Source organism: Mixophyes fleayi, chromosome 1, assembly GCF_038048845.1.
Source record: "Mixophyes fleayi isolate aMixFle1 chromosome 1, aMixFle1.hap1, whole genome shotgun sequence".
Lineage (NCBI taxonomy): Eukaryota > Metazoa > Chordata > Amphibia > Anura > Limnodynastidae > Mixophyes > Mixophyes fleayi.
Window position 1 is genome coordinate 405,194,669 of NC_134402.1, and position 72,089 is coordinate 405,266,757.

Genomic DNA, 72,089 nt, shown 5'->3' on the forward strand with positions numbered 1-72,089 from the left:
ATGTTTTTGGTGTAAATTATGTCCAACTCTACATCTGCGGCAACCTAGTGCACTTCATTAGCTATCATTCATTAGTGATAAGCTGTATTATAGTTCTACTGCTATCTTTGGAGCACTGACTTCTGTCAGGATCATTTTAGGAGCCATGAATCATGACTATTAACCTCTCATGCAGGATCACTACAATAAGATTGTTATTGCAGGCTTGAACATTGTTTGATTCTTTCTTCATTAGGGATACCAGTAATTGCAAATTACTATCCCTAGAGGCAGGGCCATCTTTCCGACTGGGCACGATGGGCAGGTGCCCGGGGGGCCCAAGGCAGGACTCCTGTAAAAAAATGGCAATGCGACTCTCTCCTGGTCCCCTCTTCTGTGCTGCGCTTGCAGTGAATGTCGGGCGTGATGACGTCATCACGCCGGCATATATATATATATATAAATATTTATAATCACTTTTTTTACACACAAACACACATATATATAATCACTTTTTTTTTTTACATATATATATATATATATATATATATATACACACACAAATGTATGTATATATATATATATATATATATATATATATATATATATATAAGCATATAAATATATATAGAAAAAGCAAGATACCAAAAAGAGGCGCTACAACAAATGATCAGTTATGTAATACAAAAATTGGAATATAAAGTCCAAAAATTTCTTTATGAACACTTCCCATGTACAGGTAGCTGCCAGTCCTCCATAGACCAAACAGTGTAATATGGAAAAATCTGAAAATAGAGGATAGGAGAGGACAAGGTGCACAATAGTGTAGTATTATAATATAAATGTTACTACAGGACCAAGGAAGATCCAGAATAAAAATCAATCCTTATCACCAAAGAGAGAGACCAATGCTCTTAGTGCAATGAATGAATCAGATATCACACCAGCCACTCGTGTGTGTGAATATGCGTACCAAAGTTATGATCTTTTGAGGCTTATCTAGTTAAATATCCAGGAAAAACAGGTCACACATTTTCCATGTTCCAGCAAATAGTTGAATGCCTCATGAATGGAGCAAAATGGAAACCACAGATGTAATATCTCAGTAATACAATTTTATTAAATGCACATAAGCCACTTACATGTCAAGTAGCAGATAATCAGCTTATCTGTAACAGCATTCACGGACCACAAAAGATCATAACTCTGGTACGCATATTCACACACACGAGTGGCTGGTGTGATATCTGATTCATTCATTGCACTAAGACCATTGGTCTCTCTCTTTGGTGATAAGGATTGATTTTTATTCTGGATCTTCCTTGGTCCTGTACTAACATTTATATTATAATACTACACTATTGTGCGCCTTGTCCTCTCCTATCCTGTATTTTCATATAAATATATACTTTTTTTTACACACACACACACATATATATAATCACTTTTTTTTACATATATATATATATATATATATATATATATATATGGGCCCCGGTGCACTGCTTTGCACGGGGGCCCATAATGTTGTTAAGATGTTAAGATGGCCCTGCCTGGAGGGACTTACTGGTTCCAGATTATCAGTTTAGATGTCACACTTGTTTTTTAAAAGTTTTATTTTGTAAAGTCACGTAAACAAAAGAGTACAGCAGACAACGTGAAAACACGAGTAGATAATAACAAGGAAATTACACAAGAGAAAGAGGGGGACTAGAAAAAGGAAAAAGAAGACAGAGAAGGGAGGGTAGTGACTAGTTCCTGTGTGATGAGTGGAAGAAGCACTGAAAAGAAAGAGGCATTAAACCAAGATATTTTAATAGTACTGAGTTAAGTAAAGTACTGGTTATAAATTCCATCCGATGGATCTGCCAAACTCTATTGATTATAGATTGAAAAGAAGGAGGGGATTGTTGCCGCCAATCTGCTGCTATCTGACAAGAAGCTGCCGAGAGGATGTGTCAAATTAACTTATTCTGATGGCGGGATGCCGAGGGAACTCCCATGGGAAGGAGAAAGAATTTAGGCTCCAGAGGAATGTCCACCTGCAGGATTGAGTGAATCAAATTCTTAATTTCCAACCACAGACTTGCCAACCTTGGGCACGACCACCAAATGTGGAGGAACGTGTCCTCCTGGGAGCAACCTCACCAGCACCGATCAGAAGAGTTAGGGTGAATTCTATTGAGCCGCGAGGGCACATAGTACCAACAGTAGAGCACCTTATAAGCATTCTCTTTAATTCTGACACATATAGTACTGGAGGCTGTATTCTCATATATCTCAGACCACTCCTCATCTAATAACTCTTCACCAAGGTCCCTCTCCCAGGCTACTTCACGTGATGATCCATGGCAGATACCACTAACGAGTGGAACAGGTAAGCGGAGATCAGCGGCAGTACACTGGATGGGTAGCGGCCGAACACCATGCGGAGGAGAGGGAAGCAGCTTCCAGGCCAGAAGTAGACACTAAGAACCAGCACTGATAGGTGAGGGGAGGAGCGTATTGAGGATGTATGTTAAGATCAGCAGCTGGCACCACTGTCTACTAAACCAGTTGCGATTACCAGATAAGCGTTATTTTTTTTCTCTTTGGTACACGGATATTGATTAGAGCACACTACTGTCAGTGTTTATTTAAATTTGCTTGATAATAGTACACTATGATTGGTGTTTTTCTTTTGTATGATTTTCTATTACCTGAATTTCATTTTAAAATATAAGAGAATAGTTGTTCTCTAAAGTAAAAAGAAAACATGAAATGTAGTATGGATTTAATCTTTACGCATTCCCATGGTAATGGCTGAAGACAATGGGCTAGATTTACTAAGCTGCGGGTTTTAAAAAGTGGGGACGTTGCCTATGGCAACCAATCAGATTCTAGCTATCATTTTGTAGAAGGTACTAAATAAATGAAAGCTAGAATCTGATTGGTTGCTATAGGCAACATCCCCACTTTTTCAAACCCGCAGCTTAGTAAATCTAGCCCCATGAGTCATCCTTGGGCAGACCTTTACGATAAGCGGATATTATTATTATTATTATAATAGATTTGTAAAGCGTCACAGTGCTCTGCAACGTCGTACAGTATGGAAAACAGGACATACATAAAACAGGACATACATAAATCAAGGACATACAAGGCAGACAAAATAAATGCAGACATGAAAACAAAGGATATGGAGCACCCTGCTCATTAGAGAGCTTATATTTTATGTGGAAAAGGGCACAAGAGGAGCGAGTGTGGCTTAGAGTGGAGATTGAGACAGCTGTGAGGATGTATTAGTGTGAATAGTATCATCAGGGATAAGGTAAGCTTTAAAAAAGAAATGGGTTTTCAGAGAGTGATCGAAAACGGTTGGATGGAGAGTATTTTGATATGAGATTTAAGATGTATAAAGGGGTGTGTCATGTTAATGACTAAAGGATGCCACTGGCTGATATTGGTGCAACTAATCTGGGAGGTGCAGAGTCTAACGCACCCCCGGTATTCACCAGGGACCCCCGCAAGAAGGTATGAGCTTAGCTGCATGGGGCACACAGGTCGCGGTTCTCCCAGTTAGTTATCAGTGCAGCGGAAGAGAGCAGGAATAGTCGTACGGTCCGGGTCAGTAGCTAAACAATGGTACTGTACACAGGGGTGATACGAGAGAGTTGTCAGGAGTAAGCCGAAGGTCAAAATCCGGGAATCAAACAGAGCCAAAACGTAGGGCAGAGAATGGTCAGGGAACAAAGCCAGAAGTTAGGAACACACGACAGCAGGAAACAGGATACAGGGCACTGGAGCTGGTGAAACCAATACTCTGGCACAGACTGCAGAGAGGAGGTGCAATATATATCCTATAGTGGGCCCTGATTGGTGGCATTAGAATTTGATGGTCAGGAGCAGCTGACCGCCGACAAGCAGGGGAAAGAAGTGTCCCATTGCCTAGCAACGGGACAAGGCCTCACCACACATGCGCGACCAGCGAGACCCGGAAGTACGTCCCGTTGCTAGGCATGTACATGTATATAAAACAAAAAAACACAAATATCATAAGAGAAAACAGTTTCTTTATCAAATCAATTGCTGATAAAAACATGCATTCAAAAAATTCAATATAAATCAAAGGAGATATGAACAATAGTACAATGAATGTCATTAAAATATTTAAAATTCCAGCACAATTTCTGCTGTGCAAGCTCTTGTATTACTCATAGCTACACCTACTTCTCTGATGAAATGATATCATTGATAATGCTCTGTGAAATTGCAGACATGAATATTCATAGGCAATCAATAAAAACTTTGCTCATAGTACACATTACGCATTCCCTCATTATTGTACCATATCTGAGAAACTTTACCTGTCTACACTTCAAAGAATAAGTACGTATCTACAATACAGTTACAATTGCAGAGAAGAGAATGTGTCATAATGTGACTGACCTAACAACTATGTATTGTTTTACTCAGGTGCCAATAATACATATTTTAAGTGTGTATTTTGGACCCTAGTAACCGATAACTAGTGTTTTAACTATAAATTGATGTCTGTCTCCTCAACCACACAAAGGGTTAAGGCTTTTGGTTCTGCAAATTAAATTTGCATTATGTCCATAATGGTGACTCGTCGCTGGCCATGATACTTACTTTTAAACACATCCTTTAGTACAGTTGTTCTCTGTTTCTTATGAAAGACAAGTTGCATGTTACACTGTATTTTATTTATATAGAATGGTATAATTCACTAACAATATGCACAAAATAGCTAGACAGCAAACAAATACAAATATTTTTATTAAAACCTACATTTAGGAAATTAATGTTAGCATAGTAAAGCACTATTTTGGGGAGCATATTTTGGTGGTGTGTGTGCTTCTTTGAGTGTTTCCTAACCTACACTTGCAATACATTTTTGGATGCATGGGCTAACCCTGCTTGTGAATTATGCAAGTTATAATTTAAAATGATACCTACAAATAAAAAACAATAACCTATTACCATACATGGTGTTTACTATTCATCCTAAACAAATTAAGAGTTTGCATGCAAGGCTTTCCCTGTGTAGCTTTCAAGCCAAAAGATAAAAAATAATACAATGCAATCATTCATCACTAATGCATCAGAGTTTACAAAGCATGTTATATTGATTGCATCCAGCTCTGCACCGGTAACATTTGCGCCAGGTTTACGTCAGGCCTACTTGCACCCAGATACAATTTTGCTCAAGCAGATCATACATACAAGAAAATTTTATTTTGAAACATGCATTCACTATTAGGTTTGCTTTAAATAGAATAATAAAAACCCTCTCTAATAAAGCAGATATAATATCCTTCCAAGGCTGAATTTGCAATGACATAAACATGAACATATGAGACCAAACACATAAATAGCTTGAAATGATTTCATTGTGCAAATATCAGTTTACAGTCAGATCTATAACTGAAGCTTTTGTTGCCACAGGCCATCAATTGGAGCAATGGGAGGGTGGGCGATAAACAGAGCCGGATTAACCCGAGGGGCCTCAGGCATTCAGGGGGCCCTTGAAAGTGCTCAGCGGCATTATTGATCGGGGCGGGGGCGCCCCTGGCCCGATCAATGCCGCTGAGCCTGTCACTGTAGTCCTTCCCTGCGCTCAGTAATCTCCTTACTGAGGAGATCTTGTGAGAGTGAGACCCATAGTCTCACTCTGACAAGTTCTCCTCAGTAAGAAGCTTATAGCGCACCTTGGAATGACTACAGTGACAGGAGAACAGAGAGGTAAGTGCTTGGGGGGGGTGACGGGGGGCTCACAGGGGGGGGCCTCACAGGGGAATGGAGGCCCCCTTAGCCCAGGAGCCTCTATTCCCTTAATCCGGCCCTGGCGATAAGTAACAGGACGTACTAGTTTCTTCTGGGCAAAGACTCATCAAAGCAATTTCTACTGTAGATAATTAGGATGGGGTGGTTTTAAGGACATACCACACTGAGCACTCTTTTGGGGAGAGACAGTTGGTGGGAGAGCAAAAGATAACTATTATGTAGCATATGTTTTCTTTAGGAGCTCTCTACAGGAGACACACATAATACTACAATATTATAAAATACAATTCTAAAGCGCTCAAAGTTACTACTGCTCACTTTCGCCAAAAAAGATTTCAACACTTATATCCAAAACAATCAGTGCCTGATTATCCAATAGGCTGACTAGGCTGCAGCCTAGCGCGCAAGGCTTCCTTAAACTGTAAGTGTAAATGTAAAATCATTTTAATCATGATGTAATACCATGGTAGACAATGCGTCCTCCTTGGGCGCTTGACGATAAGAGAGTAGGAGAGACAAGGATGGAGACAGGCATAGACTTCATAGCCCCCTCCCCCTTCACATCTTCACCCTTAGCAGCGCTTGTTCATTTCTCCGTACTCACCTTACTAAAAATTGAAGTGAAGCTGAGTTTTGATAACAAGGGAACCAGTATTGGTGATGGATGGGGTGAAGGAACCTTGATTTTAAATCAAGGGGCGAGTTCATGCTTTTCTATAGTGTATTAGTATGGTGTGGAAGGCAAGGGTGCGCTATAAGCATATTAGCCTCGGGTGACCTAAACCCTTAATCAGGCCCTGAAAACAATTACATAAGTGGACCACAATGGAGCTATCTTTGACTGATGTTTTGACAATTCCAACAGAAGATTACCATCACAAAATCTGATAGATCATGTGTATTCACTGCAACACACAGCCCATAAAAACCGTCCCAGTTCAAAATAAATTTGTGAAACCCTAAACATATCTCCCTCTGGATGAAACCTTGAGATGATTCCTCCCACATAATACAAACATGGGATGGTTTTGTCAAAACATCAATCAGGGACAGCACCATTGTTGTTTGTTTATATCATTGTTTTACAAACAGTCCTACAGCTACAGACTTGCTCACTTTCCAGGAAGTTCCAGTCTCTTAAGAGTTTTCAGAGCTGCGTAACTAACACCGTGACACGAATCACCTGTGTTTCCTACTTCTAGTACAGTGACTGCAAAACGAAGAGCAGATGAGAGACTGTGGAGTGGCAGTAGGTGGAGAAGTAGCACATTTCCATTGAAATGAATGGTTATAAAGGTATAGTTTTGTACTAAAATCTGAACTGACTGTGCATTAGTTTCTACGTGCAGAATGTAGCCATCTAAATATCAACTTAAAAGGAAAATGTGATCCATTTTTGGAAAAATTTAACTTTCTGTTTTGTGTCTATTTCATACTTGCCAACTTTTCCTCGTTGGCTTCAGGGAGATCCCGGTGGAGGTGGGCTTGCGGGGGCGGGGCTTGACAAATAGCATCATTTTGGCACCGCCCCTAAATGATTGTCACAATTGTGGCCAATTACAGCATGGGGTTGGGCTAAGATAATGCGATGTTTGCATCATTAAGCCCCACCTCCCACCACATCTATTGCGGGGTTGAGAACTGGGAGGTTGCCCTGCTCTCCCGGGAGCCCGTGAGGTCTTCCAGAAATGCGGGAGTCTCCCAGAGAGTAGGCAAATGTGCGTTAAATAAAAGCAGCTAATGAATCTCTATAGACTGAAGTTTCTTTTACATTTCTGTCTCCATTACTGAAGTCATGTTGTCTTACCTGTCAGTCTTTGATTAAATCTTGGTCTCCATGAAAATGGCCACCTCCATAGTCATCAATACATGGACATAGGACACAATTTCTGAACAGTGTCATCATGCCACAGATGGTGAAGCCAACCACGCCTTGTACTGGATCAGCATCAGGGAGAATGCCAGACTCTTCAGGGAGTGAGGGAGATCACCCCTATATCAGGGAGTCTCCCTGACATTCAGGGAGAGTTGGCAAGTATGGTCTATTTTAGAATCTGATATGCCTCATGAGAAGTATAAATATAGGAAATTTGTATGTGCTTGGTGCACTCCTTTTCCAATTTATTATATTAAGTGATGCCCAAACTAAAAGAATATTATTTTGCTGCAGTAAATGTAATATTATTATTTTTATTTTTTTTTAGTTCCCTTTAAATGTATTGTTTGCCAGTACTCTGGCTGGGGTGGAAGTTCTCATTTTGACGATAAATTGACAACTTGTTATTGTAGCCCAAAATCAGTAAAGAGCGAGTAGAAAGTGAGAATAGTTCTTTTGTCGGTTTAATACACCTAAGTAGTGATAGTTTCTAAAGGACTTTATTCCTGATCCTGGCAATTTACTATCAGATAAAGAAATGAAACTTGGACTGAGTTGGAGACCCTATAGGAATCAGATTGACATTTTCTTCACCCAAATGTATGAAGTTTAAGTCAATTATTTGAAACTTTACATCTAAAATGTCTGGTGCTCTATTGATTCATACTATAATCATGCACAGGTAGAACTTTCACCACCACAAACAATGCAAAGTTAAACATTGTTAATTCTCACCTTGAGCCAAATCCATTACTGGGTTTTCATCCATTTACTAAGTATCGACTAAGTACCGACCTACACAAATAAGATGGTTAAATAAGACATAGAGCTATTTAACATAATATTTTTTATTGTTTTATTTAACATAGCGCCCCAATTTGCTTTACAATTTGATTGTATAATAAGGCAAACCAATATTACAAAATGTCACGAACACGCTCCGTGACTTTGGGATGTTCGCTGTATGAGGTAACACACGATTTCAGCCCGCAGTCACTCTCTACCTATCACACAGGTTATAGACCTACGGAATCGCCCCCAAACACAGCGCTCTCACACCCCCACACACTTCAGGTTCTGCCACCACCTATTGGGTACGGGCAATAGGACCCCAATATACTGTCCCACACTGGCACACAGGCTCCTAGTTCCACAGACAAGCAAGACTCACACCAGCACACACAGGGTTAACTCGTCACACCTCCAGACTGTTACACAAATGTACATGCAAGCACACACAGCTTGTTAATCAAATGTATCAACAAATCACACACTGGCATTCCAAGGGTTAACTTGGACAGCTTATCAATGTGAATTGATTTCCCAAAAAGTCTGACAGTTTGTTCCTTCAGAACACAGGTTTTTAAGCAATATGAAATGGGATGGTCTTCACAGGGGCAGCGTTTAATGCTAATCGGGGGTTGTGGCCTGGGACACTTTTTCAATCACCATTTACATGAAGCCTGATTTACTAACCAATTCTACTATGTGATATATTTTTCTGTAGAGTGTTACATCGATCCAATTTTATCATTAATAAATCCCCTATGACTTTGTCCATCTTTTGATATCAAACACGCCTAAATACAGTGCATTCACAGAGCTTACACTCCTTTCCTTCATGTCTCTGTGGGGCAGAATTCTTAATTCAACATATGAGCTGCCCTTCATCATGCTATTGAGGAATATGTGGTTGATCACTACTTTTATTGATTTTAAGGGGCATATTTTAAAACTGAATTATTTTGGTCTATATTACGTATAGCCTATGTCAGCACATGGCCTCTTTGAGCCAGACCACATACTGAGCGGTACCTAAAAGTATATTCAAGTGTCACAAATAGTCTAGATCTCACCCCTGGAGTTCTTTGAAGCTGCCCCCCAGGTGACACTTCTATCTTCTCACACTGGGATGTGCAAAGCCATCCAATAAATTTACATCAGCCTCTCTGACTTCAAATCCTACACATTAACTCAACTTATCAATGTATTCCTTTGATATAACATATTTACACTGTAGTTATGATTTTATCCCTTATAAATAACTGCAAGTTCTCTATGTTCACGACACAAAGTAAGTGGCCTCAGAGGAGATTTTATGCTTGAAATTTCACTTGCGTGTCATAGCCTGTAGGCTGGTCACAGCAAAGTGCAAGTCTCCTTATTGGGCTCCTATAATGAAAAACAAAGACATTTTGAACCCCAAAGCTGCCAATTAACACAAGGTGCAGTTTATCCACTTCCTATCCACTTATCAACTCTTTAATCTTCCTATCCTATGAACAGCCACAATTTGGTCACTGTCAATGGATTAAAAAAGTGACACATATGCCGCATGCTGTCCTCACTGGTATGTAGAAAATCTAGGTGTTCTGACAAGGAAGCTAGAGAATTTCCTCTGTAGTATCAGTGAAAGTGAATACACAGCACTCCTGCCTTACCTCTGTTACGGATTAACCTTTGTGAGTAACCATAGTAATTAACTTACCATGGCCATAAACGTGTCACTCTTGCACGGAAGAGAAAACAAATATATTTATGTATTTCATTGTTTGAAGATTTAAATTGCACGGTTAGAAACCAACAATTTGCAAACAAAATATTTGTAATAGGCTGAAATTTTTGGATGAAGGGTCTAATTTTTTATAATGCTGGCTTACTTCTTGTCAGTGGGCGTATACTGAAATAGCAGACATCTACTTGGAGCAAAAAATATATAAATGGTAAATCTTGGGTAACTATCAAGTGGGGTAAGAATAACAAATAAATAAAATAATATACAAATACAATGTATTACATACATGAAGCGCTTCCTTGTTTGGCACTTGATATTATTCCGCACAACATGAATGGCATTCAGTTGTAGAAATCTCTATATGGAAAAATACAACCTCACATAGTGTATTACAGTATAAAACATGTGGGGGTTAATATGGGATAGTTGTGCAATCATGTAGGGATCCACCATCCAGACACCGTGTTGACCCCGTAGTATCTCCCCCCAAGGGTTTAAACTTACAAGATGTAGCTCCAATATGCGCAAAACAGTGTACTCATAGGATGGCTTCCTTATCCCACCAAACTCGATATTTATTCGTCAATTTCACTTCCGCTCCTCTCATCACCCAGCATGGAGATGAGAATGATATGCACTGTACTAATCTTTTCTGAGCTGTATATTAATGTCTCCTAAAGGTTCCTTAATGATACTACACATGCACGATGCAGTACTAGGTCCATTCAATTATATGTTTTGATAATGGCTATTTTATGGTATGGATTCTATGTGGAACCTGATGTGAACCTGAGATGTGATAATATTATACAGATTTACATTGAGTCAAAAGGTGCTGAGTATGGATTGCCAGTAGTATGCTTGACTTGCCCTATATTTGCTTTGATGATAAATAAGTCTGAACTCCTGGTCAGGTGTTAGAATTTCTTTTGTAATTAATGAGTAACCACATCCCCTCTGAAGAATAAGGTATTCTTTAGAGAATACTTAAGAATTAAATACAAAATGGTTTAAATATTATGCTGTGGGTTTTGATGATGCCTGTGCGCAAATGTGGCCGCATCGCATGTCCGTGGATGCAATATTGGGGTAATATTGCATCCACGGGGGGGGAGGGGGCGGCCGGCCCGAACAGTGGCCACTCTGAGCTGCCCGGGGGGCGTTGCCCCCCTGCCCAGCCCATCCCTGGCAGCATTCCCATGTATGCGCCTTGCATGCTGGTCATGCCCAATCTGGCAGCATGGTATGGAACCCCCCTCTGGAAATCCTACATTTGCCCCTGGTAGGCTTTAAAAAATGTTAATACATGAGAAAAAAATCTTCAGTGAAAGAAATATTATGCCCATGTGTGCAAATCTTTGATTGAAATGCAATATAATAATAGAATTAAAAGTAAAATTGTCCTAGGATGAGGGGGCCTCCATTCCCCTGTGAGGCCCCCCTGTGAGCCCCCCGCCGCCTCCCCAAGCACTTACCTCTCTGTTCTCCTGTCACTGTAGTCATTCCAGGATGAGTTTTTCCTGTTTCAAATGTTCCAAACATGGAAGCTCAACTCTGAAATAAAGTGCTCACAGGCCTTGTTTTGGTTATTACGCAGGCGTTTATAGAGGCTTAGCAACTATCAACAAACTCAGACACAAAATAAGACACAAGAGGATCAATAGTATTAATAGGGCACATATACAGGTGAAATCATTAGTTCATGTGCGGAAGTGAACTTGGTCCAAGGTAGCTACTCCTGTTCAAAATTGTATGCTTACCTTTGGAGTTGATACCGGATGCATGGCTCTAGTCCAATTCACCCTCCAAATAAGGGTGAAAGGGAGAAAGGGTTTATGTTCCAGTTCACTACTAATGGGAATCAAGCCACTGTATGAATACGGGTGGCTAGTTTGTGAGCATGCAAAACTTCCATCCCCAAACAGGAATCTTCCATCCCCAAACAGGATTCTGTACTTATTTAGGTGCTAACCATCTAAGGTCCTGCCCTCGGGGATAAATGTATTAAACTGTGGTTTTGTTAAATTGACGCTTTTCGGTGATCGGATAGCCATATTTAAAATGAAATACAAAACTTGCCGGGTATTAATGAAATTGCCATTTTAAATATAGCTGTTAAAATCTTTGAAAAACAAAAAAAACATTATGGACAAACAATCCTGACTTATGTTCCAACCTACCTGCTACAAGACCTCACGTCTAGAGAAAGGAGCATAACGTTGTTCAGTGGTTCTAGTGACAAGGCAAGTAAAAGGAGAGAGAGTGGTGCAACTCTCATGGGTATCACCCAGTATGGGAAAAAGATGTTTTAGGAACTCCACGAGTGTCAGATGTGCTGAAAGGGCATAGTAAAGTTGGCATACGCTTATTAGGAAGGTATGAAATAGCTCCATGAAGTCAAGCAAGGCAAATATATTGGGCCAGGCCAGACAGTCATTAATTTTTTGTGCGTTCTAGGGAACATTCCTTTAGCTTTAGCTATTAGCACAACTGATCAGATTAATAATATGAGTCACAACTGCAACTGGGCCACACAGCCTTGGAGACCTAGCTACAATTCCTAATGTATACCACTGGGAAAAAACGGGCTATCCAAAGTTTTGCTGGAACCGCAACACTAATACAGCTTCTATTAAAATTATAGATACCTTTCAAAGTCCTGGAGTGGGAGTGGGAAGAAGTGATCAGTGAAATAGTGAGGCGGCAGTCTTTGTCAGAGTGGAGTGGGCAGCGAGGAATATAGGTAGAGATTAGTTTGGAGATGTGGGGGGTGTTCATTGAGAGTTTTGAAGATGAGAGTGAGGAGTTTAAATTTAATTCTGTAGGCCATGTAGCGACAATGTAGGAACTAATGGAGGGGGACATCAGAGATAGAGCGACGGGAGAGAAAAATGAGGTGGGTAGCAGCAGTGAGGATAGACCTAAGATGGCCCAGGTGAGTCAGTTAGTCCAGAGAGAAGGAGGTTACAGTAGTCAAGGCGAGAGAATACAATAGAGGAAGCAAGAGTTTGGTGGCTTCCATGGTGAGAAAGGGCCGTATCTTGGATATATTGGGTAGTATTATTATTGGGTATTATTATTAAAAGAAATAGAGAAGGAGGGGGGAGAGCCTTGTTATGTGCAAAGACGATTAGTTCAGTTTTAGAAATAATTAGTTTTAGAAAGTGCTGGAACTTCCAAGATGAGATGACTGAGAGACAGTAGGAGACACGAGATATAAGGGAAGGGAAGAGGTCAGGGGATGAAAGATAGATTTGGGTATCATCAGCATAAAGGTGGTACTGGAGGCCAAATTAGGAAGGGAAGAGGTGTAGAGGGAGAAGAACAGGGGGTCAAGAACGGAATCTTGTGGAACTCCGACAGGTAAGGGAAGAGGTGGGCAAGGTGGGAGCAGGCCTCAAAAGAGAAGGAGCATAGGAGATGGGGTCCTGTGGGCAGGTGGAGAGGGGTGAGGAGGAGAGAAGGGTGCAGACTTCATCTGCAGATATCAGAGTGAAAGCAGACAAATAGGGTGGGATAGCAAGTGGGGAGAAGGGGTTGGCAATAGCTTCCACAGAGAAGGGTGGGAGGGAGGACTAAGTGGGTAGGGAGGGGGAAGAGGTTGGGGCAAGAAGGGACTGCTGCGAGGTGATGTCATAATGTATTGACACAATTTTGAAGGTGAAGTGAGTGAAGTGGGTAGCAAAGTCGATAACAGGTAGCGATGAGGGGAGTGGGGGAGGGGAGAGGAGGGAGTTTAAGGCAAAAAGATGACAGGGTTGGAGGATTGGGAGGAAATAGGGTGTGATAGGAGTGATAGGGCAGAAGAGGCAAGTATGAAATTGAAGTGGAGGAAGTCGGCATGAGTGCGTGACTTTCTCCAGAGCCGTTCTGCACTGCGGGAGCAATTTTGAAGATAGTGGGTAAGTTTTGAGTGCCACAGTTTTGGCAGGGACCGACGAAGCTTGATGGTGACAGCCGGGGCAACAGTCAAGTGCGTGTTAAGGCTGTGATTATAGAAGGAGACAGCCTCATCGAGGCAAGAAAGAGTGGTGAGAGACCAGGGTGGAGGAGAACGTAGCAGGATCAATGGTGTAAAGATTACGCCTGGTGAGAGTAACCTTAGGCAATGGGAAAAGTGAGAGGGGTGGAGAGATGCTAAAAGAGAGGAGATGGTGGTTAGAGAGAGGAAAAGTTGAATTAATGAGTTCGTAGACAGTACCAAGATGCGAGAAGACCAGATCAAGAGAGTGGCCACTGCGGTGTGTGGGAGAGGAGGTCCATTGAGAGAGACCAAGGAAGGAGGAGGAGAGGGAGAGAAGTTTAGAAGCAGCAGGGTTTAAGGGATTGACTATAGGAATATTAAAGTCCCCCAAGATGAGGGAGGAAAGGTCAGAGAGAAAGTGAGGGAGCAAAGTGATCAGGGAATTGAAAGACAGGAACAGGAGGAATGTAGATAGCAGCAACAGGGAGGTGGGCTGGTTGGAAGAGGCGGATAGAGTGTACCTCAAAGGAGGAGAAAGAGAGGGAGGGTTCAGGAGAAGAACCTGGAAAGAGCAGCAGGGGGAGAAAAGTATGCCAATGCCACCATGTTGCCATCCCCAGGTCTGGGTGTGTGGGAGGCCAAGTCCTCAAAAGAAAGAGCAGCAGGTATGGTAGTGTACTCAGGGGATAACCAGGTTTCCGGGATGGCAACCAGACTGAAAGATCTAGAGATAAAGAAATCATGGATAGAGGTCAGTTTCTTACAGATTAACATGGCATTCCAGAGACCACAGGATAGAGGAAGGGAAGAGGAAAGATGTGTCTGAGGATGTTGGTGTTGCTGGACTGCAACAGAATGTGTGATATTGAGTGAGGGGCATGAAAGGGAGAGAGGGTTTGAATAGTACTAGAAACAGAACTAGGAGGGTCCCATCAGTGGGCAGGGGACAGGGGGAAGAGGAGCAAGAGGTGGGGGAGTGCAGATGGGGCTTATCAGGGGGGTATGAACAGGAGAGGGAAGGGCAGGAGATGGAAGGAGTGATGCAAGGGAATAGATTTCCAGGGGCGAGGAAGAGGGAGGGGATAGATAGAAACAGAAGGAAGCAGAGAGAAGAACAGCAAAGGGGACAAGAGGAAAAGAGTGTGAGAGGGCAACAGGAGAGTGGGAAAGATTGTGGAGGAGCAGTGAGTCAGATCAGGGGCAAAGAAGCAGAAGAGAGAAGAGAGCATAAGGATAGGGAGGGAGATGGAAAGGGAGAGGGGTGAGGAAGGAGGTGGGAGAAAATAGGAAGGTTGGACAAGGAAAACAGGGATAGAGGAAGGGGACAGAAGTGAGAGAGAGAGAGAGGAACAAAATATAATAATGCTGGAGATAAGCGTGGACTAGACAATTGAAAGTAAGACAGAAAGAAAGGACTGTGAGAGGTTACAAGTTAGGTTAGGAAATGGGGGGGACAGGATAGGTAAGTAAAGTGAGAGACTGCAGAGGTAGTAGGAGAGCAAAGAGGAAAAAAGATGTAAAACGATCAGCAAGGGAATTGGAAGTAGTTAGACGAGTAAAAACTGTTAGCTTAGACAGTGACATTAGGCAGGAGTGGAGAGGGATTACATAACATTAGACATAGTGGTGGTTGTATATGATCACTGGGTAGTGTTATGATCTGCCTTGTATCTTTGTGTGCATTTTACCCTGTCTTATAATTCGCCTTGTTTCCCTGTGTGCATATTACCCTGCAGTACCTGTGATCCTCCAGAAGTGCTGCTGATCAGCCTTCTGTTGCTGGCTATAGCAGTGTGCTGGGGGAAAAAATGTTGTGTGTATGTTCCTTGTAGGATAACCCCACCCTTTCAAGCACCTGTTATGGCCTATAAATTGATTTGAGCAGCTTCCACTTCTGTATTTGTCTGAGAGGCATGTTGGTGTCAGTAGCTGAGAGGGGGTACTGGCACTGAATTGCTGTTTGGAGGCTTCTGGGGTACCTCTTTGGTAAGTTGGCTCTCAATTTAAAAACACATATGTATGGCCCAAATATATGGGACTCTCATTGTTTAGAGTAGGACCATCCTATTAGCAAAAGCGCCTTGGCGTGGCAGATGGCTTAAACATACATTTGCAAATGTGTGCAACAAAGACTTTTGCATTTTTATCTACAGTAGAAATGGCAGATCTGTTGCTGGCTATAGCAGTGTGCTGGGGGTAAAAATGTTGTGTGTATGTTCCTTGTAGGATAACCCCACCCTTTCAAGCACCTGTTATGGCCTATAAATTGATTTGAGCAGCTTCCACTTCTGTATTTCCCTGCTATCAGGGGTTAAGTAGCACTGCTAGTTAATCATTCGCACCTGTCTGTGGCCTATATATGCCTGCCTTTTCCAGAATCCTTTGCTGGTCATTGAAGTTCCTAGCCTGCTCATGTGTCTTTATCCCTGGATTACATGCATGTTTCTGGCTACTACTGCTAACTGGTTTCAGCTAAGTTATTTACTACATTTCATTATTATTTACCTGTTGCTTGCCAAGATCTGGAAATCTGTTGTTTCATTTAGCCTGAACTATTTACTGTTTATTTTGCCTTCCATGGACTATACCTTTTCTGCAATAAACAGTTTAAACGTTTATATCATGTGTCTGGCTCCATGGCTGTAATCAAGGAATTGGTTTTGAACAGAACCATAACAGGCAGGGGGGAGCTGGGGTGGCAGCTAAAGGTTCAGCGTAAGTGGAGAAGCAGATGTAGTTTGAAGGTGGGAATACAAGCAATAGCAGAAACGAAATCAACAAGTCATAATAAAACTGCAGCAATAAGAATTATTGTGAAACAGTTGAGCAGATAGTGTACAATGCAGGTGCATGAGGTGGAGGATCAGGGCCACCTTAACAACAGTATGGGTCCCCGGGCATAGCAGTGCACCCTATATATAAATATATAAGTTAAAAAAAAAAAAAAACGTACCTTTCAATCACGATAAGTTGAATCCTCTTCGCTGTGCTCCTCCATGCTGTGCTCGCAGTGAATGTCTGGCGTGATGACGTCATCACGCCCGACATTCACTGCGAGCGCATCACGGAAGAGAGGACCAGGGAGTGAGCCGGATCGTCACCTGACCTGAACAGTCAGGTGACCGCAAAAGGTAAGTTTCTTTTTTCTTTTTTCTTTACAGGCTTTTTTACAGCAGCCGACCTGCCAGGGCCCCCTTTCCCCCTGGGCCCCCGGGCACCTGCCCATCGTGCCCAATGGGAAAGACAGCCCTGTGGAGGATATCACAGCTCACAGATGATTGTTGAATGTTGTCCTCATGTACCAGTGTTTCCAGGTAGAATGTTCCCCTGTTTTTCAACTCTTGTGTAACTCTTACTATGCTATCTAAATTTGTCAATACACTTTTAAAAAATCACACTTTGAAGAAATCCTCACTTGATAACACAGCCTAGTGTAATGTGTGATATTCAATTTAATAAGGTAAAGAGAAAGAAAGATGCAGGCATATCAACCAAGGGTGCTGAGTGGGAACTACATCTTGGTCCATGAGTCAAAACGGCCCTGCAACACCCAATTGATTTATGGACCCAATCTGTAAGAGGAGAGAGGAGCATGAGACCCTGTGCATACTGGTCAAGTACATTTACAGTGCCAGGCCAGAAGTGGCTAAGCTCCCTGACTGTCAGAATAGGGCAGAATGCTTGGGGCAGGGCAGGGAGCTGATTTGCTCTTCCTCCCAATGATCCGATTGGCTCCTCAGCTCTTCTCCGTTTGCTCCTTCATTTCCCCTCCCTTTTGCTTACTTTATTTTACCCCCTCCTCCTCCCCTCAACATAGACCAGTCTACTCTTCTCTTCTTGCTCAGCATATTGATCATGCACAGCAATGGTCATGTAAGTGGTTAGTTTTTAATATATGTGTAGGGGTAGTGCTATTAATGTAATGTGTGTGTGCAGGGGATGATACTAATGTAATATGTATGGTGAATAGTACTAATATAATGTGTATGGGGATGGTCTTAATGTAATGCGTGTGTATGTGGGATATTAATGTAGTGTGTGGGGGAGGTGGCGGTTTTAATATGAATGCATGGGGATGGTATAATGTAATAAGTGTTTATATATTTTAGGGACTAATAATAAAATGTGGACTCTGTATTAAATTGGGGTTAATTATTTAACAATGTAACTAGTTGGGGGAAAGGATATTATTATATATAAGATGGAGTTTTTATTTATCTAATTTTGGGGCTGGTTTGGGAAGGTAAGTAAAGTATTGCGTAAAGAGAGGGACAGATGTGTGATGAGGCAGAAAAGAGGTGTGATGAGGGGGGACAGAGAGGGGAAAATTCCTGTGTTTGCCCCTGATCAGAGTAACAGCTTTGATGGTTGTTTGATCCACAAAGCTATACTTTTGGAGCTGCGCCAGGCCGACCACTGAAGACATATCAAATCAAACTCCTGATCTGCCTAGGATACAGGAAAAAGCTCCATCCCCCCTCTGCATAAGACACCATCCTGGAACACCAGCTAGCTGCCATTTGTAATTTTGTAGTCATATGTCCTGCAAGCAAATGACCTGCTTGCAGGGCATGGAGGAGTTCAAAGTCAGTGGGGCAAAGAAGTGCTGGTATGTCATGCTGGCACATACCGCCCCACTTCGAGCACTGCTCTGAAGATGATGACAGTCACCGGCACTAGCTAGCCGTTTCTGATCGGCTGATTGAGAATTCACATCTGACACTGATAGGTGGGTGCTTTCTACATTGATCATGTATATAAACTAGAATTTCGTGGACATATTGTAAAAAAATATTTTTTGCTGCTTTCTTCCATATGCAAGAAGGAATATTATATTAGCTGTTTTATATCAAGCTTAATAGCAAATGTTCCTTTTGCTATCAAAGCAAATGTTAACAAAATGTTCTTTTGCTTATGACATGACTGTGTGTATGCATATGAGGGTGTATGCATGCCTGAAGTAAAATTGGCACATATGCTACTGGTGGAAGAGCTGGAAGCATCTTGAGATGCCTCCAACAGCTTTTTTTAGTGTGAAATAAGCCCGATATGCGTCCAACCCAACATCAGACCCATTGTGTGCAAGCTATGTATTAGTAATATATTTTTAATTAGTAAGAATTCTGTCCGATTTTCTCGTAAATTTATATTACATGAGCCTTTTAACAATTAGAGAGGGTAGGTTACATTGAGGAATTTGTCTTCCAATTGCATTATGAGTCTGATGAATATGTGTACCAAAAAATAAGATTAACTGTATAAAATGAACTAATTATATATATATATATATATATATATATATATATATATATATATATATATATATACACTCAGTATTTATATTCTAAATTACTATACCATAAACATATATAAACACCTCTGAACACACACTCAAGACTCCTCATACCGGGTTATAACCCTCAACTCCAAATACTCTTCCACCCTTATTTTGCTCTTTGTTCACAGCAATCACCTATCCCCTGCTCCAAACCTCTCGCTGACCCAATCCTTTCAGGATTCCCATTCCCAGCTTCCAAACTGGCTTCAAAATGCTGCATGTGTGGGTCCAGAAATGACCAGTATTCTTGATCAACATCTTCCCACCAACCACGTACCTCCTGACAACCCTTTCAACTGTATTCTTATCTTTCCACTTTCCCACCTCCCCATTTCCTGTGCAGTAGAAAACGCTATGGGCCTGATTCATTAAGGAAAGCAAAAAAAGGAGTAGCTTTGCACCTTGGTAAAACCATGTTGCATTGGAGGGGAATGTAAATATAAAATGTGATGGCATATTTATAGTTAGGGTAGGGCATGTCCTAGATCAACTTTAAATTTCAGTGTAAAAATAAAAGCTATCAAGTATTTGTGTGCTCCAAGAAAAAAACAGCCAATATTTAATTAATATGCAAACTAATTTGCACCCCTTGCATTGTAACTGCACTTTTTAGCCATGCTGTTACAGGAAGTATCAGTGATGTAACTATATCATCTCCTTGGAAAAGTACTTCAAGGGTTAAATTCCTCCTCCACAGGGAACACTCAGGAGTTAAGTGAATTTAGTTATCATTGTTATTTCTGTTTGCTCCCTATTGTCCACTAGTGAGCTCTACAGGCAGCCAGGAGCCGGACCTAGCAGGGGGTCATCTGAGGGAAGACACATGAGGAGGTAGGGGAGGGGGCTAGATAGTGTAAGCAGCCCACCAATCGAGACGTTTTGCAACTCCCCTGGACAGGCAGATCCCAAGGTGGGATTAGGGGTTGACAAAAGAGGCTACCATGGGACCAGGACGAGTGTAACTAACTTTTGGCCAAGAGGTAATGCTCTGTCAGTGATGCGCTGTGGAACATATCTCACTGTATTTATTTGAACTGATTTCCTCATTTGTTGGACCTGCTATCGTTATGGGACCGTGCTGTATTTAATCCTGTTCTGCAGAATAAATCATCCTTCAATTTTTCCGTAATACCGTGTCCGAGTAATTTGGGAACCACGTATCTTCACAGTGCACTACAGGATTCACTGGGTCCCAGGGCATGCTGGCCCTTGTGGTTCCACAAATGCCAGCATGGCTTGGCAGCCATGGCTATGCTGGTTCTTATAACACTACAAGCACCAGCATGTCCCTACACTTAATGGCAGTCTACCCATGCTGTGACATGTAGTGCACCTGTGAAAAATGCTTTTCTTCCATATACAACTAATATTATCCCCAAACCACTGCCCAGGGATGTGGGAAGTACTCTAGTGCGTACAGCACAGAGCTGGGTACCCCTAGGGGGTAAAGCCTTTTTGTTTTTGTTGAACCCATATCTCCCTTGGGAATCCGGACCCATGCTGATTAACCTGGAGTTGGTTCCAATTATGGCTAGAGGACCCCACTCTGTGGGTTCCCCTGCTATAGTGCCACCAGGTCCAGCTGGCAAAGCATAGTGCTGCTACCAGAAACAAATAACACTCACACAAACTGTACCTTCTTCATCACATTAACAGTCGATAAGTTAATATATTTATTATCCCTGCTACCCTCATCATACTCTTCATTTTGTTTGCAAAAGTGTTGTAGTTAATACCTATTCAAAAGTTCCAAATATGTTTCAAATAATAGGTTATGTTCAAAATATCCCTTCATTATGATACTAATGTACAAGACTACATATTTTATATTTAAAAAAGTAAAACACACAGCTAATTTAAACATTTTTTTTAACTTTTTTAAAATAATAAACATAACCAAAATTGAAACTTTAAAAAAAATTAATTTGAAAATAATGCTTTTCTACTAATGCTATCAATTTTTCTATTTTTTTTCTTTTTTAAATAAAATATGGGACTGGGGCAATGTCAACTTGGGCTGGGGTGCTAGGAGGTTGCTTGGAGTGTGAGGATCTCTTCGTCAGCTGGAAAAAAAAAGAAAAATATATTTTTTAAAATATTGACACTCTTAGTACATTGATAAAACATATCTTTGTTGTATGGTTGTACTATGTTCACACATCTCAAAGCTCAGCAGAGTTCGAAGTAGTACAGAAACTGCCCTCACTAAGGTAATGACCTTCTCTTCGCTAAATCCAAAAGACACTTTTCCCTTCTTATCCTTCTTAAACTCTCTGCTGCCTTCGATACTGTTAACAACTCCCTCCTTTTGCAAAATCAAAAAATCTACACCCACACCCCTTCCCCCTCTTCCCTTACCTGTCGGAGTTTCCCAAGTTCCCCTGCTTTTCTTCCTTTGTGACTCTTCTCTTGGTGCCCTCATCCGTCCTTTGGCCTCCAGTACCAGCTCTATGCTGATGATACCCAAATCTATCTGACCTCTCCCCTTCCTTTATATCTCGTGTCTCCTGCTGTCTCTCGCACATCTCATCTTGGATGTCCCAGCGCTTTCATAAACTCAATTCTGATTCATTACGGAAAGTAAAGCAAAAAAAATTAGTAACTTTGCACCTTGTCAAAACCATGTTGCATTGGAGGAGGAGGTAAATGTAAAATGTGGGGACAAATTTATAGTTGGATAGGGCATGTCCTAGATCAACTTTAAATTTCAGTGTAGAAATAAAGCTATCAATTAATGTAATGAAAAAACAGCCAGTATTTAACTTATGTGCAAAACAATGAACTAATTTGTACCCCCCTTGCATGGTTTTGTCCAGGAGAAAACTTAATCAATGTTTTGCCTTACTTTCCTCAATGAACCAGGCCCAATATTTCCAAGATTGAACTAATCGTCTTTCCCCTTCCAGTGCTCTCCCACCTCCCTCTAGTTCTGTTAATAACACTACCCTCCTTTCTGTCCCTCAAGTCCGATGCTTTGAGGTCATCCTCGACTCCTCCCTCTCCTTCAAACCTCACATTCTGTCCCTCTCAAATCCTGCTACTTCCACCTCCGGGAATATATCCAAGATATGGCCATTTCTCACCACGGAAGCCACCAAAACTCTTGTTCACTTTCTTGTAATCTCTTGCCTTGACTACTGTAATCTCCTTCTCTCTGGTCTTCCTGACTCTCACCTGACCCCTCTTAAGTCTATTCTCAATGCTGCTGCCCGCCTAATTTTTCTCTCCCCGCTACATATCCAACCTCATCTCTACCTTTACTCCTTGCAGCCCCCTCCGCTTTGCCAATGATCGCCGCCTCACTACTTCACTGATCACCTCTTCCCACAAGGACTTTGGGCTACTCCCTAGCTGTGGAACGATCTCTCATGCTCCATCAGGTTAGCCTCTTCTATCAATGGTTTCAAGCATGCACTTAAGACTCATTTCTTTATTCAAGTCTATTACTTTTCCTCATAACTCCCTTGTCCCGACTTTCTAACTCACTCCCCGAATCGGTAGCAACTTATTAGTGTCTCCCCCTTTCCTTAAGGATGTAAGCTCTAACCAGCAGAGCCCTCTTTCCTTGTGTTTTCCTTCTAATATTCTATCACCCTCTGTATCACTTGGCCTGCTTCCTTAGCCCTATTTTCTTAAACTTAGGCCTACTTCCCGCTGATTACTACCATCACTCTCACTTACTGTCCCACAAATAATTTGATCTGCATTACCATGTTACCTGTATTTTTTGTTCATTCTGTATGGCTGGTGTTTGTATCTTGTTTTTCATGTATCATGTTATGTGTTATGGATCATATTTGTGTATTTCATGTACAGAGCTGTGGACCCTTTGTAGCGTCTTATAAATAAAAGACAATAATAATAATAATAAAAATAATAATTAAATGAAATTCCCTGCAAAGGTTCATGTGATGCTGAACACAGTAGTAGCCAGTGGACCCCTACTATTTGGAGGCACATGTAGATATATATATAGGTTAGGGGGATATTTGCTTGGCAACAAGCACTCAGTAAACCCATGCTCTCAGACACCTGTGGTATGGCAAGTTTTGACTAGGTTTAGGGAAAATCATATTTGGTAAAGAAAAGCTTTCTGAAGACTACATTTTTATGCTGCCAAAGAAAATGTTGAAAATGAAACTACATTATAACATCAAGATACTTACTTTCTTCCACAAACACCTGTGGCTCCTCCTCTGACTCCTCAATTGATAAGGCAAAAAGAAGGGGAATGGGACGCCTCTCCCTGGGTCTCGTCCGTCGCCTCCAGATGCTGCTGCTGCCTTAGGCGGCTGTGATGGTGTAGGCACAGGTTTTCTGTTGGAATAAATATGACACAATAGTTTATTTTCAAAGCTTATCTCTGTCTCACACATCTATAAAGTGTCAGTTGCAATGTGAGAAATAACATGACACATATAAACCATCATTTGCCAAATACACACACCTCTGCACCACTTACATATTGACTTGACCTGGGAGGTTCAGATTAATCACATTCTTAATCAGAGACATGATTATTACGTAGAAGGCCTTGCACTTTGTCCAATGAAGGTTATAAACCATATAGCTTTATAATGGGCAATACATTTTATTTTATTTTAAAACAGTGCTATTAATAGAGAACTTACTACTAGCAATTTCACCCCTGGGCTCCTGCAGGAGCTCTGGCTGCCTCTTCCGTAGGCCACTTCAGTGCCTCTGGAGTTATACTACTGTGTCTCTGCGGTGGAACTGGAGCAACAGAGGCCTGAGCACTGCTCTGTAGGTATTATCCTTCTGTTGATTTGTAGCATACTGAGCTGCGGGTCCAAAGCAATGATCTATAGTTTGTCAGTACCCGCAGTTCAGCATGTGAGAATGTAGTTATCCAAATGTTTGCAAGTGAATGAGACTTTTCAACATGCTGTGCACTCATTGGGTCTCCGTGCACGTATGGGTGTAGGCATGTCACTCGCGGATCACTTAAATGCCATATGTAAGATGGCTGACTCACCTGTCAATTATCCACAAGTGACAACCGTTTTCAGGCAATTAGGGACGAGACAAAGCCTATCCAGTCATACACACGCAATTGCAGGAGAACACACCAGCACGCCCTATATAAGAGTCTGAAAGACAATCAGTGAGCCCTGCCATTTCGTGAGTTCTAATCGCATCTTATGAAATAAAAATTTGGATTTATAACATAACAGAACATAAACAGAAGATTGTATTCAAAATCATTGGTAAGTACAAGTCCCTATGTGAGACACTTTACAGGGCATTTAAGTTTTGTTAATAATGACTGACTTTTTGCTTCTATTCACACCAAAATACAAAAAAATAAAAATACAGCCACCCTCCACCTTGGTGCAAAGATTTCATTGTTCTTGGTGAGTACAAGGCCCTAGGTGAGCCAGTTTACATGGCATTTAAGCATTACAACTCCTGACTCTCTTTTTGCACCTCTTTATAGAACACTAGTTGAAGTACCCAGCGTTGCCTGGGTTTAAAACTTCAAGTTATTAAGTTATCAATGAGTTGGATGTAACTGTCAACCTTTTAAAAATAATAAGCAGCTGAGCACCCATGTGTCAGGCTCGGAGAGCCGCTTGACTAGGATGCTCAAAACATCAACTGTTAGCGCCACTGAATTAAGAGGTGCGGAGTCTAACGTACCCCTGGTTCACCAGGGACCCCAGCAAGGAGGTTTGGGCTTGGCTGCAAGAGGTACACAGGTCGCGTTCCACCAAGACAGCTACCAGAGTATTGATAATACAATACAGAAGTGTAATCCACAGAGGAGTCAGACAGGCCGAGGTCAAGGGTCACAAGAAATCCAGGTGAATAGTCAGCAAGCCGGAGTCAACAACGGAGGTAGAAGGCACGAACCAGTAGAGGAGTCCGAGAAAGCCGGGTCACAGCCAAATAAGTGCAGGAAAAATAGCAACAGCTGGAGAACAGGGGAACTGATACTCTGGCACCCTAATGGTGCCAGAGTAGGATTTAAATAGAGGCTGCTGTAGGTTCATTGGCTAAAAGCAGGGGCGGTCAGACACGCTGACCGCCAGAACAGGAGAGCGTCCCACAACGGGACAGGGCAGAGCGCATGCGCCCGACAGTGTGGAGACGACCGGGAACGCTCCGTGGCTGTTGCCAAACAACAGGACACCCCTGGCCGGATCTGTCAGGCGACTTGCCCCGCTTCGTGGAGGAACAGTGGGGACAGCACAACAAGGTGGCTGTCCAGTGTCGTTTTTGATTTTATATGAAATATCAACCTAATGCATCCATTGAAAGGCCCAGAACTGGCTCCCAAGGTCAAAGTTCAGCCAAGTATACATTAACCGGCGGTCCGACCAGGACCTCATCCCCCTAGTATGACTTATGGAATCCAATGTTACCAGTCTGTGAATTTTTCATCCAAATACATGCAGTGAAAGGCTCAGAACATGTTCCTCGGGTCAAAGTTCAGCCCAGCACACACCAACAGCAGGTCTGACAGGGACCCTAACACCCCTAAAACCTGCCAAGGATCCAACTGGACCACCTTGCGTTGGTTTCATCCCAATTGGTGCAGGAGTGTCCGAATGCATAACTGGACAGAAAAACAAAAAGATCAAAGATTTTTTTTATATAAGATAAACAAGCCGGCCCAAGTCAGGATTCTGGCTCCTCCGCTGCAAATTAGAAGCGGAGGCAGAGAAATTTTACACCATGAGAGGTGGAGGTGTTAGTCTAAGCTGGTGGTGGAGAGGTTGCACTCTACCACCAGGCAGCTCTCCGTTGCAGCCAAAGGTCGGATATAGGAAAATATTACCATGCAGGTCAATGCCGTGGCTCCGATTCATCGAACGGTGTTTGAGGTAAAGTACCAGTAATATATTAAGTGTGGTCTAGTAATTCATATCTTGTCTTTTGCATCCTCAGTACAGGTCAGGTTAGCTTTAAAGTGACTTAAAATTAGAGATGGTCACTGACCTCCGTGTTTTGGTTTTGTTTTGGATTACCGTCGTGTTTTGGTTTTGGAAAACAAACCTTGCGTGTTTTGGTTTTGTTTTGCAATTTTGTTTAAAAATCAATGTTTTTGTGCATAAAATAACCTAATTTAGTGCTCCACCTGTTTCTTGGATAAGTAAGGTAATTCTACAGCTAATAAATTAGGAAGAAAACAGTTTAATCCCTGGTAGGCCGTCCTTAATTCTCCACACAAACCTGGGGGTAAATGTATCAAAGTGCGAGTTTGCCAGCGTGTTTAAATCGCGGCAAATCGCGGGTGTTTACCCGCGAGTTTTTTTTAAAAAAACCTGAAAATGTATCAAGCTGCGATTTTGACACTCATGTTCAAAATCGCTGGTCATCTCTGGCGATTTTGAGCAATGTAAACACTCCCGAGTTTAGCTAACTCTCCTGTGTTTGGCAAACTCTCCTGTGTTGTAACAGTGAGTTGTCAACACATCACTGTTACACTGGCCCTGTCATACAGCTTCCAGAGCTCCGGCAGCTGTTAAAATGTTAAAGAACAGATAAAAGTTGAAAAAAAAAAGCGTGAGGTCCCCCCACTATTCATGCTTAACCCTAGTGCTGCCTGACTAGTGCTGGTCCCGTGAAAATCGGGGAAAAATTTTGCGTGGGGTTCCCCTGATTTTCACTTTACCAGCACTAGGCAAACACCTCCTACCTAGTAGGAGGTCCGTTTCGCAATGATCTTACGTTGTTTGCGTAAGAGCAAAGTACAGTATTATGGGATTTTCCCACGCTAGTGGAGGTGGAGGTGTTTGCGGCGGCTCAAGAACTTTTTTTTTTTCTGCAATCAAGCACAAAGATTCGGGAAATTACAAATATGGGCCCCTTGTGGGCGAAGTGTTCCAGTTTCTCAAGAATCGTTTATAGAGGTATAAAATGGATGGGACTGGGGCAAGCCGTCAAGATGGAAGTATAAATATTAAGGGACTGGGGCAAGCCAGGACCTTGGTAAGAAGAAGACAGCATTGGTAAGTATTTTTTTTTTTTTATTAAATAGATGTGGTAAAAAAGAGGGTGGGTAGTGTATTTATTGTGGATTTTTTATTTTTAATAAATATATGTGGTGTTTATGAGGGTGTTATTATTTATTTAACTTTTTTGTTTGTGGAACTACAGGTCCCAGCAAGCCAGGGATGTCAGGGCATGTTGGCACTTGTGGTTCTCCAAGTGCCAACATGCCCTGGCTGCCGTGGGTATGCTGGTGCTTGTAGTTATACAAGCAACAGCATGGCCACAGTTTTTAGGGCAACCTGGCTGGCTGGGACTTGTAGTTCCACCAAAAAAATTGGTGCGTTTGTTTTTTTCACTATTTACCGCCGTATTAACCTACTACCCACAGCCCAGGGTAGTAGAAAGAGCCCTAGTGCTATCAGCACTGGGCTGGTTCTTTCTAGGGGGGGGGGGGCGCTCATTTTTTTTGGCGGACCCCACTCCCTAGGGAATCCAGCCCAGCGCTGAACAGTCTAGGGTTGGTTAGTCATTATAGCAGGGGGACCCCTGCCGCGCGTCCCCCTGCTATAGTGCCGCCAACCCTTGTTGGTTTGCCTAGTGCTGGTAAAGTGAAAATCGGGGGGACCCCACGCAACATTTTTCCCCGATTTTCACGGGACCAGCACTAGTCAGGCAGCACTAGGGTTAAGCATGAATAGTGGGAGGACCTCACGCTTTTTTTTTTAAGAAACTTTTATCTATTCTTTAACTTTTTAACACTGCCAGGGCAGTGTAACAGTGATGTGTTGATACAACACGCTGCTATCAAGCATCGTGTTGTATCTGGCGTGTTTAGAAGCAAACTCTCCTGGCAAACAGTGGTGAGTTTGATCTCTGGCGATTTTGCAAGTAGCGATTTTGACAGAAGCAGAACTCTGGCGATTTTGTATGAAAACTCAGCTTCATACATCGGCGAGTTTCAACTCCTGAGAAAATCGCTGGAGTTGCAAAATCGCACTTTGATACATTTACCCCCTGGTTGTCTTCTTCATCTTTGCCTATTGGCAATGCAGCCATCATCTTTGGGTGTATATTACACCCTCCACTTGTAGTTGAATAGAAAAAAAGCAGCCTGCATAGACTGTGAAATTAGAAAGTAAAAATAAATGGACCACGGTAGTTTGGTGGCTATCTATGCCCCCCTTCCCCGTTATAGAGTCTAGAATATAAATAGAAATTGAGAAAGGCAATTTGGTATCTGTCTGCATCATAATCATCAACATCATTATTAGTGCCCTCGTCGCCTACACAAATCTCCCCCTCATCTTCTTCTAATTCAAAAGTGGCATCCTCAATTGGTGTATCACTGACTACACTCGGGCTGTTAAGGCACACATCAGCAGAACTGCTGAAAGGAAGCTTCTTTATGGGTACACTGTCACTAACAGAATGCTCACGATTAGACATACCACTGGTGGATGGACTCTTCCCAGGGATTGGTGTCATTTCTGATTCAGAGCATACATTATCCTCTAATGCCTTACTGTTTTCTTGCAGCTCGGCTTTCACGCGTAACAGTACTTGTGCACCACTTGTAGGCTCTGTAATATTTTTTGATCTGCCACTAATAGACAAAGGTGAAGGCCTCATTCTCTCTTTGCCACTGCGTGTGTAGAATGGCATGTTGGCAATTTTTTTTTTCATCGGCACTAACTTTTGCTCAGTTAGACTTCTTTTTCACTTCAACACGGTAAAAAAAAATTTGGTGTGTGTTTTTTTGACTGATTTCAAAAGACTGTGTAGTTTGACATCGCCTTTCCCAGATGACGTACTGGGAACACTACCATCAGGACTGGTGACAGAACCTGGTTGCTGATTTTGCTCATATGTGGACTGCTTAGAATCCATTATGAGCCCAATGCACTTGTAGTGCTACAATTTTTTTTAGATACTGCTGACAAATATGACTTGACAGCCAGAAATATTTATGCACAATTATGGGGGGACACCCCAAAAGCACTGGGGAGTGCTAAAAAATATTTGGTAGATACTGCTGACAGATAGTAATTTTGACAGCCAGAAATATTTATGCACAATTATGGGGGACACCCCAAAAGCACTGGGGAGTGCTAAAAATTATTTGGTAGATACTGCTGACAGATAGTAATTTTGGCAGCCAGATATATTTATGCACAATTATGGGGGGACACCCCAAAAGCACTGGGGAGTGCTAAAAATTATTTGGTAGATATTGCTGACAGATAGTAATTTTGACAGCCAGAAATATTTTGACAAAATAATGAGGGACACCCAAAAAGCACTTTGAGTGCCAAATATTGAAAAAAAACAAAAAACGCCTCTATCCTCCTCTCTTCTCTAGCGATTTTTGTTAGCACAATTGGAATCAGAATATTATATTCTCTGTCCCTGCTCTAATCAGCCTGTGACTACACCCTGCTCTCTCCCTCTGTCAAATGGCGATGGATTGCTGTGGAGGCGTGTATTTATAATCTTCAATTATCGCGAGAACAGAGGTCCGACGACGTCACGATGACGATCGGCCTCGATTTGGATTCCGAGCGGGCGGGAGCGTACCGAGCCTGCTCGGCTCGGTACTCGGATACCCAAAGTTCGGGTGGGTTCGGTTCTTGGGGAACCGAGCCCGCCCATCTCTACTTAAAATCATTGTTAAAAGCCATAAATGAGCTATGTCTTTATTAAATTTATAAATCTGCATATACATTTTCCACCTTGGGTGAAAGTAGTAAAAATAAGTGTTAGTGCTGGCTAGCTTTCTATTTGTCTTCACCTCTAGGCTCAAGACAGTTATATAGATATATATGTCTCTCCACAAGTATTCTCTACTAATCGTTTAGGATTGCATAGATTATAACAATGTTATCTTTAAACATTTCACACAGGTGAAAAAACTTTAAGTGTGGCCTAAAGGACAAGTTGAGGGGCCCCTGCAGGCATGCTCAGGCGACAGGCGGTGGTCCCCCAGGCGAATTAGACCTCAGTCCCCTGGAGACCATGGCATTGGCATGTATAGATGAACAGATGGTGCAAGAGGTGGGCAGAATTGACACTGGAGCAAGCACGCTCCTTTTGTAACCTCTATCCCCCACAGGAACATAGTAAAGAACAACACATTGATTACATTACTGACAATTTTTGACTTTATATAACTGAAAAAAACAACACCTGGCTTATTCTTATCTTTTTAATCTAGTTATACTTAGCAATTGCAATAGGTATAAAAAATTATTGGCACTTTTCCTGCAACCTAGTCATCCCAGTGTACAATCAGACCATGCATGGTGTTCTAGATTAATGATTATTTTCTGCCAAGATCACTTTGCGATTTCAAATGCTTAGTTAACAGTCAACCCAACACACATCACATATAAATTATATCACAAACTCAGGAAAAAACTGAGATGCTAGACCATAGAAAATGCACAGATGCAATATTGATATCCTAGGCGCTATAATGCTCTCATTAAGGACTGTGGGTATTCAGCTATAGATAAATGTGAACCTCGCATATTAGTGTGCAAACACAAAGAAAGAAGAGAAATAGTAACAATTAATACAAAAAATAGTTGTTCAAACATATACTAATTACTTCCTTGTACATCTAATTATAATCACAGCCAATAAACATGTAATATGATTGTTGTTAGTAACCACTTAAAAATATAGAAATAATCTGTTTGATATGTACGATATGGTAATCAATAAATTCTATCAACCTGGTGATCTCGTCAACAGTATATATGAAAAAATACTTCAAACTATCATTAAATATATGCCATACAGTTTTTAATATAGTTACCGCAGGTATGATCTCTGTACTGCAGATATGCTGTCCTTGTAAATAATTCACCAGTTGCAAACAGATAGTAATCCACAAATTGAGGGTTCTTATTTATATTTTAAATGATGAATGCGGATAGCCGGAATAGCAGTAAACCTTGACTGACCCATTTATTTATGTTGGTATCTCTAATACACTGATCCTAGCATCTCTAGCAAGATTTTGATAGTAATGAACACATTTCTTGTATCGATGTCTCCGACACACTGTAATCTTAAAAAGCTATTAGTTGTAAATTACTTCAGCATTCTCAATATGCTCCCAATTATCTGTGTAATTGAAGACGGAATCACTGGATAATAACTATGAAGAAATTGTTTTGATAAGAATGAACAGATTTCTCTGTGACAGTACTTCCGACACACTGTTGTTTGAGAAAAGTTGTAGGTTATATAGAAGTTGGAACATGCGCCTCGGTGTATACATAAAACCGCCATCAGACGAGTCGAGGCACCTAAATCTCGCCTTTAAAAGGGAAAAAGCCCCCTCCACAAACGTTATGGTGGCCTTATGCAGTGAGTTGTACCCCACTTCCTTCTCTCTGTGTAAGTTCAAAAGAGGATTGAGGAGCCAAGGGCGGAAAAGGTACACATAGTCTCCTATTACGGGTGACAAGACGGATGCTATTTTAATGGTACACTACTTTGCATTTGAGTATAGAGTCCAGATTCATTAAGGCAATCAAAGGAAAACATTTTAGTATATTTGCCCCAAAACCATGATGCATTGAAGGGGGCGGGTAATTTTAAAATGTAGGGACAGATTTCTAGTTGGAGTAAGGCATGTCGTAGATTAACTTTAAATTTCAGAGAAAAAATACAGTTATCAAGTATTTGCGTGCTACAAAATAATAAACTAAACTCCACCACTTGCCTTTTAACATGCACCATATTGCAAAGAGAGTTAATATTTTGCAAAGGTGTTAGACCTACTATTTCTGAATACAGTGTATAGCAAGGTCTTTAGAACAACAAAAGGTTATTGTTAAATAATGAAGAAATATTAAACAGTACCTAATAGCCACACATCACCAATTGGCCTTACACCCCCTTGCCTCAGTTGCAATCTGCGTCATGTCCACGATTCCCGGAAGACAAAGGAGTCATGAGTATTCCTCAGCCATCTAGCAACCAGGTCTCGAATTTGGAAAGAGGCATCACATATAGCCTGCACATTTATCTAGTAGAAATGCTTCAGATTCAAATAAAACAAAGCATTCCCACCCGATGGGTCCAGGGCAATATGAGTACAATATACAGCCCCTATAATGTGCGAAACGTCAGCTGTGATGGAAAACTGCCACTTTATAGTAGAGATGGGCGGGTCCGGTTCTCCGAGAACCGAACCCACCCGAACTTTGGGTATCCGAGTACCGAGCTGAGCAGCTCGGTACTCTCCCGCCCGTTCCGAATCCAAATCGAGGCTGAACGTCATCGTGACGTCGTCGGATCTCGGGGCTCGGTTCTCGCGATACTTCAACTTTATAAATACATGCCTCCACAGCAATCCATCGCCATTTGACAGAGGGAGAGAGCAGGGTGTAGTCATAGGCTAATTAGAGCAGGGACAGAGAATACAATATTGTTCTTGCAATTGCTCTAACCAAAATCGCTAGTGCAGAGAGGAGGATAGAGGATTATTATTATCTTTTCTTAATATTTGGCACTCCCGTGCGCTTTTGGGGTGTCCCCTATAATTGTGCATAAATATTTCTGGCTGTCAAAAGTCATAACTGTCAGCAGTATCTACTAAATAATTTTTAGCACTCCTCAGTGCTTTTGGGGTGTCCTCCCTAATTGTGCATTAATATTTCTGGCTGTCAAAAGTCATATCTGTCAGCAGTATCTACCAAATAATTTTTAGCACTCCCCAGTGGTTTGCGCTCAGAATGGATTCAAAGCAGTCCACATATGATCTGAATGAGCAACCAGGTTCTGTCACCTGTCCTGATGTTAGTGTTCCCAGTACGTCATCTGGCCAAGGTGATGTCAAACAACAGAGTGTTTTCAAATTAGTGCAAAAAACAAAAACCCAAAAAAAAATTACTGTATTGAAGCGAAAAAGAAGTGTAACTGAGCAAAAGTTAAGTGACGATAAAAAAAAATTGCAAGCATGCCATTCTACACACGCAGTGGCAAAGAGAGAATGAGGCCTTCACCTTTGGCTATTAGTGGCAGATCCCAAAAAGTTACCCAGCCTACAATTGGTGCACAACTACTGTTACGCGTCAAAGCCGAGCTGCAAGATAACAGTGAGGCATTACAGGAGAATATTTGCTCTGATTCACAAATGACAACAATCCCTGTGGAGAGTCCATCCAACAGTGGGATGTCTAATCGTGAGCATTCTGCTGATGTGTGCCTTAATAGCCCGAGTGTAGCCGGTGATACCCAAATTGAGGATGCCACTTTGGAATTAGAAGAGGATGAGGGGGAGATTTGTGTAGGCGGCGAGGGCGCTAATGAGGATGTTGATGAGGATGAGGTTGTTTGTGTAAGTCCTGCACCAGTGGCAGCAGTTCTGGCACGTGACAAGAAAAAGGCCATTGTCATGCCTGGGCATAAAACAAAAAAATCCACTTCTTATGTGTGGAATTATTTCTACCCAAATCCAGACAACAATTGTATAGCAATTTGTAGTGTATGTCAAGCCACAGTCAGTCGAGGGAGGGACCTTAACTATCTTGGAACCTCGTCTATGTTACGCCATTTAACGAGGGTTCATGGCAAAGTGTTGGGAAAAGCTGAAAGTTCTTCCCAAAAGAATACAAGCACTCCCTCATCAGCTAAGACCCTCCGCTCACCGACATACCGACGGCTACAAAATACACCCACCACACCATCCTCATCAATATCCTCAGTAGCGCTCGGAGTTAGCCCGGCATCCCACTTAAGGCTGGATGACTCCGGCACTATTATTGATTCCTCTGAAGAAAGCGTTAGTCCTGCTGCTGCTGTTGCTGCTGCTGGGGGTGAATCGTCATCCCAGAGGCAGGTTAATAAAATGAGCAGTCCTACATTTCAGCAATTAACTGTGAAACAATCATTTGCGAGGGGAAGCAAATATGACAGCAGTCACCCAGTCGCCAAGCGAATCACAGACGCCATGGCTGCAATGTTAGTGTTAGATCTGCGTCCAATCTCCACAATAAACGCAGCTGGTTTTTCACAGTTAATTGAGGTTTTGTGTCCGCGTTACAGAATTCCATCGCGACACCATTTCTCCCGTAAAGCTATTCCACAACTATACCAAAAAGTGTGTAAAAATGTAGAGATTGCGCTGAAAAATGCCATTCTGCCCACTGTTCACTTAACCACAGATATGTGGACAAGTGGAAGTGGCCAAACCAAAGACTATATGACTGTGACAGCCCACTGGGTTGGTCATTCACCTTCACCAGCAGGAACAGCAGCATGTACACCACTACGTAACATTTGTCACAGGCAGGCCACTCTTTGTATCACCGGCTTCACTAACAGGCATACGGCTGACAATTTGTTACGCAAACTGAGAGATGTGATTGATGCATGGCTTATACCACTCGGACTCTCCCCAGGGTATGTCATTTCAGATAACGCCAACAATATAGTGCGAGCATTACAGCTGGGTGATTTCCAACATATTCCCTGTTTTGCTCACACCATCAACTTGGTGGTGCAGAGCTTCCTACGAAAAAACCGTGAGGTGCAGGAGATGCTTTCGGTGGCCCGTAAAATTTCAGGCCATGTCATGCATTCAGCCACAGCATGTAGGAGATTACAGCAGCTCCAAGAGCAGTTTAACTTGCCCTGCCACCAACTTAAGCAAGAGGTGGTAACTCGGTGGAATTCCACCCTGTACATGCTTCAGAGGATGGAGGAACAGCGCAAAGCCATCCAAGCATATTGCACAAGCCATGACATTGGGAAAGGAGGGGGGATGTATTTCACTCTTGCACAGTGGGGAATCCTTTCAGTGCTGTGCAAGGTGCTGAAACCATTTGAAGTTGTGACATGTGAGGTGAGTGCAGACTCTGCTAGTTTGAGCCAAGTCATTCCTTTAATTAGACTATTGGAAAAGCAGCTTGAGAAAATGAAGGAGGAGCTGAAAGCAAGCAATTCAGCAAAGTATGTTGGCCTTGTCGATCAAGTACTTAATTCGCTTCACAATGATCCTCGAGTTATTAAGATCTTGAACTCGGATCAGTACGTTTTGGCCACTGTGCTTGATCCAAGGTTTAAAACCTACATTGAGTCTTTACTTGTAAATGAGCGAGATGTGAACTTTTGCAAGGAGCTATTGCTCAGCAAGTTGGCCGCTGAACTGGGCCTCGGCTTGACGACGTGTCCTCCTTCACTTTCTCAAGCTGTTGCTCGTAAAAAATTAAATTTCCAAAAAAGAAGCAGGGAAGACACAGGGGGCAGACCAGAACAATTTAACATCTCGGCTGGTTTGAAAGATTTTTTTGCAAAAAAGTGTGTCACTTTGCCCATAACTCCATCCAATATGAGTATAAACATGCAAAGGATGGTGGAGGATTACTTTCAAGAGGTAGTTGATATGGAAATGTCAGACAGTCCCTTTCCTTACTGGGAAGAAAAGCAGGCCATTTGGAAACCCATGTACAAACTTGCTTTGCAATACCTAAGCTGCCCACCCTCCAGTGTGTACTCTGAACGAGTGTTCAGCACAGCAGGAAACTTAGTCAGTGATCGCCGTAGAAGGTTACTTCCCAAAAATGTGGAGAAAATGATGTTTATAAAAATGAACTACATCTTCCACGAGGAAGGCCTTCACCATCCAAGACATCCAAGCACTGACTGTTCTCTAATGGCGGATTCAAGCGGCGATGAATTGATAGTCTGTGATGATGAAGTACACACTGATGAGGGTGAGGATTAAGCTGAAGATGATGCCGATAACATCTTTTTAAAACTTTCTATGTAAGTGTAGGGTGCAATCTACCCCCAAAGAGGAAAGGGACTTGTGGCATTTCCATATCACATACCATCTTGAAAGGCTGCTGTTAGGGCAATTTATCCTTAAGGGTAGGGTGTCATAGACAGAGTGACCCTAAACTGGCTTTGTCCATTTTTCATAATATTGTACAGTCTATAATGGCTGAATTTTTGGGTATTTTATACAAGTGGAGGGGGGCCTAGAGAGCCAGAAACCAAACTGGCTTTCTTCATGTCAATTAATATTGTACAGTCTATAATGGCTGAATTTTTGGGTATTTTATACAAGTGGAGGGGGGCCTAGAGAGACAGAAACCAAACTGGCTTTCTCCATGTCAATTAATATTGTACAGTCTATAATGGCTGAATTTTTTGGTATTTTATACAAGTGGAGGGGGGCCTAGAGAGACAGAAGCCAAACTGGCTTTCTCCATGTCAATTAATATTGTACAGTCCTATAATGGCTGAATTTTTTGGTATTTTATACAAGTGGAGGGGGGCCTAGAGAGACAGAAACCAAACTGGCTTTCTCCATGTCAATTAATATTGTACAGTCTATAATGGCTGAATTTTTTAGTATTTTATACAAGTGGAGGGGGGCCTAGAGAGACAGAAACCAAACTGGCTTTCTCCATGTCCATTAATATTGTACAGTCTATAATGGCTGAATTTTTTGGTATTTTATACAAGTGGAGGGGGGCCTAGAGAGACAGAAACCAAACTGGCTTTCTCCATGTCAATTAATATTGTACAGTCTATAATGGCTGAATTTTTTGGTATTTTATACAAGTGGAGGGGGGCCTTGAGAGACAGAAACCAAACTGGCTTTTTCCATTTCTTTACATATTTAACTATAAGTGTAGGGTGTAATATACATTCAAAGACGATGGCTGCATTGCCAATATGCATAGATGGAGAGGAAGACAATCTGTTTTGTGTGTAGAATAGGCCTACCAACGAAGAATTAAACTGTTTTTTTGGATGATTTATTACCTCAACAATTAGATTACTTGTCTCTAAAACAGTTGGAGCACTAAATTGGGTTAATTTAGGCCCAAAAACATGGATTTTCCAAAAAAATAGCAAAACAAAACCAAACAAAACCAAAACCAAAACCAAAACACGCAATGGCGGTTTTGCAAAACCAAAACACGACAGTAATCCAGATCCAAAACCGAATCCAAAACCAAAACACGGGGGTCAGTGACCATCTCTACTTTATAGGCACAAGCGACTACTAGTCGAGTGACAAAAGTATAAATTCCCGTATGTGCAACAGGAACGCCTTCAGCGCACGACTGAAGGTGGTATGGGACATACCTGCCACAACACCCACTGTGGTCTGAGAGGACCCAGTGGCACAAAAGTACAATACCACCAACAGTTTTGCCAGTGTCGATATTGCTGTCGGTATGTTGCGCACTGGTTCTGCACTCTGACCAAATATTAAGTTTATTATACATATGTTGAATGTTTATGTTTTTACATATGGCACTATTGACATTATATTGACTGTATATTTTTACTTAGTTTTCTCAAACATACCTTATGAGTAACTTATGCTTATGACCATTGTAAGATCATATGGATCGCTGAGATTGACTTTTATGAATGAAGACGACGTTATAGTGGCAGCCATGTGACCGGCTGCCTTGGATTGGATTAACAGGACCATGTAACTTCGGTCCAGCTCTTTAAAACAGTGTAATTTAATTATCATTCCTGCCTCTGATGAAACGACTTCCTTTAAGCCGAGAATTGTGTCAGGCTGACTGGCGGATTCTAATGCAAGTTTACCCCAGGGTTGCTACTTTATCAAATAGCCTTGAGCTGCTGTAAAAGGAATATACTTTTCAGCTACGAATTTGATGCCAATTCAACACTTATTGAAGCCCTACTATTGAAGTTTGTTCATTCGTTACCTGCCTCTCTTCTCCCGCTGTACGCGATTGGCTTTACACAGAGCTGTGTTTAAACGAGAGACACATCTCATGAGTGCATGCAATTGGACACATACTCGGCTTCACATCGGAAGCACACGCAGCTAAGCTACTTTATGTAAGGCAAACTTGCCTTTACAAGCCAGCGCCGCTTTAAATTTTAGCTGTAAACGCGCCGATTTCCTGCGAGTTGAAAAAAATGGCCCATAATACATTTACCCCCTGAGGTGTATAAACTGAAGCACCCAACCATGCAGTATCCATTTGCAAACATTTGTGATACAAAATGGGTCGTTCTGAAGAGCTGTGACTTCAAGTGTGGTACTATGCCACCTTTGCAATAAGATGGTATGTGAAATTTCATCCCTGCTGGATATTCCATGGTCAACTGTGATATTATTGGAAAGTATAAGCGCTTAGGAACAACAGCAATTCAGCCGTGAAGTGGAAGACCACATAAAATCATAGAGCAGGGTCAACGACTGCTAAGTGCATAAAAGTCGCCAACGCTCTGCTGATTTCATAACTGAAGAGTTCCAAACTGCCATTAGCATTATTGTAAGCACAAAAACTGTGCAACGGGAGCTTAATGGGATGGGTTTATATGGCCGAGCAGCTGCATGCAAGCCTCACATCACCAAGACCAATGCCAAGCATCGGATGAAGTGGTGTAAAGCACACCGACACTGGACTGTGGAGCAGTGGAAACATGTTCTGTGGAGTGAAGAAACACACTTCTCTAGCAGTCAGATAGGTGAGTCTGGGTTTGGCAGATGCCGGGAGAACGTTACCTGCCTGACTGCATTATGCCAACTGTGAAGTTTGGTGGAAGAGCAATAATGGTATGGGCCTTTTTCAGGATTTGGGCTCGGCCCCTTATCTCCAGTTAAGGTCAATTTTAATGCTTCAGCATACCAAGTCAGTTTGTACAACGACATGCTTCCAACTTTGTGGCAAAAGTTTGGCGAAGGCCCTTTTCTATTCCAACATGACTGTGCCCCAGTGCTCAAAGTGTGGAAGACCTCGATTGGCCAGCACAGAGCTCTGACCTCAACCACGTTAAACACCTTTAGGATGAACTGGAACGGACATTGTGAGACAGAATTTCTCATCCAATATCAGTGCCTGACCTCATAAATGCTCTATAAAATGAATGGGCACAAATTCCCACAGAAACACTCCAACATCTTGTGGAAAGCCTTTCAAGAAGAGTGGAAGCTGTTATCGCTGCAAAAGGGGGACCAACTCCATATTAAAGTATATGCATTTGAATACAATGTCATCACAGTCCCTGTTGGTGTAATGGTCAAGCGTCTGAATACTTTTGTCCATATAGTGTATTAGTTTTGCAATGTGTGGTAAGAGACCCCAAATGGATAGTACTGGTCCTAAGTATACAGTAAGTAGGACATTACGTTATAGTAATGTCATGCAAAATGGTAACACACGAATGTGGCAATGCAATAAAATCATGACACACAATTTAACATTTGCTACATCTGTAAAACAGGACCGATATGCAGAAAGGCGAGTTTAGAAAATTAAAATGTAAACAAACCTAATCAACACAAAATAGGTATATGTAGACCCATATAACATTTCTATAGTAAAAACAGAAATATGGATTATTAATATTTTCTTCCAAGATTTCTAGAGTAAACCATTATGAAATAATGTTGGCAATTCAAATGATTGTTGAGTCACACTCATGACTATTTCAAAGGGAGAGCAAGCTAGCAGTGTATTTTCCCTGTTATATTTAGGTGATAACCATAAAAACCGGCTCTGGTATATTTATTTGATTTTCGTAAGATTTAGAATTTACTACAGTTGGATTCCATTGAATCACAACAGGAAAAAGTATTTTACTTGTTTTGTTTGTCATATTTTCACTGCTAGGTAACAGAAGTATTTGTGTTACTGTAGTCCAGGAGCATAAACATGGTTTGCATACAAGCATGAAGGAAATGTATGATCTCTGATAAAATGATGGCAAATGATAACAGTGTACTATCGGTACATGAAAATGTAATTAAGGGAGATGGAACAACATAATTCAGACAGTAGACTAACTGTAACATATTAGTAATAAGAAATTACTTAAAATGTAGTGTAATCCTGAAAAAGTAGTTTGTGTTTAATCCAGTGGTTCCCAAACTGGATGCCATGGCAATATCACAGGGATGTGGAGGCCAGGACTGCTGGTAAGCAAGGTGGGGGACTAGCTATTTTGACTTAGGGGTGCCTTGAAACAATTATGGAGACCCTAAGGGTGCCTCTAACTGAGAAAGTTTGGGATTGACTGATTTAATCTACTGGACTAAAACATAAATGTTTGCCAGTAGAACATGGTACCTGTGAGCTTTAGTTTAGAAAATACCACAGTCCCTGGCATATGAAGTAATATTGTTCAGTTAGGTGCTGTTTTCCTAATTTTACCACCAGTGGGGGGGTGAGCTTGTATTGGCAAAAGCAGAGAAGCTACCTAGCTTCTGAGAGGACCAGCCACAAGACGCGGTTGCTAGTGTTGGGTATGTCTATCACACAGCCGCCAGGGAAACCCGTGCAATCACTCTTCATGCTACCATTGCCGTCCTCTAACAGCTAAAAGTACCCCATTGGACAGGCATATATAAGCAATATCTGAATATTTGTTGTCAATCAAATACAGCCCCATCTCACTAATATTTAGTATTCTAGTGATTGCTGAGACCACCCATGTGACCACCACACAATCATGAGATTCTGCGCCCCAAAGCTGCTCTATTTTTTAAATACCCCCTGCAGCCATTTTCCTTAACCACAATCCCCCCCCCCACAACCAGTTTCCCCCCCCCCCTCCCTATAGATATGCAGGGCAGTTTCCCCCCCTCCCTATAGATATGCAGGGCAGTTTTCCCCCTCTCCCTATAGATATGCAGGGCAGTTTCCCCCCCCCCCCCTCCCTATAGATATGCAGGGCAGTTTCCCCCCCTCCCTATAGATATGCAGGGCAGTTTCCCCCCCCCTCCCTATAGATATGCAGGGCAGTTTCTCCCCCCTCCCTATAGATATGCAGGGCAGTTCCCCCCTTCACTTACCTGTAGTTGTGCCAGCGTCGCTCCTCTCCTCAGATCAGCAGATAGGAAGTGAAGACGTCCTGCTTCCTGTCTGCTGCACAGCAACAGGCAGCCTGGCGATTGGCTGTGTGTTGCTAACCACTGACCACCAATGCTTTTGATCGGCGACCCCCCACCCCGAAAAAAAAAATGAATGAAGAAGAAAAAAAAAAAATGTAAAAAAATAAATAAAAAAATACCCACAGTGCCGCACCCCCCGGGACCCAGCGCCCCAGGCTGCAGCCTGGTCAGCCTAGTGGTTGATCAGGCCCTGCCCAGAGGGAAGCCCATGCAAACACAGGGGGGAACATACAAACTCCACACAGATAAGGCCATGGTCGGGAACTGAAATCATGAGATGTGAGGCACTGTCCACAATGTTTTTAGTTACATTAGATTGTTTAATTAATAACTAATCCTTATGTTTGGATTTAACGGTTTCATTAATACATGAAATAAAGATACAAGCCATCTCATCCTATCATGTATTCATAATCTCTGGGAGCCTGATTCATTAAGAAACGTAAGTGGTGATATGTGCCGTATTTTGCATAAAATAGCACTGAGCATGTCCAGAAATGAACTATACCCAGTGAACGCAAGTACATTCAATTAATCTTCAAACACAAATGACACTTCCAACCAGCCACACATTTCATGGGCAGAACAGGAGAGGAAAGGGGTATATGGTCCTCATTTTTGATAATGCAAAGGAAATTACAAGAGGAATAGTGAACTGTAAACCTTATTATGGGATGTTTGTTACCGAGTCTATTATTAGACATAATGGGCCTGAGTCATTAGGGAAACAAGACAATAAAAAAAGGTGTACATTTTCTCCTAAACAAACCATGTTACATACTGACTGTTTTTTCATCTAGCACACAAATACTTGATAGCTTTATATTTACACTGAAATTTAAAATTGGACATGCCTTACCCCAACTATAAATCTGCCATCACATTTTAAATTTGCCTCTCCTCCAATGCAACATGATTTTGCAATGGTGTAAAGTTAATATTTGTTTTTGCTTTGCTCTCCTTAATGACTCAGGCCCAACAAGAGATTTGCCATGCTAAAGAAGATATTCACCTCAATGAACCTCATTTACAATCAGCGGTGAAGCATGAAATCCTCATGACTCATAATTATGTCTTTTAATTCACCATTGTAGCACTGTAACATATTACCTGCATATCCCCATCATGAGATGGAGGTGTACAGAATCTACATCCACTGTTATCAATAATGTTTATCAACCTTATCAAAATATTTTAACAAATTAAGAAAATGAGCAGGGCCCTCCCAGCCCTTTGGCTTTATGGCTGCATTTACTTTGTCTACCTCGCATATCCCAGATTTATTTATGCACGAATCTGTTGCGCCTGATGTATGCCTGGCACAGGTGCATGTTGGCGCACTCAACATATGCATGTAAATATGTTTTACAGACATTTTTCCCACATGTTTGCAGCGCAATACATCAACCTATAAATGAGCCCTAAGGCTAGATTTACTAAACTGCGGGTTTGAAAAAGTGGGGATGTTGCCTATAGCAACCAATAAGATTCTAGCTATCATTTTGTAGAAGGTACTAAATAAATGAAAGCTAGAATCTGATTGGTTGCTATAGGCAACATCCCCACTTTTTCAAACCCGCAGTTTAGTAAATCTAGCCCCTAGTGTTGTGATCACTGTAGGACTGAAATTTTAAAAAATATAATACCAGAAAACTGCCATTAGGATTAACATAAGGTTATACTAAAGACATTTTTGAGGCTACAATATAAAAAAAACAAAACAAAAAACACATTTATTGGACAAACGGTAGCTCTATTACAGATATTATGTAAATATATTTCAATATATAATTTATGTTGCTATACTATACTGCTATACAATTTGTAGCGCCTTCAAAAATGTTCAATTGAAATAGAAGACACAACATTACTCTATTATGATCACTATTCCCTAAATGTCATCTTGCTTGTATATTGGAAGTAATATCTATTAACTGTTAGATATTTATATGATAAAACCAAATCCATTATAGCCCCACCTCACCTGCTCGGTTCTTCTACCACTCTAGAAATTGTGATTCCCCAAGTGTAAGCATGCCCTGTTAGCCATGGGTATGCTGGTGCTTGTAGCACTACAAGTTCCAGTATGCCAAGACTGTTCATGGCAGCCTGGGCTTGCTTGGACCTATAGTTCACCAATGTAATATGGCGTTTCATTTTCTTTTAGCCATTACCCCATACCCACGTTTTTTTTTTTCCTAGCCTGAGGCTGGTTGGCATCATGGAAGAGAGACCCCTGCTGCGGGTTTCCCTGCTATAGTTCCACCAGCCCCGGCTGGCTAAGCCTAGAGCTAGTTGGAGGAAAATCAGGGGAGCCCATGTTGTTACCCTTTAAGACTTAAGAGGAAATAGATGGCTGGTCCTTTTGCCAGTGATTCTTTGTTTAACTCATAAAACCGCCATCGCACCGTGATGTAGACATAACTTGTGGTGTCACACCCTCAGTATTGTATTCACTTACAAACAGTGGAAGAATTCAGCGTCTTCAATGTAATGCAAAACTGGCCTATGACTACAGGGGACTGACGCCAAACCTCACCACATTTACTGCACTGATGGTTACTCATGTGGTAATAACAGAGCAGGTCACTATTACTTTATCAATAAGAAGTAAAAGTATCCTGGATTTCAGTAATGCCTACTGACCAGCTAACCAGATTGGGTGCGGCTGCATTGGTGGGCTTCTGTGTTTAAAAAATATAGCCAATTGGGCCCACATCTAATCTGAACATGGGGAGAATGCCTTGTATGAGTGGTCAAAACAAGTGACAATGGTTCAGGTGACAATGGACATGATCTAATTCTAAACTGTCCTCCTGTAGGGAGATGACGCATTGGCCGGTGGAGAGAAAGCCACAGGTGTGTGGCAATTGGACTATATTGGAATACCCTCAAAGGGTAGGAGGGAATCCAACATTCCAGTACATTGGTAAACACATTGTGAGGAGTACTAGAACTTCAACCCTACAAACATGATAACTAAGCATCAATCATGGAAATGCTGCATAAACTGACAGTTGCGTATGGGCTCCCACAGGAGATTATAAACAGATAATGGAACACACTTCTCTGGAAAAAATGTTCAGCAGTGAGCCAACTAATCCAGATTGCACAAGGTTCTACACCTCCCATACCATCCTCTGGCTGCTGAGAGCAACAATGGCCTACTGAAGAAACAAATTGGCAACACCACCACACACACACACACACACACACACACACACACACACTGAGGGTGTGGGACAAAGTATCAGTGCAAGCAGACATGTTTTGAACAATAGACCAGCTACTAAAAGTAAAAACATATCTTATGAGAGGCTAATGGGACGGGTATACCAGATTCATAATTATACAGGTTCTATACATTAAACTAGGTAAAAGTTTAGTAAGGCGAGTAATTTTAGTTGGAAGAAACCCCAAAATACATTTTAAGGCAGGTTCACCACAAGAGATACAGGTAGGGAAATGAGTATAATTAGGTATCAGGGGAGATGTTGATAGTCTTTGTTTTAGCCAAGAACATGAAGAGGCTGGTAGAGATACCAAGTGGTTGGTGGACAGCATACAACATGAATAGGAAGCGATTTTCACAATAGACTCTGATTTGTGCATCTAAAAGGGGAGCATTTTAGGTCCAGTTTTAATATACATTAAGCGTTCATTAGAGGTATATTGTCTGGGGGGAGCAATTTCAAGTGAAGTGGGAGGTAAAGCTTGGCTTGCCCGCATCATGATATGAGATGGCAGCTTTCAGGCATCAGAGAAGAATAGTAGCCGAAGGTCCGCGATCCTCTATTATTCTGGTGCTTCTTAAAAGTAAAATTAAACCTTGCTACTTTCATTTCCATAGGTTGGTTGCCATAGTGTGCTCGGACTATACAGTGACAGATTGTGGATCCACCATAGGATATGCCAAAAGATCAGAAAATAATTTGAGAATATAGCACAACTACAAGCATCCCTTCGAAAGTATTATTAGGATGGTTTTATGCTAGTTACTCTTTTCGGAAATTATTAGCAAAAGTACTTGCATGACAACCCCATGTATTCCAATATTGGTACCCAGAAACAAAGGGCGGTGTGTGTAAGGCTACATGATGATTTTAATGCTTCTGTGACAGCATGGGTTAATTAAATTTCCTGAAGCAGCTTTTGCATAAACCACACATTGTCATATTCTTGTTGAGCCACCTGTAAAACAGCGTGCTACTTGGAAACAGTGCTCGAATGTTGTGGAAAGCAAACATTGTATTGTTTTTTTTACTGAGTAATTACATAGACTTGTTACTGACCCAGAAACATTGGGGCATATGTTGAGTCGGATGCTTTTGCACCCCGAATGCAATCCAGAATAGATGCAGGCATGAAAAGTGCATTTAAGTGCATGTACTCAGTCAGTGCATATGCACCAGGTTTATGTCAGAAGTAACAAGTGTGTAGCTAGTGCTGCCGATTGTCATCATCAGTGTGTCTCATTGCACCAGCCCCCATAACAGATATGCCTCCACATGGGAAAATATGCGTATATAGGCAAGGTGTACCTCGGTTGTAGTTACATTAGCAGGCTCTTGACCTACTCATGCCCGCCTCTGTCCACTCCTGATCCGTCTCTTCAAGTGTAAAGGGTTGTAAGGATAAGATGTGACCGAATCTGCATACATATATAAGCATACGCAGTTCTAGTGCTCATGTGCAGTACGGAAATATGTATTTTATGCAAAAAAACAACAACATGTCCATCTGTACATGAACCTCAGTTATGGGAGCATGTTTTTGTTAGCGAGAATGAAACTGAAAGATCCTCTGTGTCTCTGCCAGGAACCATTGCATATATTTTGCCTTACACTAAGTAATACAGTAAACCAGGATTCAAATTAGAAGAAGTAAAGAATTCTGCAGCAGACATAGAGAAGGAAAAATTGTTTTTGCTAATAAAAACAGCCTAGGTCACTGCAGTATTAATTACAATGCTAACAATCTGAGACAGTTGCCTGGATTATGTAAGGGGGAAAAAACGGCATTAGCTCAGATTAGAACAGTATGACTGAGAAACACAGCATACGACTGAATGAACCCAGAGACATTGTACATTGAAGGGGCTGTGAAAACACTAGCAAGTAAGTGTCATAGTCCAAACAAGTGCCGTTACCCCACAAAGGAAAGGTGAGTGAAAGACTGCTGAGAGAATGGATGTGCGATGCATCACGTGAATGCACTGTAACAAATTGTACTGACTGAATCTTGTTTGATAATGAAAAGAAACTATTGAGAGGAGAGTTAACAATTTCACCCACATCAGGAAGTTATGGGACCCGATTTATTAAAGAATGCAAATGCTGTATTTTGCATAAAATTGCACTGTGCATGCCCAGAAACGGATTATATGCAAGTGAACACAAGTGCACCCAATTAAGGACAATTCAGACAGCCTCCAATTTCATGGGTGGAGAGTGAAGGGGCATATGCACATAGTCAATGTACCGTAAGGGCGTGCCAAGACACATCCTGCTGGAAGCAGTGTTATATACATTGAAGGGGCTGAGAAAACACTAGCAGGTAAGTCATACTTGCCAACTCTCCTGGAATGTCCGGGAGACCCTCGAAATCCGGGAAGGTCTCCCGGACTTCTGGAAGAGCAGGCAAGTATCCTGCATACTGCAATTTACTTGTCAAAATGGCGCGATTTGTGGTGAAATGCGTCATTTTGGCCCCTTCTCCCGCGACAAAGTGACGGTTTTGTAGCGGTGGTGGGGGGCACCGCCCCCTCCAACCATGCCCCCTGCCCGGGATCTCCCGGAGTTCACTATTCAAAGGTTGGCAAGTATGAGGTAAGTGTCATAGCCCAAACAAATGACTGATGTTACCCCGCAGAGGAGAGGTGAGTGAAACACTGCTAAGAGAATGGATGTGTTATGCATCACCGCTTTAACTTTGACTGTCCTATTTACATATCCATGTAAATGTTACGATTTGTGCAGGAGGATAAAGGGAGCTGTATCATCATTATCACCATATATTTATATAGCGCCACTGATTCCGTAGCGCTGTACAGATAACTCACTCACATCAGTCCCTGCCCCATTGGAGTTTACAGTCTAAATTCCCTAACACACACAGACAGACAGAGAGAGGCTAGGGTCAATTTTGATAGCAGCCAATTAACCTACCAGTATGTTTTTTGGGAGTATATCTGATTTATTATTGCAACCGTTTAAGAATGTGCTGGATTTAAGACAACGTGTAAATAGAGATTACATTTTGCAATATAGAGATGGTCTGGCACCCAATTTACTGCAACAACTGTTGCACTGCGCCACCCCACTACAGCACCTCTATCCACACAGACATTGGTGTAAAACCCGCATGTACGGGGAGCCATTTGTTACTTATGCCCAAACCCAGGAGCTAGCCAGTGTAGAAGAAGAGCACAGGTGAGGAGGGGCATTACTTGCACCCCCCTAGACCACACAAGATGATACGGGGCCACATATTCCTTTTAAACAGGGGTATGTTTTTCTCTGGTTCTGCCCCACTATGCTTTTTGAACTCAGTAGCATTAGCTGCTTTGGCTATAATTACATTCATGCCCCGTGACCAAATGTCTAAACATATATCTTTCTGGCCTTGCTTTATTCTGCATAATAAACATTTAAGACTCATATAAAGTTGGACACATATGCGCTCAGCATGTACACAGGGAAATTTCCTTGCATAGATTTAGATCCAGCTAAAAAACAGCAGCATTTGCGTCAGGCGTAGCGAGTGTTTTTTTTTTCTACTTACGCTCCAAGATAGCATACAGATAGCGTAGAGATGTGGTATCATAGTGTTAGTAGTATATGCACATTAGCAGTAAAGTCACATTTATCCTATTTGTACACAATATAATAATGTATGAAGTGTCATATACAAAGGAGAGAATAGTGTCTTGACAGTGTTATTAATTAATGCAAAGGTCCATATATAAATGTAATTAAATGCAAGCACAAATTAAATTAAATCAAATTAAATGAAAAAAAAATCCAAATTAAATCTGTTGTTTTCAGCTCTATTTTGCTACAGTAGACCAAATGGAAAGGCAAATAAGTAACAAGAATACACAGTTGCGACTTCATATAATATAGCCGCCAAGCTAATGAATTAAGTATGTATGGATCAATATGCATTTAGCATATCTGAAGCATCTAGATAGTGCTGCTGATAATCATCATCACTTTGTATCAAAGCACCATCCCTCCTCGTGATGGGCCCGATGTACCCCCATTAAGGTATGGGCAGGGAGTAGCAAAACCCCAAAGGCTCTGCATACATCCATAGTCAACAAGGAACGGCTCTCAAGATATACAGTCAAGGCCATAAATATTGGGACATCAACACGATTCTCATATTTTGGGCTCTATACACCACCACAATGGATTTAAAATGAAACTAACAAGATGTGCTTTAACTGCAGACTTTCTGCTTTAATTTGAGGAAATTTACATCCAAATCAGGTGAACAGTGTAAGAATTACAACGGTTTCTATATGTGCCTCCCACTTTTTAAGGGACCAAAAGTAATGGGACAAACTAAACAATTCTACATCAAACTTTCACTATTTAATACTTTGTTGCAAATCCTTTGCAGTCAATTACAGCCTGAAATCTGGAACGCATAGACATCACCAGATGCTGGGTTTCATCCCTGGTGATGCTCTGCCAGGCCTCTACTGCAAATGTCTTCAGTTCCTGCTTGTTCTTGGAGCATTTTCCCTTCAGTTTTGTCTTCATCAAGTGAAATGCATGCTCTATCAGATTCAGGTCAGGTGATTGACTTTGCCATTGCATAACATTCCACTTGTTAGCCTTAAAAAACTCTTTGGTTGCTTTTGCAGTATGCTTCGGGTCATTGTCCATCTGCACTGTGAAGCGCCGTCCAATGAGTTCTGAAGCATTTGACTGAATATGAGCAGATAATATTGCCCGAAACACTTCAGAATTCATCCTGCTGTTTTTTTCAGCATTCACATCATCAATAAATACAAGGGAACCAGTTCCATTGGCAGCCATACATGCCCACACCATGACACTACCACCACCATGCTTCACTGATGAGGTGGTATGTTTTGGATCATGAGCAGTTCCATTCCTTCTCCATACTCTTCTCTTCCCATCACTCTGGTACAAGTTGATCTTTGCCTCATCTGTCCATAGGATGTTGTTCCAGAACTGTAATGGCTGTTTTAGATGTTGTTTGGCAAACTCTAATCTGGTCTTCCTGTTTTATTGGCTCACAAATGGTTTACATCTTGTGGTGATCCCTCTATATTCACTCTTGTGAAGTCTTCTCTTGATTGTTGACTTTGACACATATACACCTACCTCCTTGAGAGTGTTCTTGATTTGGCCAACTGTTGTGAAGGGGTTTTTCTTCACCAGGGAAAAAATTCTTCTTTCATCCACCACAGTTGTTTTCCGTGGTCTTCTGGGTCTTTTGGTGTTGCTGGGCTCTCTGGAGCGTTCTTTCTTTTTAAGAATGTTCCAAACAGTTGATTTGGCCACACCTAATGTTTTTGCTATTTCTCTGTTGGGTTTGTTTTGATTTTTCAGCCTAATAATGGCTTGCTTCACTGATAGTGACAGCTCTTTGGATCTCATATTGAAAGTCGACAGCAACAGATTCCAAAATGCAAATCAACTCCAGACCTTTTACCTGCTTAATTGATGATGAAATAACGAGGGAATAGCCCACACATTTCCATGAAATAGCTTTTGAGTCGATTGTCCCATTACTTTGGGTCCCTTAAAAAGAGGGAGGTACATATAGAAACCGTTGTAATTCCTACACCGTTCACCTGATTTGGATGTAAATACCCTCAAATTAAAGCTGAAAGTCTGCAGTTAAAGCACATGTTAGTTTAATTTCAAATCCATTGTGGTGGTGTTTATGGCCCAAAATATGAGAATTGTGTCGATGTCCCAATATTTATGGACTTGACTGTATTTTCACTCTGCTCTACTACACAGGACGCTGCAGTATACTTACCAGTCAGCTCCTGCAGCAGTCGGCGGGTCCAACGACATTACATCCGTCAGTCCTGCCGGCACAATAACAGTGTTAAAATAAGTTTAAAAAATAGACCCGGCACAAGCACTTAGACTAGACTTCTACCTGGAGAAGGAGATACACCAGTAATCCAGTGCACTGAAGTTGACTTGAATGTCTGTACAGGACCATTCTTCCTGTACATAGCCTATGTGAATCTGCGCATTCCCCACCCTTTTCACTACCCTAAATCGTAAGCTGTAACAAGTATTTTTTTCACTCCTAAACCATCCGGTTCTGCGCATGCACAGACTGATTTTGCGAAGGATATGCTCAAATCAGCCGGATACATTCCTTAATGTTTCAGACCAGACATGCATATCTGTGGATGTGATCATGTCTGAGTCTCATTTACATGAACTCACCCTTACTGTATTTAGCCTATGCTTTCCTGACCCTATGCTCTCTCGTTTTACATCTCCAGGTGTTAAGAAGAAATAAACAATATGCATATGTAGACATATGCATACACATTTTTTTGTGCGCATGTGCAGTACACAAATTCAGATTTTACACAAAATATAGTTATATCTACAACTCTAAATGAGTGCCTTAACATCAAAACATTGATTTAAAAATGGGTATTATTGACAGATGTACAATAAATGCAATCCATCAGACTAAAGATTATTTCCATTTTAAAAACAGCACGCCATGATATAACCTGCTAATTTCCACAGTCAGGCGACAATCCTGGCTGGTTTTATCATAATGTCATACAGGGATTCTCCCGGATTGAACAGTGTTGCATATTATTTTGGCTCTATAGCATACCTCCAATCTTTCAAATGACCAAAAAGGGACCCTTACACTTCTGTTGAGGAAGTATGGAAGGCTTGTAAAACCAGCTTAAAGCAGCAGTGCAGTAAGCTGATGTGAAGAGCTGCAGGTATGGTTTTTTGATCAAGACGGACAGACTCTTCATCATCATCATTTATTTATATAGCGCCAGCAAATTCCGTAGCGCTTTACAATTGGGAACAAACATGAATAAGACAATACTGTCTAATACATACAGACAGAGGGTTAAGAGAACCCTGCTCAAGAAAACAAGAAGGGGGGCTCATGGGAGATGCTTCTGGACAAGTTATATGAATGTACTGCAACAAATGGTACTGACCAAATATTGTTTGATAATGAAATTAAATTATTGAGAGGAGACTTAACATTTTCACCTACATCAGAAAGTAGTGAAATTATGAGACCTGATTTATTAAGAAACGCAAATGCTGATACGTGCTGCTTTTTGCATAAAATTGCACTGCGTATGCCCAGAAACGGATTACACGACATGGAACACAAGTACACCCAATTAATCTTCAAACGCAAAGGACACTTCCAACAGCTTACAATTTCATGGGCGGAAAGGAAGAGGGAAGGGGCGTATGCACATAGTCAATACAGTAAGGGCGTTCCAAGATCGAGTGTACGCAGAAGTGACCGATTCATGCTTTGGGCATCTGTAATGTAAGTGTTTTTCAGTGGTATCATTTGCACCAGCTACAGGCGAGATGTAACTGCAAATTGATAGTGATGACGTGTATGAATGCCACAACATATGTTTGCAATTAGGTGCAACTGTAAAAAGATATTTTATATATAGAACGCATTGAGAACATCTCTTTGGTGGGGATAAAGTATTTTTTTCAATATCTTTTTCTTAATGATTATATTATTAACTGGTGACAATAAATGGATTTTTTATGTGTGTCTTGCTGGGACCTTATATTGCACAGATGTATTGTTAGCACTCTGCAGTGTGTCAATACAGCTAATGTCAAATATGCAGAGGGTACCTACACCGGTATTCAACAAGAGGCGTTTCCTCAGATCCACTTGTAATTGAACACGGACGAGCATGTCGTACTGACTAATTTCATTAACAGAGTGGACTGGCCCGGACAGAAAAACGACTATTTTGGGCTGGTGCAAGGATCGGCCCAAATATTTATTACTTCCCATATATGTTACCTATCATACGACCTGGGGGTAAATGTATCAATGTGCGATTTTGCAACTCCAGCGATTTTCTCGGGAGAGTTGAATCTCGCCGATGTATGAAGCTGAGTTTTCATACAAAATCGCCAGAGTTCTGCTTCTGTCAAAATCGCTACTTGCAAAATCGCCAGAGATCAAACTCACCACTGTTTGCCACTGCAGCTATACAAGTCTAAAATGTATGAAGCTGCGAGTTAGCAAACTCAGGAGAGTTTGCTTCTAAACACGCCAGATACAACACGCTGCTTGATAGCAGCGTGTTGTATCAACACATCACTGTTACACTGCCCTGGCAGTGTTAAAAAGTAAAAGAATAGATAAAAGTTTAAAAAAAAAAAAAAAAAAAGCGTGAGGTCCCCCTTCTATTTATGTTTAACCCTAGTGCTGCCTGACTAGTGCTGGTCCCGTGAAAATCGGGGAAAAATTTTGCGTGGGGTCCCCCCGATTTTCACTTTACCAGCACTAGGCAAACCAGCCAGGGTTGGCGGCACTATAGCAGGGGGACGCGCGGCAGGGGTCCCCCTGCCATAATGACTAACCAACCCTAGACTGTTCAGCGCTGGGCTGGATTCCCTAGGGAGTGGGGTCCGCTGAAAAAAACGAGCGGGCCCCCCCCTTAGAAAGAACCAGCCCAGTGCTGATAGCACTAGGGCTCTTCCTACTACCCCTGGGCTGTGGGTAGTAGGGTAATACAGCGATAAAGTATTAAAAAAACAAACTGACACCAATTTTTTTTGTGGAACTACAAGTCCCAGCCAGCCAGGTTGCCCTAAAAACTGTGGCCATGTTGTTGCTTGTATAACTACAAGCACCAGCATACCCACGGCAGCCAGGGCATGTTGGCACTTGGAGAACCACAAGTGCCAACATGCCCTGACATCCCTGGCTTGCTGGGACCTGTAGTTCCACAAAGAAAAAAGTTAAATAAATAACAACACCCTCATAAACACCACATATATTTATTAAAAATAAAAACCCCACAATAAATACACTACCCACCCTCTTTTTTACTACATCTATTTAATAAAAATAAAAAAAAACAAATACTTACCAATGCTGTCTTCTTTCTTCTTACCAAGGTCCTGGCTTGCCCCAGTCCCTTAATATTTATACTTCCATCTTGACGGCTTGCCCCAGTCCCATCCATTTTATACCTCCATAAACGATTGTTGAAAAGCAGGAACACTTCGCCCAGAAGGGGCCCATATTTGTAATATCCCGAATCTGTGTGCTTGCTTGAAGAAAAATAAAAAAAGTCTTGAGACGCTGCAAACACCTCCTACCTAGTAGGAGGTCCGTTTCGCAATGATCTTACGTTGTTTGCGTAAGAGCAAAGTACAGTATTATGGCATTTTCCCACGCTAGTAGGGGAATCACCTAATAGTGTACCTAGAGCTTACGCAAACAACGTAAGATCATTGCGAAACGGACCTCCTACTAGGTAGGAGGTGTTTGCGGCTTCTCAAGACTTTTTTTATTTTTCTTCAAGCAAGCACACATTTTGACAGCTGCCGGAGCTCCGGCAGCTGTATGACAGGGCCAGTGTAACAGTGATGTGTTGACAACTCACTGTTACAACACAGGAGAGTTTGCCAAACACAGGAGAGTTAGCTAAACTCGGGAGTGTTTACATCGCTCAAAATCGCCAGAGATGACCAGCGATTTTGAACATGAGTGTCAAAATCGCAGCTTGATACATTTCCAGGTTTTTTTTAAAACTCGCGGGATTTGCCGTGATTTAAACACGCTGGCAAACTCGCACTTTGATACATTTACCCCCTGGTGTCAAATTATTATTATTATCGTTTATTTGTTAGGCGCCACAAGGTTTCCGCAGCGCCGTACATGGTACAAACAGTAGACTATACAGGGTAAAACAGTACAGGACAATAAACACAAAGTACCAGTACTTCAGAAACTCCAAGCAGGCAGATACAGTAGAGACGGAGCAGAAGAACAGGTATGGAGACAGGAGGGAAGAGGGCCCTGCTCATTCGAGCTTACATCCTAAGGGAGGGTAAACAAAGTCAGGCACAAAAGGGAGCCAGTGAAGCAACGGGGAGAGAGAAAGGGGGCAGGGGAGAACCAGAAGAGGTGAGAGGTTAAGTGGATGGTTGGTAGGCCTTAAGGAACAGGTGAGTTTTAAGTGCCCGCTTGAAGGAGCACAGGTTGGGTGAGAGACGAATGGAGCGAGGGAGGTCGTTCCAGTGAAGGGGGGCAGATGAGACGTGCAGCACGACAGGTGCCTTTCCATGTGTGAAGCGTGCACGGATTGAACAAGGTAAGTGTGTGTGTTGGTGGGGGGAGGTAATATAATGTGTAGGTAATGGAAGGGGGGTATGCCAATATGATGTGTGTGTGTAATGGAAGAGGGGGGATGGTATGTTAATATAATGTGTGTATGAGGTGGGATCTTAATATAGTGTGGGAGGTAGGCTATTTAATGATGGCGTGCAGGTGGGGCCTATTAATTTAAGGTGAGGAGATCTTTAATTTAATGCTGGGGTGGTTTGGAGCTACTAATTGAATATGGGGCTGAGTTTGTGAAGGAGAGCTATTTATTAAATGTGAATATGGTTTTTTTAATGTGTGGGATGGTTGTGGGAAATGGTTATATTTATTAAACATAAATGCTATTTAATTTATTGCTGGGGCTGTTTTGAGGGAAGTAAATAGGTTTATTTATGAAAATGGAAATACTATTAATTTAATGTTGTGTTGGTTGGAGGGAAATAGGTCTATTTAGCAAATGTGAATATTATTATTTTAAAGTTTGGACTGGAGAGAGGCCCAATTATAAAACGTGGGTACTACTGGTTTAACACCGGGGCTGGTTGGAGTTTTCTATATTTCATGTACCCATATTTTTATTCCAAATAGGGCATCCAAGACTCCAGGTTTCAGACAAGCAACAAATAAGCTAAAGAAATCAGCAGCAACAGGTGGTGAAAGTGACAAGAACAGGTAGGAGAGAGCAGGACAGGATCTGGTGGGACAGTCCCGAATTTGGATGTCTGTCTCACTTACTCAGGATTTGGTCAGGCTGCAAGGACAGTTGGGAGGTATGTCCCACTTCTCACTGTACTGCCCGTGAATGCAGAGCTGCGTGCACATAATAGTGCACACAGTATTGCATATGTATTTGTCTAAAATGATAACCATGTTACATCAAAGGGGCCCCCCTTTCTAAAGTGCCCTGGGCCCCCCAGAGCCTTAGTCCAGCTCTGGACCACGGTGTCAGATTGACACCTAGTGCTTTGCATCACCTGCCAGTACCACCCCTAATATTATTTGTTTTAGGCTAACCCCAAAACATACTTGCCAACTTTTAAAACTCATGTGACAGGGTGTAGGAGGGGGCGTGGTGATGTACTGCATTACCAAAGCCCCGCCTCTTCATAGGAAATGGTAAAAACACTATTTCATAACAGGAGGTTATTGACGCAAAATCGCATCATTATGCTCCGCCTCCATCACAATGCCTACTCTTCCGGGAATGGCTCCCCAAAATTCTGTAACCTCCCAGAAATTCTGGGAGAGTAGGCAAGTATGCCCTAAGACAGATAATTACCCTATTAGTATATAGGGTGAAGCAAAAACAAGCCCTTTTTAAAGCGGAAGTTTTGCATTTTGAGAAATCCCATTATAATCAGCCAGGTGTGTGTATGTATGTAATATATATAAGTAATGCTACAAAAAACAAACCTTGCTTTGTATTGCATTTTATCTTATATGTACATTCTCCCTACAGCACCTTTTTTTTTTATTACATACATACATTATATATATATATATATATGTATGTATGTAATAAAAAAAAAAGGTGCTGTAGGGAGAATGTACATATAAGATAAAATGCAATACAAAGCAAGGTTTGTTTTTTGTAGCATTACTTATTTTCATTCATTTAAGATTTATCACTTATAATAATAAAAGTACTGCTGGCTTATGCAACGATAAAATAGCCTCTTTTTATATTGATGAATATATATTTTACCAAAAGCCACCCTTTAAGGATGGGCTGCTACTTATGGGCCAGTGCTGCATGATTGAGACATACGTGGAGGAGAAAAAGATGAAATGTGCTGTTCTTTCCTCCATACTTGACTTAATTTTATATAACTTTGCATTAGCTACTTGTTATTATGTAAAAATTGTATTCAATGTATCATAAATGATTGCTCTGATTGCATAATTAATAACTTTGCTAAATAAACTACTTTTACTGGAATTTCTTTCTATTACATAGCCAGGAAGACACTACACTATGAATGAAACATGTGGAGGCTTGCTCGTAATGCCTGGGATCCTCAGCACATCTCTCTCTTCAATATAAAGACTACAAATTAGTCAGACAAGCATGACCTAATGCAGCTGAACATGAACTTACATATAGGTTGAGGAATTTATGAAGCAATTTTTGGTGCGTCTTACTACCACACAAATTACTAAAAATAACTAACTTATTATTAAGCCAATAATTAGAGCACCCATCAATTTTGACCTCTATACCACATTAATTACCTCTTTTCTTACATACACTTCTATAGGAATACAACACAACAAAACAGTGCGCACAGCAAGAAGTATTCACAAGAAAGTTCACTATCGTGCCAGTTTGTGGTAGATATTAATTCCACAAGAAATCCAACACCAGCAGATTTTTCTTCTGCGCGTCTTTCCCTCTTATTACCCGATCTCCACGGGGGAATAGCCAAATCCTAAAACATCAAACAAACAGGGGCGTTTCCATGGTGTGTTATCCAAGTTAAAAGGTTTATTCAAAGGAATAAAATTGCACGTACCAGATAATCAAAGGTTTCAGGCATAGGTTACAGTATAGCTCGCTTCTAGTCTGCATACACGGACATCATAATCGAAGCGGTTATAACACATAAGCAATCCAAAACCACCTCTACGCGTTTCATCTCAAGGACTTCGTCAGGAGGTGTGGTTCTAGAGTCTTAGACTCACCTATTTCTAGGATAATCTTAATTGACATGACAGGTGGACAGAACAAGCATTCGTCCACTAGTTTAACTAAACATATGCACATATCGGTTTTAAAAGATACGAGATCCATACTCTTCACATTCCATAAATACAGTGCAGAATCATAACAATTATGGACAGACATGATGATAAAAATACACACAATATATAAAATATATAAAAACAGCATAACATAAACTGTTGAAAGTGTAAACTTTTATAAAAAGGGTGTAACTTCACAGGCTTCATTTAACCCCCACGGGGCAAATGTGTTCAGAGTATAGATCCAATAAGTTTCTCTCTGAGCTAATTTTAAAAGGCGATCTCCTCCTCTTACATTCACCTCAATATGTTCTATTGCCTTAAATCGGACAGTATCAGGATTAGCATTATGACAAGCAAGAAAATGTCTTGGGACACTATGATTTTCGATCTTATGTTTAATATTACGTAAATGTTCAAACACCCTTATTTTAACAGCTCTCTTGGTCTTCCCTATGTACTTTTTTCCACATCCACATTCCAATAAGTACACCACATATGTGGTATTACAATTCATAAAGGATTGAATGTTTCTTTCTTTGTTACTTGAAGTATCAGAAAACGTTTTATGGTTACTATGTACATGTTTACAGGCTTTACAATGACCACACGGATAGAAGCCTTTGAAAACGACCAGTTTGCATTTTTGTTAGATTTTTCATTCAGATGTGATGGGGCCAGTATTGATCTTAATGTTTTAGGTTTCTTAAAAATAATTTGTGTTTTTTCCGGTAAGGTATTAGACAGTAACGAATCTAACTTCAGAACTGACCAGTGTTTATGCAAAATGTTTGTTATCTGTTGATTAGCTATATTATAGGTTGTAACGAAGGGACAGTCAGATGTATTAAATTTGTTCTCCTTCTTTTCTTTATATTTAATTAATTCAGTCCTATCAAACCCCCTTACTTGTTCTAAACAGTCTACCAGAAGTTTTTCTGGATACCCACGCTCTAAAAATCTATCTAATAAAGTGGATGCTTGTATTTCAAAAGTTTCTATATCAGCACAGTTGCGTCTAATTCTTGTTAGCTGGGAGATGGGTATATTGTTTTTCCATCTTTTTAGATGACAACTGCTGTAATCAATATAACTATTACCATCTACTTTTTTGATGAATGTATAAGTATCAATCATTTTTCTTTCATCAAAAAGTGCAGTGTCTAAAACCAGATCCAAAAATTCAATTTTTTCTTTCTTAATCACAGATGTAAACTTTAAATCAAACTCATTAGTATTACTCTCCTGACTAAAATAATTAAAGTCAGCCTCAGTACCTCTCCAAATTAGCAGTATATTGTCGATATAGCGTTTAAATAAAATGATATTGTCCATATACTTTTTGTTGGCATATATAACATGTTGTTCCCAACATCCCATATAAATATTAGCATAACTAGATGCGAAGGGACTGCCCATCGCAGTCCCCCGCACCTGATGATAATACTGGTTGAGAAAAATGAAGTAATTATGTTCCAAGATGTATTTAGTGCATTCTATAATAAAGTCCCATCGATCTACAGTAAAAGTTCCATCATTCAATAGACAGTCTCTAACCGCCTTTATACTCCTAGTGTGTGGAATTGCAGTATAAAGAGACTGTACATCAATCGTACACCAAAAAAAAGAGGATTTATGTACTTACGTTAAATCCGTTTCTCTGATTACGTCTGGGGGACACTGCTTACCATGGGTTGTGGAGGGGAGCTTGAGGAGTTGGCACCTAACTAGTTAACTTTCAGTGCTGCCGACAGACCCCTCCCCTCTACAATCCCCCTGCCTCTTCCTCTTCCTGTCAGTTAATTAAAAAGCCCAAGGAGAAAAAAGGGCAGTCAAACAAGAGCACACAGAGGAAAAGCAGAAGGGAGGGATCGCAGTGTCCCCCAGACGGAATCAGAGAAACGGATTTAACGTAAGTACATAAATCCTCTTTTCTCTTTCATCCAGTCTGGGGGACACTGCTTACCATGGGGACGTTCTAAAGCAGCCCCCTAAGGGTGGGACTACTCTGAAAATCCCGCTCGCAAAGCATTACGAGCGAAATTTGCATTTGCGGATGCAAATACATTATACTGGTAAAATTTTTGTAAAGGTGTAGACAGAGGACCAGGTCTCTCTGGCACCGGACGGCTAGCCTTATGTAAGCTTGCCTAATAGTATCCGTAATCCATCTTGCAATGGACTGTTCTGAGGCTGGCCAGCCTCTCTTATTAGCATCATAAAGAACAAACAGAGAATCAGTACGTCTAATCTGAGAAGTTCTTTTGACATAAATGCGGAGAGCCCTAACCACATCTAACTTTTCCATAGACTGTTGATCCGAATGGGAAGTAGATGAGAAGACCGGAACTACAATTTCTTGATTCAGATGGAAAAACGAAACTACTTTAGGAACGAAAGAAGAGAGGGTTCTCAACACCGCTCTGTCCTCGTGGAAAACCAATATATGGTTCCCAACAGGACAGAGCTCCTATTTTTGAAAGCCTATGTGCAGATGCAATAGCCAAAGAAATAGGACCTTCCAGGTCAACCATTTCAATCTGCCACAAGTAAAGGCTCAAAGGGAGGCCCTTTAAGCATATCCAGCACCAGATAGAGATCCCACGGTGCTGTAGGCGGAACCTAGGGAGGCTGAATATGCAAGACTCCCTGGAGGAAGTCCTAATATCTGGCAAAACCGCTAATTTCAGGTGAAAAAAAGACTGAAAGTGCCGATACCTGAACTTCTAGGGAACCTAAACAAAGTCCTGCTTCCAGGCCTTCTGAAGAAAAGCCAATAAACTAGGGAGATGAAAAGAGGACGTGTGACATGTCCTATTTTCACACCATCTGATATAGGTTTTCCAAATCCGGTGATAGATGCGAGCGGAGAGTGGCTTTCTGGCTCGCATCATAGTGTTCACCACACTGGAGGATTACAACCTCTAGCCCTCCAGAGGCTGGCTTCAACAGCCATGCCGTTAAACTGAGCTGAGGTAAATTCAGGTGACGGAATGGACCCTGAAGGAGAAGGTCATCTCGAGATGGGAGACGAACCCCGGGTCCTTCTGCCATGGAGATTATGTCTGCGTACCAGACTCGGCGCGGCCATGAGGGAGCTACTAAAATTACTGGCAGACCTCCCTGCCTTACCCGTCTGAGAACGCGAGGAAGCATGGGGATGGGAGGAAATAGGTATCCTATCCTGAACTCCCATGGCATGGTCATGACGTCCACTGCCACCGCTAAGGGGTCTCTTGACCTTGCGCAAAACCTGAAGACCTTCCTGTTGTGTCTGGAGCCCATAAGATCTATGTCCGGAAGACCCCACCTCTGTACTAGGGACTGAAAGACTTCCGGATGGAGAGACCACTCCCCCGGCATCATTTGGTTGCGACTGAGATAGTCGGCTTCCCAATTGTGTATTCCTGGGATGAATACTGCCGATATTTCCGGAACATGAAGTTCTGCCCAAGACAAAATCTGGGCTGCAATCTTCATTGCCGCTGCACTCTTGGTTCTGTTGACATATGCCACAGCCGTGGCATTGTCGGACTGAATCCTGACAGGGTGGTCCTGGAGGAGGGATTGTCCTCCTTTGAGGGCCAAAAGAATAGCCTTCAGCTCCAACACATTTATGGGTAGGGATGATTCTGAACCGACCCAATGCCATGAAGCCGGAGGTGTAGGATAACCGCCCCCCAACCTTTCAGGCTGGCGTCTGTCGTGGCTATGACCCACGCCCACGGAGAGAAGGATCTGCCCACTGTCATGTGATCCTGAATCAGCCACCACTGGAGGTATTCTCTGGACCTCGGGGATAGAGAGATCTTCTGGAGATCCAGGCATAGGTGGGATCCTGACCACTTCTTCAACAGATCCCACTGAAAACAGCGAGAGTGGGCTCGACCAAATGGAATGGTCTCGAAAGAGGCCACCATCTTTCCCAGCAGCCGCATGCACAAGTGGATTGAGGGGCTGGGAGAGGACAAGACCTGGGATGTTATTTCCTGAATTGAAGTAGCCTTTTCGACAGGCAGGAACACCTTTTGCTGGCTGGTGTCCATGATGAGGCCCAGGAAAACCATGCGTTGACACGGAACGATCTGAGACTTCTTCAAGTTGATGAGCCATCCGTGGCCCCTGAGAACCGCCAAGGCAAGGGACAAGTGATAACGCAAACAACTCTCTGAGGAGGATTTGAAGAGCAGGTTGTCCAGATAAGGCACGACCTGGATGGCCAGAAGGTGAAGACGAGCTGCCATAACCGACATGACTTTTGTGAAAACCCTCGGCGTCGTGGAGAGGCCGAATGGGAGGGCCCGAAACTGATAATGGAAGGGTCCTACAGGGAATCTGAGGAGGGACTGATGGCCCTTCCAAATGGGAATGTGGAGGTATGCATCTTTTATGTCTATGAAAGCCATAAATTGACCTTTCTCCAAACCGTTTATGACCGACCTCAGAGATTCCATCCGAAATGTGTCGACTCTTAGGTGCACATTGAGGCTCTTTAGGTTTAAGATGGGTCGGAAGGAGCCGTCCGGCTTCTTCACAAGGAACAGGTTTGAATAAAACCCCCGTCCCTTTTGGAATTCTGGAACCCTGCAGATAACTATCTGAGAGAGAAGAGAGGCGACACAATCCTGTATTGCCTGTCTTCTGAATGGATCTCGGGGTAGAGGGGTTACGAAGAAACGATGGGGCCTGGGCCCTAGCAGGTCTATCCTGTATCCCCTTGATATAATGCCCCGAATCCAAGAGTCTTGGAGGACGCTGTCCACTGTTGAAGAAACAAAGACAGACGACCTCCCACTGGGGTTTCCCCCCGGGGAAACGAGTGGTCGTCAGGACACAGGCTTCGCCTGTGGCTTGGAGGCCTGGTGCCAGGCCGAAAACGAGGATCTGCCTCTAGAAGAAGAGCCTCGGGCATTTGGCTGTTTACCCCTAAAGGACTGTCCCCTGGACAAGGAGGGTCCACGAAAGGGCTGACAAAAAGGAGCTGAACCTGGGTTTCCTGCACCTACCTGGGAAAACCAGCAAGGAAGTACTCTTGCCCCCAGTTGCCTGGGATATCAAGGTATCTAATTCCGGACCAAACAAACCTGCTGCTGAAAAAGGAATGATTTCAACAGACTTCTTTTGATTCTGCATCTCCTTCCCAGGATTTCAGCCATAGAGTTCTTCTGGCTGAAATGGATGCAGCCTGTATAGAGGAGGAGACAGCTGCTGAATTTTGGGCCGCCTCATAAATGTACCCCGATGCCTCCTTCAAATGTAAGGCCAGGGGGAGTAAATCAGAGCCCTGTAAGGTCTCTGCCAGCTGGTCTGCCCATACTTCCATGGCTCTGGCAACCCAAGCTGAAGCAAATGTGGGTCTACAGGACGAACCTGCAGCCGCGAAAATAGATTTCAGTTGGGGTTCAACCTTCCGGTCATTGGCATCCGGAAGGGACGCTGAACCAGGAGCTGGAAGTAAGGTGTGTTTAGCCAAACCGGCTATAGGAACATTTACTTTAGGAATACTTTCTCAACAAATTACCTCCTCCTCCTGTAAGGGATACAAGGAGGAGAATCTTCTGGGAACTGAGATCCTCTTCTCAGGTTGTTTCCATGCTCCTTCTGCAATGTCTACGAGTTCCCTAGAAGGGGGAAAACGGGAAGCCTTTCTTTTGGCCTTTTTAAACAGAATTCTGTCTCTAGGCGTAGGATCCTCCGGTTCTGGGAGGTCCAACGCCTGTCTAACCGCAAAGACCAAATCGTTAACAAATTGGCTTTTAGAACTATCCTCCTGTTCCGAAGACTGAACTAGGTCAGAATCGGAATAAACAGCCCCCTCATCCTCAGAAGATTCCTCCGAATCTGAAAGGACCGTGATAGGATTATCTGATCTAGGTCTCTTTCTTCTAGCGGACGGGATGTTTGGGGACTCAAGCAACAAGTTAAGCTTATTTAAACCTTTAAGGAAAGCTGTAGACCATGCCGCTTCTGTGGGGATAGGGGTTAGGTCAGAAAAGGAAGAGGAAGGTCCTGGTAAAGACGTTCCAATAGAGCCTGTGGTAACAGGGAGGCCCAGCTGAGTGCTATTATTAGAAGCCACCGAAGTAGCCATATTAGATAGCAATTGGTTAGATTGTAATACCATCTGAGCTAAGGAGGAAACCGACTGTGTCAGGGAGGCCACCCAGGCCGGCTCCTCCGTCAGTGGGGCTGTGGACTGATGAGTCTGCACAGTGGAAGCCCCTGCATCACATGCAGAACAGAGCGCCAAAGGGTCCCCCTGCCCACACGGTAATTTAACTTGACACTTTGAACAAGTGAAATATTTTGCAATAGGGCCCTTTCCCTTATCTGTCATTATTATAAAGGAAGGCACACCAACCACACAGATTAAAGGGTTAATCTAGCTGTGTAAACAGAGAGAATATAGAGAGATATGTATGCAGGAAAAAACAGATTGCATTACAAGAACAACTAATCTATATAATAAAAGTTGTACTTGTAAGTTAAACAGCAATATATATGTAGGCAAGTAGGAGACTATATGTAAACCTTACTAGCCTACTATTTTACACAGGAAAAAATCAAAAATGTGTGTTTAATAAGCTGATACTTAGCCAGGGGTCACAAGGAGAGAAGTCCACGGCAGTCTGTCCTGTGATTTCTCCCTCAGCTCTGGTCTCTCTTCCCGGGCTTCTTTTGGCGCCAGAAGACTGGGATATACCATCTCTCTGTGGAAGGAGGGGGGAACTCTATGCATTAGCTCTCCCCCCTTCAATAGCTCCAAAAACAGTTTTAAAAATAGAAAAAAATCAAAAATGGAGCGTGGCAGATAGTGGAGACCTCTAATAAAGAGGTCTCCGCAGCGACATACCCGGCGCCCTCCTCCTATACATGAGGGGGGAACCGTGGTATAGCCCCCTTCCTCCTCTCTCCGTAGCGCTGCTGGCCCGAAAATCCAAGATGGCCGCCGCTACTTGCTTAATCCGATAACCGGCACTCTTTGCCTGTAATGGCAGCGCCGGTTATCAGGGAGGCTGGAGGAGTGCAGCGGTCCATGAGACCGCTTGTCACTCCTCAGTTTAGGCACCCTTCTGAAAAAGTTTTCTTGTCAGTGAGAGCCTCTGGCTCCCATCTGACAGGAGAATGCCTGTGCTGCTGGCTATGAGTGTGTTCTCTATTATAGAACACACTCCAGCACTGCCACCAATAGTAGTGAATAAAAATAAAATAATAGAAAAATAAAAAAATTTAAATTTATACTAGCTATAAAAAACACTGCCCAACTCCAGGGCACCTGAAAAAAACTGACAGGAAGAGGATGAGGCAGGGGGATTGTAGAGGGGAGGGGTCTGTCGGCAGCACTAAAAGTTAACTAGTTAGGTGCCAACTCCTCAAGCTCCCCTCCACAACCCATGGTAAGCAGTGTCCCCCAGACTGGATGAAAGAGAAAAGTCAGTATTCCATTCAATTTCCCTCACAATTTGCAATACTTGAGTGGAGTCTTTTACATACGATGTATGTAATCGTATGTAAAAGACTCCAGTTCTGAAGTTAGATTCGTTACTGTCTAATACCTTACCAGAAAAACCACAAATTATTTTTAAGAAACCTAAAACATTAAGATCAATACTGGCCCCATCACATCTGAATGAAAAATCTAACAAAAATGCAAACTGGTCGTTTTCAAAGGCTTCTATCCGTGTGGTCATTGTAAAGCCTGTAAACATGTACATAGTTACCATAAAACGTTTTCTGATACTTCAAGTAACAAAGAAAGAAACATTCAATCCTTTATGAATTGTAATACCACATATGTGGTGTACTTATTGGAATGTGGATGTGGAAAAAAGTACATAGGGAAGACCAAGAGAGCTGTTAAAATAAGGGTGTTTGAACATTTACGTAATATTAAACATAAGATCGAAAATCATAGTGTCCCAAGACATTTTCTTGCTTGTCATAATGCTAATCCTGATACTGTCCGATTTAAGGCAATAGAACATATTGAGGTGAATGTAAGAGGAGGAGATCGCCTTTTAAGATTGGCTCAGAGAGAAACTTATTGGATCTATACTCTGAACACATTTGCCCCGTGGGGGTTAAATGAAGCCTGTGACGTTACACCCTTTTTATAAAAGTTTACACTTTCAACAGTTTATGTTATGCTGTTTTTATATATTTTATATATTGTGTGTATTTTTATCATCATGTCTGTCCATAATTGTTATGATTCTGCACTGTATTTATGGAATGTGAAGAGTATGGATCTCGTATCTTTTAAAACCGATATGTGCATACGTTTAGTTAAACTAGTGGACGAATGCTTGTTCTGTCCACCTGTCATGTCAATTAAGATTATCCTAGAAATAGGTGAGTCTAAGGGCTAGATTTACTATCAGGCGTGTTTGTAAACCCGCCGACTTTCGGCGGATTTGGCGGCGGTTTAGCCATCGCCGGATTTACTAAGGCTAAACCCGCCGTTCAAACGGCCATAAATGATGTTTCCAAACCCGCCTCTGTATACATCGCTGTGAAGATACCGGGTTTATCTGCCCAGTGCTACCCAGTACCTTCTAGGATTCGTATGGTCACTCAGGCAAAATGCAGTTATAAAAATACAACAGTATATTTATTGTCATACAAATCACACTACAATAATGCCAGGCAGATTTACCACATCATCTGTCCCTTACCCCAATAACTTAAGGAGATATAGTCACCTGCTGTCCAGACTTCATGACCCATGGATCCCTCTCAGCTGCATATATAGATTTGAGTTAGAAAACGACAATTCAAAACTCCATCTTGCACCTTCCTGAATGAAATCCAAGCATCACCCCCCTCCCCCCTCGAGTTGTTCCTTATATATCACAGGTCTAATTTCCACAGTCTTTCCCCTCCCTGGGCAAACCCCTGCGTCTATTCTACTTAACCATTGGTCAGTGCTGGACTAGGGGGGGGTTGGACAGGGGAGTGAAGATGAGCTGTCCTTTCAGAGAACCTCCCCTGTTAGATGGCCTGTCTGGACTAGCCTGGTGAGAACAATGGACACTAATTAGTTTTCCTAATCAGGCACATGGCAACCTGATCCCTACCCATAATCCCCCTGGCTTCATTTTAAAGACAATGAATAGCAACCTTACTTCAAGTTATCAATATACAATAAACAATATACATATGTACACTGAACTACAATGTCCCCTTAGCCACATGTTATTGGACAATGCAGTTGTAGTCTGGTGAGCTGGGGAACAAACAGCATAGGCTATAAAAAGTACTATAATCCACATTATGTGAGAAATGAGACATGCTCACAGGGTTATCAAACTCATTTCGTCACATATACCTCCCCTACTTTTTTAGCCTTTGTTCCCCAGTGGCTTCCTTGCTCCAAGTAAACCTTTCTCCCCCAAGTCCAAAATCTCTGGCCTGCTGTGGTTTCTCCTGGGTCTGATGGCAAGGTAGACAGCAGTACACAGTTCCTCAATCTCCCACCAGGGTCCCATGGCTGCAGGGATATCATCCCACCCAGCTGGAGTGGGGGTTTATGCTGCCCTGTGTCATAAAATGAGACAACAATAAAACTGGGGCACTCCGGTGCATACATCCATTGTATTACAATTGTAGTCCAACATCCCTTGGGTGCCTTATCCACCCTTAATTGCCCAACTGCAAATAGTCCCTTGGCCTGTCCTCTGTTTCTGGAGACCATGCTCCCCTCCCCCACATATTCGAGTGAAAACTGCCAAGTGGCAGGCAAACTTTCTGGCTCTTTGTCCGTTTGTTTCTGGCCAAGATCCAATCCCCCCTCCCCCAAACACTCAAGGGACAACTGCCCAGTGGCAGGCAAAGGTGGTGGCTCCATTAATTCTTTGCTTATGGGGAATCCTCTGTCCCCCTCCCAAACCACATGTGGGTGCCCCTGTAAGTATGTTGGTGTGCATCTCCCCTCCCCTGCTACCACATCCAACTGTTGCACTACTTCCCTCGCCTCTGGCGCATCGGGGTAGTGTGAATCCTCATTGGACACAGACTTGTCCTCCTGGCAGCAAAACAAACTGGATGGTCCAATGCAGGCCTCTGGTTTTGAGTCCTGGATTCCCAGATTTGGAGCTGGAGTGCGATGCTTCAAAGCTTGTGGGGCTGGTGAATCTTGCTGTGCTGGTGCCCTCTCAGACACCCACTCAGTAAACATCTCCTCATCTGCCAATTCTGCATTGGGGAGGGCATAAGTGTAGTTTTCCCAGGACCCCATGGTAGTGGCCTCTGACATGACAATTCCTTTATCCTCTCCCATTAATTCTGTCCTACAGTCTGTAAACATGATTTCTGCTGAGATCATATGTTGCGCAAGTTTATGATTCTCTTCTGCCACAATTGGGTACAGCTGTACATCACTTGCCCCGGAGAGTACACATGCGGTATCCTGCGTTACTTCATTAAACAAATTCTTTTCAGGCACAACAGGGATGGATAACTGGTCTTTTCTGTAATTCTGTTCTAACTCAGACACAGTCTCAGGTTCCAATAACACTGGCAAATTATCAGAAGATGCTACTACATGGTACTTACTTGGTAGCTCTTTTCCATCCAAGTCACCAAATGGGAGAATTTCTCCTAATCCTTTCTGAGTAGTCAGAGGTACAACATCCTCACCAAGCAGTTCTTCTCCAGACTCCCCCAAGATAGTAGCTTGGGCAACTGTATTTAATCCACTGAGATGGACTTCCCCCTGATTAACAGACTGAGCAGCCATCTTTTTAGAGTGTGATAAAAGATATTCCAATTGGCATTTTTCAGTATTCACTCGATAACACTGATCCTGCCACATTTCAGTGTCCGTAAATCCTTGCCGCCATACCTCATCCTCTGCTTCTTCAAAACTCTGTTGCAGACATTGCATTTGTTCCCAGAGAGGTATGTGGGGACCTAAAGTGAGCATCCATTTTCTATAAACACTAAAGGCATTGATGGGATTCTCCTGATCTTTTAACAAACGTTTCAGGATATCCATGTGTGTGCAGTACAGGTAAGGTACACCCCGGATCTGGCATTCCACTATCAGCTCCTCCATACTCATTGTCTCTAGTGGATCTGTAGAATCTGCTAATGGGACAGATTCTATTAATACATTTGCAGGGGATTCATCAGGCATGTCCCTGTGCTGTAATAGTCCATTTACATCTTGTTTGTACTGCTGATTATTGTTGTATCTGGATTCTCCCTTGGCCAGATTCTGCATAGTACAAATAACTTCATGTGTAAAATCATCCCATGCTGGTTCATCCCGAAAATTACAGGCACTTGCCTCCTCTTTCAACATTAGGAACACATCCAACAGGTTCTCCAATTTCTCCTGTAGACTGGCTCCTTTCCACATAATAATCTTTGGGCACTCCTCATCCCAATAATCCAAAATGTGCTGCATTGTGGTGGGGTGGTGCAACACATCCATATCTCCATCCTGCAGACACTCCCACAGTCCTTCATCCCAGTACGCCTTTCTCCTGGGTGTACTGGACTGCTTCATCCCTTCCTTTGGGAACTTTTGCAACACTGGGCTGTGATCTGCTCTCTTGTTCCTAGAGCTCACAGCCATTTTACTTCCAGGGATCACCTCACTGTGATTTCCCCTCTTTGAGACACGGTTCCATCTTCCGCTCTCCTCTGGCGGGGTGCGCTTCCCCTTATCAAATCGGCACTTAGGCGGCATCTTCCCTCGCCTAAAGCCCACAACGCTTTTCATGACACTTTCTACCATAAAGCCTTTAGGAGTAAGTTCAGGATAATGTGGTAACTGGTTTCTAGTGCTAACTGCTTTGCAGAGCCCTGGAATGTATCACGATACAGTTCCCCTGCAGCTCTACCCAGATAGGACCTGGGACTGAGTGACCCCACTGCTTGCCACCAAAAATGTGAAGATACCGGGTTTATCTGCCCAGTGCTACCCAGTACCTTCTAGGATTCGTATGGTCACTCAGGCAAAATGCAGTTATAAAAATACAACAGTATATTTATTGTCATACAAATCACACTACAATATTATGTACACACAGTAAATAAATGCCAGGCAGATTTACCACATCATCTGTCCCTTACCCCAATAACTTAAGGAGATATAGTCACCTGCTGTCCAGACTTCATGACCCATGGATCCCTCTCAGCTGCATATATAGATTTGAGTTAGAAAACGACAATTCAAAACTCCATCTTGCACCTTCCTGAATGAAATCCAAGCATCACCCCCCTCCCCCCTCGAGTTGTTCCTTATATATCACAGGTCTAATTTCCACAGTCTTTCCCCTCCCTAGGCAAACCCCTGCGTCTATTCTACTTAACCATTGGTCAGTGCTGGACTAGGGGGGGGTTGGACAGGGGAGTGAAGATGAGCTGTCCTTTCAGAGAACCTCCCCTGTTAGATGGCCTGTCTGGACTAGCCTGGTGAGAACAATGGACACTAATTAGTTTTCCTAATCAGGCACATGGCAACCTGATCCCTACCCATAATCCCCCTGGCTTCATTTTAAAGACAATGAATAGCAACCTTACTTCAAGTTATCAATATACAATAAACAATATACATATGTACACTGAACTACAATGTCCCCTTAGCCACATGTTATTGGACAATGCAGTTGTAGTCTGGTGAGCTGGGGAACAAACAGCATAGGCTATAAAAAGTACTATAATCCACATTATGTGAGAAATGAGACATGCACACAGGGTTATCAAACTCATTTCGTCACAATCGCCATGACGGTTTCAACAATGTTCAACATACAAACAGCCGGATTTACTATTAGGGGGTTTATAAAGCCGCCGGAAAACCGCCATTCAAAAGACCAAAATGAAAGCGCTGCTTGTGAGCGGCGAGATTGTTCAAACAGTGTGCTGTTTCAGATATTTGTGCAATCAGAACAGAAGGAAAAGGGCCATTTCATGTTCAAAGTTTTTTCCTTTGGGATTGTATATGTTAAAAGGCCAGTGTCTTGTAATTGCAGTGTTGTTTTGGTTTCTTTTTCTCTTGTGTCTTCCCACCATGCAATTTATTTACTGATTTAGTAGAGGGGTGTTATAGCGTACCTTTGTACTTTGGTAAACTAGGTTCAGGTTACTAGAATAATCTGGTTGGGTGGCTATGTATGCACCTGAAAAGGGGTTTGATATTATCCTGGCTGGCTGTTTGATACATAATCTAGCAATACATCAACTTACCCCACCGATTATTGCAGTAGACAGTGAAGAAGAAGGGGTCCGTGTCACATCTGGTGATGTGCAGAGCACAGAGGGCGGAAGGGAGATTAGAGACCGTCTAATTGCAAACTACTTTACGTGTAAGTAGTATGAAAAACATTTTTTGCTCAAAAATGTGTTTTATGTGAGTGCACTTTTTATATTTTATTTTAAATGTTTTGTAAATTGGAACCTTTAAAAACAGGATAGTGTGTACTCCTCATGTGGTAAATATGAACATCCCTGGATTGTGACAGTCAGAGGTCAATGTTTAAGTGAAATTAGTGCATAGTTTTTAAAACATCAGTATACTCTTGTTTAATTAGCAGAAAAGAAACACTGACACCATAGAAATTTAACTGCATTTATTGCAGAACACAATAAATAATAACGTATAATGCTTACGCAAACTTGTGAAAACATGAAGCAATAATAATTATTGCACTACCGACGTCTTTTTGCAGGCATATCACAATGCTTGGTGCCACTCTCTCCCCTCCCTCGCCCACCCCTGGTGCGAGCACCTCTCCTTGGAGGAGTACTCTGTACAGATGTGCTAGGCGTACTAGCGGTACTGGTGGTGGCGGAAGACATAGGTGCCGGTAAACGGGCTACAATTTCTGAATGTAGTTGCCCTGCCAGCCGGGTCACATTGGCATTCCCCTCACGTACTGTGGAATGTAAGGCCTCCACAGCCCCAGTCATTTGGGCCAGCTGCACATTGGTCTGTTCTAAAGCTGTTGCCAGACGGTTGATTCCAGCAGGGAGTTGACTATTGGAGCGGTGTATCCGCCTCAACTGGGCCGCAATTTGGGACATGTGGCGAGTTTGCCTGTCCATGAATAATGTCTGTTGCTGCTGGAATGCGCCAATAGACAGCGCCATTTCTCTGGCTGGGTCCATAGGTGCAGGTGCAGGTTGGTGGTGTGATGGTTCAGCAGGGCCAGGTGAAACTTCCTGGAGGCCAGACACAGGGGCATCCACTGTTACCAGGGTGATGGTTGTTAGATCCTCTGGCTCAGGGGACATTTCCAGGGACTCCGCCTGAGGTGGCTGGTATGAAGAGGGCCCTGTGTATGAAAAATGACGGTAAGTATATAGTATATAATATGTTTGTATATTGCATTCTGAACACTGGATAGGAAAGAATAATCTTTAGCAACTACAGATTCTTTCACAATGTTTGCATTCCTGATTTCTAGTCTTATGCTACCTGCTTACGGATGCACTTATTATCCTTTTAATACCCATTATCATTTGGACTGTGTAGTACATGCTGGGTTATTTTGACTAAACTGCATGCTATCAAAAGTGGAGATGTTGCCTATAGCAACCAATCAGATTTTAGCTGTCATTTTGTTGAATGCAATAAATAAAGTAAAGGTATATTCTGATGGGTTTTTATAGGCAACATATCAGTTGAGT

The 72,089-nt window shown here is 42.1% G+C and overlaps 2 long non-coding RNA genes across 3 annotated transcripts in view; both read right to left on the reverse strand.

The window, feature by feature from the left end:
* Positions 1-21,358: 21,358 nt before the first annotated feature.
* On the reverse strand, positions 21,359-50,471 carry LOC142109263 (uncharacterized). Of its 2 annotated transcripts, none has more exons than XR_012680319.1 (3): positions 50,358-50,471; positions 23,626-23,776; positions 21,359-21,522 (listed from the first exon to the last, which is right to left on the reverse strand). It is a non-coding gene; the product is annotated as an uncharacterized LOC142109263 (long non-coding RNA). The 2 variants fall into 2 exon arrangements; XR_012680321.1 differs by lacking the exon at positions 50,358-50,471 and adding an exon at positions 24,456-24,938.
* Positions 50,472-71,014: 20,543 nt separating this feature from the next.
* Positions 71,015-72,089, reverse strand: part of LOC142109273 (uncharacterized) — a 1,377-nt gene continuing 302 nt past the window's right edge. The window contains exon 2 of the long non-coding RNA XR_012680322.1: positions 71,015-71,734. This is a non-coding gene — a long non-coding RNA (uncharacterized LOC142109273). The remainder of the gene's footprint in view (positions 71,735-72,089) is intronic.